This window comes from Macrotis lagotis, chromosome 5, assembly GCF_037893015.1.
Source record: "Macrotis lagotis isolate mMagLag1 chromosome 5, bilby.v1.9.chrom.fasta, whole genome shotgun sequence".
Classification (NCBI taxonomy): domain Eukaryota; kingdom Metazoa; phylum Chordata; class Mammalia; order Peramelemorphia; family Peramelidae; genus Macrotis; species Macrotis lagotis.
The window spans coordinates 148,666,030-148,738,118 of record NC_133662.1 but is presented as its reverse complement, the minus strand read 5'-3'; positions in this window follow the sequence as shown (position 1 = coordinate 148,738,118).

Here is a 72,089-nt window from a genome sequence, read left to right as displayed (position 1 = left end):
GAAAATAAACAGCTATCTTCACACACTTAAATTGTGGTCTCCATATCCTTTCTCCCCACCTCCCCTTCACTCTACCTTCTCCTTATCAGTTTCTGAATCTTAGGAACTTCTGTCTTATATCCAGTATCAGAGATTCTGACACCAAACAATGCTTATCTGTATTCTTTTATAGCAAAGTTCTTAACCTGTGGTTTCTGTGAACTTGGTGCTAATACATAAATATATTTTGATAACAATATAAATGTAAATTCTGTGTATTTTATTTTATGCATTTAAACATATTATTCTGAAAAGGATTCCAAAGATTTCACTGGACAGTCAAAAGATTCTATTGCACACACACACACACACACACACACACACACACACACACAGAGAGAGAGAGAGAGAGAGAGAGAGAGAGAGAGAGAGAGAGAGAGAGAGATAAGGCTGTTTGTTTTAGGGTATATTCAGAGGATTCCTAGATGAAAACCTATTAACTAGGGCTGGATTCAATAATCCCTTTCCTTTCTTATTCACATACATCTTATATATTCTTTGCAACAGAATAAATTTATAATCCTGCATAATAAAAAATAAAACTTGGATAAGATGACTTTTGAAATTCCTTTCAGCTCTAAATTTATTATCCTCTGATGCACCAAATGTTCTCTAGCCCTGAATCCTTTTGTCCCCGACCTCTGCTTTAGGCTGTTGATTGACTTGCATTGCAACTGGCTAATTATCTGTCTCATTCTTTAAGGTCCCTTCCAGTTTATTAAAAGATCTATAGGAGTACAGCAATTTTTTATGATCTTTCCAAAGAATGACCAGAGAAAAAGCATTTTGGACAGAACTTATCTTCTAAACCACCACAATTTAACTTCATTGGCATTTAGGGTATGACCTACAGGTTCCATCATACAACTGGAAGGATGGTGGTAGTGGGTATGGTATCTAAATGACTAAAGATTTGTGTTCAAATTCCATTTTATAGACTGAATGACACTGAGCTAGTTATTTTAAGTCATATTTTTTCCTGTAAAATGGGGATTACAATATTATCTGTAGAATTGTGGTTTTTTGTGAAGATCAAATGAGATTAGCATGTAAAATTCTTTGCAACTGTAAAGAGTTTTAAAATCAATATAAGGTTATAATTATACCTTAGGTAAAGAATTCTTATTTCTTAGAAGAGTCTGATTAGATTTTCAATGTATTTAACTGAAGTGGAAAAGGGATTTTCCCCTTAATTTTGGAAAGATACGTAGATGGCATTTTGTTTGGTAACTGAGACCTCCAAGTATGAGGAATTTTTGCTCTTTCTGATAACTCTTCTTCCATTGATCTATGAGGCAAGTGCTGGAAGCTTCACTTGTTTATTTTGGTAACTGAGCAACGAAAACTCCCTGGTGGAAGAGTGAGTCATTAAAATGTCGGGTGGATCCCACACATAAAGCATAGACAAGTCACTGGGGCCTTTTTTTTTTTTCCTTTTGAAACACCGTTCTGCTTAGGAAAGGAACCAAACAATGAAGAGAAAAAAATAAAAAATGTTTTTATTTAACTGCAAAAAATGTAATTTGACTGCAAAAATTTAACTGCAAAAAAAAGTAAGATACTACTATATACTGAAGTTTATTTTAAGGGTCTAACCCTTATGTATCTTTTCTTTCTTTTGAATTTGCTATAAGTTGAGTGAAAAATAGCACATTGGATCTGTTGCCAGAAATCTTGGTTTCAAATCCTCCTGAGTGTGCTACTCTGAGATCTGTGAGACCTCATCTCTTTGAAGCTATTTCCTAGCCTCTAATATTGATTGAACTACATTGACCTAGATGATCATTACAATCTCTTAAAGCAATTTTTAAATATAATGCCACCTTTTAGAATCATAATTTGCTAGGTGGTATATCAGATAGAGTACTAGACCTGGAATCAGAAGGACTTGGATTCAAATCAGACCTCAGACGCTAGCTGTATGCTCTGAGTAATTCATTTAACCGTGTTTGCCTCAGTTTCCTCATCTGTAAAATGAACTGGAGAAGGAAATGGCAAACCACTCCAGTTTCTCTGCCAAGAAAATCTTAAATAGGGTTACAAAAAAGTTGGATATGTCTAAATAACTGAACAACATCCTGTTATGAGTATAGGATAAGAAATAAAAAATTCCTTAGAGTAACCCAATCTGTTATTCAATAAGAATTTTAATGGTCTTAACTTACTCTAGGCAAATTCATGATCACCATGAAGTCAAGAAATCATTTCAAGTATCTTTCTAATGCAGGGGAAACTGGAAAGGGAGTAAGTCTGCCATCTATTGAGCTTGATTAACAAACAATAGCACCTACCTCTTAGAGTTGTTATGAGGATCTAATGAGATAATATTTGTAAATAATTCTTAAGACAGCAGCTGCTGCAGAGGAGGTGCCATATACATACTTATTCCCTATTCTTTGCTTACTACTTCTAAGATAAAATGTAAAATACATGAAATCCTTTTTAGTCTGGTATTTAAGATCATTTAGAGTACGATTTTAGCCTATTTTTCTGGTCTTATTTTATATAAATCCATGCATTCTATATTCCATCAAACTGTAACATATGCCAACTCTCACCTCTGAACATTTGCTCAATCATCCCTTGTGCCTAGAATACACTAGCTCCTCCTCTGTACCTCTGGGAATTATTCTCTTCCTTCACATACAGAGAAACTCTGAGTCTTCTCCCAAATTGATTCTATTTTAAAAGTAAATTAGCCTCAATTATTACCTAACCTTTTATCACTGATTGGATATTATCTGAAACCTGGGAAAGAGGTAAGCTTAGCTTAAAAAGACCAGGTTCTTCCACTGCATCTGGGTTCATCGCCAGTCATCCTGACCTATGTCTTGCCATTAGACTCTGGAGGAGAGAGTGAGGCTGATGACTGCACATTTAAATTAAATTTACCCTCCTGATATTATTGGTCCTCTTTGAGACTAAAGAACAATAGCAACAGCTCAAGTATCACTCCTTTAGGGAAACATTCTCTATTGCCTAAATTTTTAATGTTGTCAGGTGTTGCAGTGAATGGAGCACTAGTCCTGGAGTCAGGAGGGCCTGAGTTCAAATCAGACCTCAGCACTTTACATTTATTAGCTGTATGACCTTGGGCAAGTCCTTTAACCCTCCTTGCCTCTCATCTAGGTCCATCTTCAGTCTTCCTGATTCCTATCTGGTTATTGGACCCAGACGGCTCCAGGGAGGAAAGTGAGACTGGTGACTCAGCACAGTCCCCTCTCACTCAAATCCAGTTCATGTCCTTATCATATCACCTCCCTGATGCCATGGTCCTCTTCAGGAACAAAAGATAAACATTACAGCATCAATGGTAATGTACTCCTCCTCCTTATTACCTAAATTTTTAAAAATCACACATATAATACCCCCCCCAACTATTTTGTGTATTTGAAGGATTATCTTAGAATATAAACTCTCTGGATAAGGCCGATTTTCTTTTCCCCAAGGAATCAAACCCCAATACCTTATCTTGCTATTTAACCTACCCAATTTTTTTTGTTGCCTAGTCAAGTGTTTTAGTATAAACTAATCTGGGAAGAAACTAATTCTTCACAGGTTCTGAAAACCTCTATACTTACTTCTACCCCAGCAGTTGGTTCACACTCTTCCCCTTTCTTAGGAACCCTGCCCCCTCATACTTCACATTCCAAAGTCTACCCTGCCTTTTAAGGGCTCAAGGTCTGCCTCTCCCCGACACCTCTGATGATACTGTGGGGTTTAGATAGAGATAGAACAGGTAATTTGAAGAGGGTTGGGTCCAGAGACTAGATAAACCTGTTAGAATATGGTAGGTGATCAGGGAAGGTTTCCAGCATGAGCTGTAGGAGTCTGGCATAAGGGTGGAGTACCAGGAGAGAATGGCAAAAGGCAATAGGCGGAGGTCCAGTCAGACAGGTGGATTGCATCAAAGAGGCTGATCAGGGGCAGCAGATGGCTGTAATGGTAGAGGGTGAAGCAAAACATCAGAGGTCTCTAAGCAGTCCTATTAGACAGAAGTCCAGGTAAGGTAGGGGGTCAACATCAAGGAATTACATTATCATGTAGTAGGGTCCCAAGCAGGAGAACTGGAGTTCAAGGACAAAAGGGACCCTAGTCTTTAGGAAAACTCAGAAAAAGACAGTCAGATTTCAGTTATAAGATACAGGTAGAAACTAAGACTCTATGGAATAATATTGACTTGGTATCTAGTAAGCACTTCCCTGCTTGTTGTTTGGCTGCTATCAAGACAGCTAGTTGGCCCAGTGGATAGAACTCTGGGCTTGAAGTCAGGAAAAAATGAGTTCAAATCCAAACTTGGACAATTCCTGTCTATGTGATCTTGGGTAAGCCACTTAACTCTGTGTCCTCAGTTTTCTAATCTGTAAAATGAGCTGGAGAAGGAAGTTGTAAACTACTCCAGTATCTTTGGCAAAAAAAAAACAAAAACCACAAATGGGGTCACGAAGAGTCATATACTATTGAAACAAATGAACAACAAATGGCTGCTACCAGAGTAAAATGAAGGCTTGGTTGCAAGCAATAAGAGAAAAAATCTTAGTTACTAGAGCTGAGACACAAGGTCAGAACAGAAATAGCTATAAAACTGAAGATGCTGAGCTCATAGCTAGAGATTATAGTATCTTTGTATCTTACTTTTGGGGGCTGAATGAATTCTAGACTTTACCTTTGTATGATAAACTTGATGTAGGCTAGGTGTGCACTGAATAGATCTTCCAACTGCTATATTAGATGAGCAACCCATATCTGACTTTTATGTCCTGCTTTCTGTAAACCCCAAAAAGTAGGCTAGGACTTGACATCAATGAAGACCTGAGTTCAAATCTGCTTCAGAAACTTACTAGCTATGTGACCCTAGGGAAGTCATTTAACCCCTATCTTACTCATTTTCTCCATTTATAAATGAGGATAATCACAACACCTACCTCCCAAGGCTGTTATGGGAATCAAATGAGATATTTGTAAAGTGCTTTGCCAGTCTTAATGTGTCAAATATGTGTTAACTATTGTTATTACTTCAGTGATTAGTTAGTTAGTAAAGGAGACCATCCCTATATCACTGTGATCCTCTCTAGCATGGCTGCACTGGTTGTCTATGCTGTCAAAAAACTCCCATGTTAGAGGACTGAGCAAGAAGAACTACTCATTTACTTGGGCTCAATATTTATTCAGGGATAATATGAAAGAGAGCTCTGAATTATAGGGGAATGATGGGGTACTTATTGGCTCTAGTTCTTCCTCTTGTCTAGGAAATTTCCTGACTTTTCTACAGTCTTATGGTTCATCTTGGAATGTGACTGATCTTACCTACCAATGCTTGACTCATCTTGTTCCTTAAAGTCAGTTGATAATAGCCCATCCTTCAAATTCATTTGGCAGCAACCAAATTTTCATTCCTACCATATGGAGAGGAAGGGAGTCTGCCCCAGACTCAAAGGCAAATAGGAGGAAGATAAGAAAATATAATCTGGTCTCAGGAAGCTTCTGTACCAGTGGTCAAATCTTGAAGATTTTCCTCTAATCTTATGCTGTTTGCACCAGAGTGAATATGATGCGTTTCTTCTGGACTCAGAGGAAAATGGTGAACTCCTTGTGGGGGAATGAGCAGGAAGAAAACATGAAAATTTCAGAATTGTTTGACTACTTTTCCTGTTATAAATGTAGTTTGACTCCATCAACTTTTTTGAGTTGGCATCAGCTACATGGAAGATGCTAGGTAGCTGCTTGGGAACTGTAAGGATTGGAACAAGCATGGATATTTTACATTGGTTTACCATGTGATTAGAAGGAGTCATATATTCTGTTGGCTATGTAGCCAGAACTATTGGCTTTGGAATTGAATTTAGTGGATCTAATACTATTTAGGAACTGAATTAAGGTGTGAGTTTAATTCTCCCAGTGATGCAGGGAAGATTGTGTCCCTAAGATATTTGGGCAAAATTTTGTATTTGTTTGTGAAGTAAACTCTACATGAGAAGTAACTATTCCTTTGTTTAAAAAAAACCCAATTGATGGTAAGTGGCTAAATAATCTGTAATACAAGTTATTGAGCCCCTAAAATGGAAGAACACAACTAATGGAGGTTTGAGTAATGAGAACCTCTTCTTTCCCTGCCCCCCAGCTCCTCAGGGTACCCAAGAACCCTGAAGAGGAGATATCATAGATTGGCCCTGAGAGAGTGGAGCCAGAGTCTACATGTGGCACTTCTATCTCCCAACTGTTGCTCCTCTAAGTCCTAGAGTAGATGACAATCCAGAACAGACAAAGGGATCATTTGGCATGAGCACTCTGGCATGGGATTACACTAGAATTAAATCAATTCAATCCAATTCAAATACCCATTTATGAATCTATTAAACAATAAACAATAATTTACTAAAGACCTTCTAAGTATCAGGTATAGTGCTAAGCATCTGGAGAACAGCAGACAAAAGTGAAACTTTCTCAAGGACTTTTTCTTTCAGAGCAAATAAACATATACATATATAGAAGTGGGTAATGCTGAGAACACTGATTTCACTAATAGAAGGAACTCCTGAATGAGAAAACTCCCTCTACCAGTGCAGGTCAGCTTATTCTCTATAACACATATGCTTTGAAGGCTGCTTAGAAAATCAGCACATTAAGTGACTTGCCCAGGGTCACACAGACTCTATATGTCAGAGGCAGAACTTGAATTTGAATGGCTAGATCTGTAACTTTTAAACCACATTGCCTATCTTTACATATAAAAGTACATATAAAATAGATATCAGGTGATTTGGGGGGAGAGGAATGTTGGGAGCTGGAGGGTTGGAAAAAACTTCCTGCAGAAGGAAATGCTAAAATTGAATTTTTAATGAAACCATGATTCTCGGAATCAAGGAAGGAGTGTGATCTGGGTATTAACAATAGTCAATCCAAGGCTATGGAGAAAGTGGAAAACTCAGGGTTGGGAGAATTATGAAGTTAAAGTAAAACAATACCTGCCTATATGGAGCTTAAGAACTAGGGAGTGGACAAAAAATATGCATGAAATCACATCAAGTGGAGGGAGAATCAATGTTTTATCACCAGTGCAGGTTTCATTCAAGTCCTGGTTGTACTTGGGTTATCCCTTGGCTTGAGGTCCAGATTTATTGAAACCTCTTAGGTCAGCTTGTCCTCTCCTCTATACTCCTTGTATTTTCCAAAAGCTTCCTGCTTTGTCTCATCTGCTGCTTGCTTTGTTTTCTATGTGTTTTATTTTCTGCCCCAAACTCACTTTTTCCTCTCCAAGGTCAGGTAAGGAGTAGAGCTAAACATCTGAATTACCATCTTTTCTAAAGACCAGTTCTCTCCTCCAAGTTTCCCTCCTCCCCACCCCTTTGAATTTGGCATGAGACAGGATTACAATAATGTATAATGGGGCTTACATTTAATACACTGGTCTTGGGAAAAATACATTGGTCTTGGGGGGAAAAAGGGGGATGTAGAGGAAGAAGCATAGATTTGGAACCGGTAGGGACCGTAGAGGCAGCTGGTGGTGGATAGAATGTGGAACCTAAACTAAAGAAGACCTTTAGTTCTGATCTGGCTTTAAACAGGATCATTAGCATGTGATCCTTGGCAAGTCATTTAATCTCTGTTTGCTTCAGTTTCCTCAGCTATAAAATAGATAATAGCACCTCTCTCCCTGGATTATTATAAGGATCAAATGAGATACTATTTATAAAATGCTTAGCATTGGCATATAGTAGGCATTTAATAAATGTTTGTTCCCTGCAGCAGGTTAAACTGCCGCATTTTACAAATGAAGAAATGGAGGCAGAGAAACATAAAGTGACTTAGAGTCCCACAGCTTGTGTTTGAGGCAGGATTCAAACCTAGGTCTTCTTGACTCCAAGCCCACCTTCCCATCCAAAGTGCCTCATTATCTCTTTATACTTCTGGTAGAATTTTCAGGGGCTTGAGGATTTTCCATTTGAAAATTCATGGAGTTCAAAGGGAGCTTTGTTAAGAGTCTCTTGCCTTTTACTCTAAAAGCATCTGAGCTTGCCAGGAGTAAGGTTAAAGCACTTTTCATGTTTATCCAAGACTGAAATTGCTGCCAAGTAGAATTGCTAGAGATCTGGAACTGAACAGATACTGTAAAGTAATCCAATATAGTTCGGAGACTGAGCTTCTCAATTGACCAAAACCCATGAAGAGCCTGTGTACTTTTCACCATCCTGGATACTACCAAGAAGTAGATGAAAATAAACAAAAAAAAAAGTCCAGCTGAAATATATTAATTTCTAGGGGAAGGTTCAAGAAATATTTTGCATTATTTCACAAGGAACAATTGGACCCATTTTCTGTTTGAATGCAACAGGGGCTAAAATGCTGGACCTGGAGTCAAGAAGACCTGAGTTCAAATTTGACTTTATATTCTAGCTGAGCAATCATGGACAAGTAAATTAACTTCTGTTTACCTCAACTTCCTCAGTAGTAATATGAGAATAATAGAATCTCCCAGAGTTGTGAGGATCAAAGGACAAAATATTTGTAAAACACCTAGCACAATGTCCTACAAATAGTGCTTAATAAAAGCTTGTTTCCTTCCTTCAGATTTGCATCTGATTTCAAGGTCTGTAAAATGAATGAGCCAAGAGGAAATTAAGCCATCATCTCCAATGGGAGATAGTTTTTGTATAGCACCCTATATTTTTCAGACAACTTTCACATAAAATCTTTCAAATGCTCTGTCAGGTAGATTCTCTTAAAGATAAAAAAAAATCAAATATGAACAAACGCTTACTGAGCACCCTCAATAGGCTCCAACTTGTTGATGGAAAAGAGGGTCAGAAAGGTTAATTGACTTGCCCAACACTAATTCCTCCTTTTCTGAATATCCACATAACTAATCATATATACCCTGCATGTAAAACTTTTGACTTTATCTATTTTAGCAACTTAATTACATACTGCTTTCAATTGCGCTTTAATTTTCATGTCTGTAAGATGACATTCTCTTTGGGGACAGGGATGAAATCTGGACATTCTTATGTATTTCCACAGGATATGGTGGATGCTCAGGAAAGATTTGTTGCTTCATATTATAGTTCTCTAATTTTCTACATTTCTAATAAGATATGAGACAATGTGGAGCAGTCCATAGAGAGTCACTCTTAAAGCTAGCCAGATTTCACATCATAACACAAAGTGTCTTGCATGACCTTGGACAATTCACTAAACTATCCAATTCTTTAGGCAGCTCTCAAAGACTGTAAATTACAGAGAAGGCACAGACTTGAATTTTTGTCTAGGAATCCTTTGTTCCGATGAAATTACAGGTACAGTTACTATCCCTTATAGTAATTTAAGTCTATAAATCTACCCCAAATGTTGCTGATGATCATCTGATATGAAAGTAGTCCATTCTTCTCTCAGCTTTCAGTGATTGTCTAATACTTAACCCCTCCTATTCAATAAACCCCACTAGTTCCCTATTACTGCAGTATCTGATATGAGATCCTCTTTGTGATGCTCCAAACTCTTCATAATCTGCCTTTCCTCCACCCTCCTAAAACCTTTCCAGTCTTCTTATATCTTATACTCCTTTCATCCTCAACCCCACTATACACATACTCACAGATATAGTAACTCAGTAACATAGGTCTTCTTGCGCTCTCCTCACCTATAAGCATTTTCATTGGGGGTCCCCCATGCCTGGAATGCTCTCCTTCAACTCTTCTTCTTGGCTTCCTTCAAATCCTAGTTAAAAGTCCTCTTTCTACAGGAAGTCTTTCCAGAATCCCCTCAATACTAGTTTCTTCTCTTTGTTAATAATCTTCAAACTATCCTGAATATAACTTGTTTCTCTATGGCTATTTGCATATCATCCCCCCCCCCCCGCCGTAGACTATCTTTTGTCTTTCTTTGAATTACCATTGCCTAACACAATGCCTAGCACTTAATAATAGATGCTTAATATATGTTTATTGACAGACATATTAAATATACAAAGACTTGGAAAGTGATATTAGATCTACTTTGCAGGTTATTGTGAGGATCCAATGAGGTAACTAATATAAAACATTTTGTAAACCTTAAAGGGCTAATGAAATATTAATAGTTTATTATTATTATTATTATTATTATTATTATTATTATTATTATTATTAGTTGTTCTTTAATTGTGTCTGACTCTCTATGACCATACCAAAGCAATACTGTCTGCATTTTCTTGGCAGAGATACTGAATGGTTTGCCATTTCCTTCCCCATTTCATTCAGATGAGGAAACTAAGGCAAACAGGTGAAGTGATTTGCCATTTACAGAGAAGAAATGTCTGAGACAAGATTTAGACTCAGGAAGCTGAGTTTTCCTGACTCTATCCACTAAGTAGCAGCTCCTAAGTATCAGAGATAGAATTTGAACTCGGTCAAAGGTAAAAGTCAAACGAAAATGATGAAAGACGAAATGTGAGAAACAAAAAGTATTCTGTTATTTGCAATTTCATATGTGTTTGTTTATTAAATTTATCTTATTGGTAAGAGGTATAATTTCACTTTTTCTCAAGAGGACAAAATTTCTAGGACTTCAGTTTTTGAGATAGACCTTATCAAACAGGGGATATGATATATAAAAAGAGGGAAATATAAAACTATTAAATAATAAAAGGATATAAAAAGATAGAATTTATCTGCAAATCTGAGGTTAAGTAGCATGTTTACAAATATAAATACATTTTTCCCATGGAAGTTGTGATTTCTTTAAGAGATAAGAAAGGGTTTTTTTTTTTCTTCAAGGCAATAGGGTTAAGTGACTTGCCAAAGACCACACAATTAAATAATTAAGTGTCTGAGGTCAAATTTGAACTCAGGTCCTTCTGACTCCAGGGCCAGTTTTCTATCCACTACACCACCTAGCTGCCCCAAGAAAAGGGTTTTTAATTGGGGCTGAGCCATTTATTCCTTTCTGAGATTGTGAATGACTCCCTTAGCCCTTAAGTACTCTTTGTATGAGATGAGATGACCTCTCTTTTTATAAAGAAAAGGTTAGGGGCTTTGATACATCATTAGTTGAGGTCAATTCATACAAAGTCATTTATATAATTAGTGCTCTCAAGTTGCTATCATTGAAGAAGAAGCTAAACCATGTTGGATAATGTTTATGTGCCTCATTGTTATATTTTAGAACACGTTATTTCCACACACACAATTATAGTAAATGCTACTTACTCCTTCTAATGAAAACATTTGTGCCCATTTATTGTATAGGAGGAGTTATGACTGTAAGACCTTTAAAATGTATGACACAGTGTGTCTTAGTTGCCTTCTTTCCCATCAATTGAGTTCACAGATGGAATCAACAATGTCTCTTGGTGAATATTCACACAGGCTTAAATTATGTGTCTCCTTTAGCTAGAAACTAATCTCATGGACACTGTAGGCTGCTCTGGGGACAAATGTCATTTCAAATGATAACAACTACTACCATCATTTGAAAAAAAACAAATACTTGGGTGGCTATATTTTTGTCCATACTAATCAAACACTTATCTCTCCTTCCCTCCTCCCCTGCTGCCATATTATTTTTTTTAATTATAGTGATTTCTTGATATACTCCCCCTCTTTGTTCCTAATTCTCCCTTGTATTTTCCAAAACCGAAGCAGCTAGTTGGTCAATTAGTAAACATTTATTTAGTACTTTCTGCAAGCCAGGAACACAGAGAAAGACTCTCTTAAGGAGCTCACATTCTCATGGGGGAGACAACATGTAAAAAACTATGTACAAAGCCCCTATGTAACAGGATAAATAGGAAACAGTCAGAAGAGGGAAGGTGCTTAATTTGAAAGGGATTGGAGAAGGCTTCTCATAGAAGGTTGGTTTTTATTTTTTATTTTTATTTTTATTTATTTTTATTTTTTAGGTTTTTGCAAGGCAAATGGGGCTAAGTGGCTTGCCCAAGGCCATACAGCTAGGTAATTATTAAGTGTCTGAGGCCGGATTTGAACTCAGGTACTCCTGACTCCAGGGCCAGTGCTCTATCCACTGCATCACCTAGCCACCCCAGCAGGTTGGTTTTTAACTGAGTCTTAAAGGAATGTTGGAGATGAATAGGGAGAGCATAAGGACAGCCATTGAAAATGTCTGTGATGAAGGGAGATGAAGGCTCTTGTTTGAGATTAAGAAAGGGGGCTGGTGTACTTGTATTTTTGAATACTTAGAAGGGTGCCAGGTAGTATAAAGTATAAGAATGAAATGGTGAGTGGGGTGGGAGTTCTTATGAAGGGCTTTGAATGATAAATGGAGAATTTTATATTTGATCCTGAAAATGATAGGGAGCCATTGGAGTTTATTGATAAGTGGGATGATATTGTGCTTTAGCAAAACCATGTTAGTGTCCGAGTGGCAGATGGACTAGAGTGGGGAGAGTCTTAAGGCAGGTGGACAAACCAATAGACTATTACTATAGCACAGGCACAAGGAGATGATGAGTACCTACACAAGATTAGAGGCAATTTCAGAGGGGGAAAGGGCATATGTTTGAGGGATATTACAAAGACCAACCAAGCAGCAACTCCTAACTGGGTACATAATATTTTTTAGGGAATAGTTAGGTGGTACAGTAGATGGAACACCAGCACCAGTTCAAATCTGGCCCCAGACATGTGATGCTTACTAGCTGTGTGACCTTGGGCAAGTCACTTAACCCTGATTGCCTTGCATCCAGGACTATCTTCAATCATTCTGATTCATATCTGGCCACTGGATCCAGATGGCTCTGGAGGAGAAAGTGAGGTTGGTGACTTAGCACAGCAGCCCCTAACTCAAATCCAATTCATTTGCTTGTCATAGCATCATCTTCCTTATATCATATTCTTTTAGAAGAAGGACATTTTATACCCACATTACCCCACTTTTCTTTTTTGCCAACAGGAGGAAATGAAACACACATCTTCACATTGCATATAAGAAATTGAGCCTTGTCTCTCATTCATAAAATGAGGGGTTAGAGGAGAAGATTTCTGAGGCCTTGTCCAGTTTAAATCTGATTTTATCCATTCCATTTTTCGGATGAGGTAACTGAGACCAAGGGAGGTTGAATAATTTGTCCCCGATCCCATGCTGGTGATTGATATGGAGAAGGGTTTAGCAGGGAAAGGGATGGTTGGAGGTATCTTTGGCTTAGGTCTCTTTTCTCTTAGTGTAGTGCTCCTTGCATCATGCTGCCTCCCCTCAAACACTACCTGTAAAATGTACTTCCAGGAGAATTTAGCCCACCTATACATAGTGTTATATTAGACATTATATTTCTAGCTAACTCAGAAAGATTCAGTTTCTGATCTGTAAGGGGTTACTATTTAAGACAAATTTGTTTATATTTTTTTTGGACTAGATGTGCAATTTTTTGGGTAATGAGAGTCTCCTGGTAAGAAAGAATGGAATAGATATTAATTTGAGAGACAAAGCCAAAATGGCAAAGTAAAGGCAGGAACTTGCCTGAGTTTTCCCAAATTATGTTGCATTGTCCATACAGGGACTATGGTCACAGGTTGTAGTCATAGGGTGAAGAAGAGCATTAGTACCTACACCTGAAGGGGTGTTAAAAGTTAAAGTAAAGTTAAAGTTAAAGTAAAGTTAAAAGACACAAAATTGAATGAAGAGCAAAAAACCAAAAAAAAGAACCTGACCATAGAAACTCACTGTGGGGACAAGAAAATCAAAACACATACTCAAAAGAGGACAGCAATGTCCAAACTGTTACAATCAAAGCCTTAAAGAAAAATGTGTATTGGACTCAAGCCCAAAAAGAATTATTTGAAGAGCTCAAAAAGATTTTTTAAAATAAAATAAGAGAGGAAGGGGAAAAAATTAGAAAAAGAAATGAGAATTATACAGGAGAATCATGAAAAAAGAGTCTACAGTTTGTTCAAGGAAACATGAAAAAATGCGGGGGGGATGTACAAAAATTCACTCAAGAAAACAAACCTTTAAAAAAGTGGAATTAGCTAAATGGAAAAGGAAAAAAATTTCAATGAAGAAATTACTTAAAACTTAGAAGTGGGCAAAAGGAAGCTAATGGCTCCACGAGACATTAAGAAACAATGTCAAAAGCATGAAAAAGGGGCGGCTAGGTGGCGTAGTGGATAAAGCACCGGCCCTGGAGTCAGGAGTACCTGGGTTCAAATCCGGTCTCAGACATTTAATAATTACCTAGCTGTGTGGCCTTAGGCAAGCCACTTAATCCCATTCGCCTTAAAAAAAAAACCTAAAAAAAGGCATGAAAAAAGAAAAGTATGAAATATCTCATTGGAAAAAAATTTGACCTGGAAAACAGTTTGAGGAGAGATAATTTAAGAATTATTAGATTACTTAAAAGCCATGATTTAAAAAAAAAAGGACTAGATATCATCTTGCAAGAAACATATATTCTAGAACCAAAAAGGGTAAAATATAAATTAAAAGAATCCACCAGTCACCTCCTGAAAGATATCCCCAAATAAAAACTCTCAGGAATATTATAGCCAAATTCCAGAGCTTCTAGCCAAGAAGAAGATGTTGCAAATTGCCAGAAAGAAACCATTCAAATATTGTGGATCCAAAGTCAGGTTAACACAAAATTTAGCAATGTCTTCTTTAAAAGGTCTGAAGTCTTGTAATATGAAAGAATCATCTATCCCATAAAACTAAATAATCTTTCAGGGGGAAAAATGAATATTTAATGTAATAGAGGACTTTGATGCGTTCCTGATGAAAAAAATCAGAACTGAACAGAAAATTTGATTCAAAATACAAGGCCCAAGAGAAGTATAAAAAAGTAAACAGAAAAGAGAAATCATAAGGGCTTCAATAAGGTTAAACTGCTTACATTTCTAAAAGGGAAGATTATACTTATAACTCTTAAGAACTTTATCACTATCGGGGCAATCAGAAATATATTTAAAGAGAGAGAGCAAAGATGAGAATTGATTATGATTGAATAATATTCCAAAAAACTCCCCAAAATTAAGAGGTGAGGAAAAGGGATGTACTGGGAGAAGGGGTGGGGAAGGTAGGATGAGGGTAAATTATCTCACTTGAAAGAAACACAAAAGAACTTTTAGAGTAGAGATTGAGATGGGGAGGGATAGCAAGCAAACTTGAACCTTATCCTCATCACAATTGACTTAAAAAAAGAATAATATACACATTCAGTTGGGTATAGAAATTTATCTTATCCTACAAGGAACTAGGAGGAGAGGGAGATAACAGAAGAGGGGGTGACTGATAGAAAGGAAGGATGGATTGAGGGAGACAGTGCTCAGAAAAAAAATCACTTGTGAAGAGGAACCAGGTTAAAGGAAAGAGAAACAGACAGAGACAGAGAGACAAAGAGAGATAGAGAGACAGAGGGAAGAATAAACAGGGAAAATAGGATGAAGGAATGGTGAATAGGATGAACTCACTCTTAAAATGGAAGCAGAGAGCAAAGTGGTTAAAAACCAGAATCCTGGAGCAGCAGTGACATAATGGATAAAGCTTCAGCCCTGGATTCAGGAGGACCTGAGTTCAAATCCAGATTCAGACACTTAATGCTTACTTAGCTGTGTGACACTGAGAAAGTCACTTAACCCCATTGCCTTGCAGAAACAAAAACAAACCAGAATCTTACTCTATGTTGTTTACAAAAAAAAAACAACAACACTCTTGAAGCAGAGAGACAAGGAGTAAAAGTAAGGGTTAGAGCAGAAACTGTTGTGCTTCAGCTGAAGACACTCTTGAAGCAGAAAGACACTCAAAGAATAAAGGTAAGAGATTAGAGAATAATCTATTATGTTTCAGCTGAAGTAAAAAAAATAGCAGGGGTAGCAATCATGATTTCAGACAAAGTAAAAGCAAAAATAGATCTAATTAAAAGAGAAAAGCAAGGCACCACAAAAAAAAGAAATAATATTAATTCTAAATCTATAGACAACATATGATAGAGATCCAAATTTTTAAAGAAGTTAAATGATTATAGAAGGAAATAGTAAAACTATATTAGAGGAGGGCCTCTCAGAACTAGATAAATTTAATTAAAAAATTAGAAAGAAGTTAAGGAGGTGAAAAGAATATTTTTTATGTGAATAGAATTTTTAAAAAGTTATATGTGATAGACCTCTGGAGAAAAATGAATGAGAATAGAAAGGAAGATATCTTTTTCTCCTTTGTACATGCTACTCAAACAAAAATTGACTATATATATATATATATATATATATATATAAAATCAGATCACAAAATTCTCACAACCAGATGTAGAAAAGTATCAAATGCATTCTTTCCTTATCATAATGAAATAAGAATTACATTCAATAAAGGGGAGTAGATAGATTAAAAATTAATTGAAAATGAAATAATCTAATCCTAAAGAATGGGTGAATCAAAGAATAAATCGTAGAAATAATTACTAAGTTCATTAAAGAGAGTGACAATGAATCAGCATACCAAAATTTATGAGACACATTTAAAACAGGAAAAATGTATATCTCTAAACACTTACATAGATAAAACAGAGAAAGAACAGACCAATGAATTGTGCATGCAAATTTTAAAAAAATTCTAGACAAAGAAGAATCCCCAGTTAAATACCAAACTGGAGATTATGAAAAATCAAAGAACAGATAAGTTAAATTAAGAGCAAAATAATTATTGAATTAATAAATAAAACTTGGAACTGGTTTTACCAAAAAAAATCAATAAAATAGATTAATCATTGATTAATTTGATTTAAAAAGATAGAAGAAAAACAAATTATCAATGTTAAAAATAAAGATTAATTTACCATCAATTAAGATGAAATTAAAGGGATTATTAGGCGATATTTTACCCACTTATATGCCAACAAATCTAACAATTTAGGAGAAACAGATATTTACAAAAATATATAAATTGTCTAGATTAACAGGAAAAAAGAAATAGAATACTTAAATAATCCTATTTTAGAAAAAGAAAATGAACAAATCATAAAATAAACTCCCTAAAAAATTTCCAGGACCAGGTGAATTCACAAGTGAATTTTACTAAATATTTAAAGATCAATTAATTCCAATACTAAGTTCATCTAAATTCCTTTTACAGAACAAATATGAGACTGATTTCTAAATCAGGAAGAACAAAAATAGAGAGAAAAAGAGATTACAACAATAAAACACAAAGATCATATAATCTGACCAGGTGAGATTTATACCAGGAATTCAGGGATTGGTGCATTAGGATTAGGAAAACTATTAGTACAATTAATGACATCAGCATATCATTAAAAAATTCAAAACAAACCCAAATGATTATCTCAACAGATGCTGAAAAAGCTTTTAGCAAAATACAATATCCATTGCTGTTAAAAATACTAGAAAATAGGGCATGTAGGTGGTACAAAGGGCAGTTGGATGGTGCAGTGGATAGAGCACCAGCCCTGGAGTCAGGAAGACCTAGACTCTGTCTCAGATATTTAATAATTGCCTAGCTGTGTGACCTTGGGCAAATTACTTTACCCCATTTCTTTAAGTAAATAAAACTTTTTTTAAAAAAAATGTTAATTTTTTTAAAAAAGAAAGCATGAAGTGGTAGAGTAAGTGTTGACCTTAGAGTATAAAAGGAAAGTTCCAATTCTGTCTCACAAATTTACTAATTATTTAACTTTGAACAAATTACTTAAATTTTCTGAATCTCAATTTCCACACCTGTAAGATTAAGTGTTGAACTCAATGATTTTTAAATCCTCCCAGTTTTAATGGTTCTATGATTAGAGCAGGTCAGCTACTTACAGTCTTGCTGAGCAGCCTGGGGCAAGGTGATATTAAGTAATTTAAATAAGGATAATTATTATGAGAGAATTTAAACCTAGGTTTTTCCTGTCTCTAAATCTAGCTCTTAATGCCTTATACCACAAGTCCTCTCACTTTATGGCATTACTCTATAATCTGCAAATCTTTAGACAAGTTCCAAAAGAAAAAAAACGTCAAACAATACTTATCTTACTCAATGAGATGCATATTGCTCTATTGCTTAAAGGTCCAAATGATAGCTGGATCACATTTATCTTGTTCTCTTTTGTAAGAGAATTTAATCATAAATAACTCAAGATTAGGCCATTTTTTAATGACAAATGTCTAGGTTACTGTGTGAATTGGAGTGAGAAGCTGGCAATGGTGCTGAGGCAAACACTTTGGTACAGTGGAAAGCACACTGATTGGCTAGAAGACCTGGACTCATATCCCACCTGTGATGATTACTATTTGAATAACCTTGTATCCTCATCTGCAAAAGGAGACTAGATGGTCTTTAAGGTCCCTTCCAACTAATTTATTTAAATGATCCAAATTTTCCAAAAGTGAAGAGATTTTTGTAATGTATGGAGAACAAGTATAGCAACTCCTGGCCTTGTAGGAATAGTGAGTGCTCTTGTAACCACTGAGGCCAAGCTAGACTGTAATAACATATGTCACTAAAAATTTAGAGTTGGAAGAACTAATTCACAGGCCTTCCTAATAATGATAATGATTTTTAAATAACATTAATGAAAATAGGAGGAAAGGTGATATCTTCTGAAGGTGTGAAACAACAGGAGAGCAGAAGTAATTTCAGAAAGTTATTGAAGATCTGCAGAAAAGATACTGGGAAACCTCATTATTAGTAAGAGGGCACGTGCAGTAAAACATTGGAATGCCATATCACTTTATTAAAGGCACCAAAAAAGAAGAAACATGTGGAATGAAATAGAAAAGGAAAGCATAACAGAAATTTTAGACATTTTCAATCAATCAGTTGACAGTGAAATATATAGATAAAAGTGATACAAAGCTTCAAAACAGCACAAGGAAGAAAATAAACATTAACATCATTTGAAAAATTTAAGACAGATATTTGAGAGAGAAAGAGACAGAGACAAAGACAGACAGAGAGAGAGAGAGAGAGAGAGAGAGACAGACACAAAGAGACAGAGGTAGAGACAGAGACAGATTGAGAGAGACAGAGAGACAGAGAGAGAGAACCTGAAAAACTACAGCATGGGAAATCTTTGGTTGTCTATGTGATTGTGTAACCAGGTGTGGCTGATTCATGTAAGCTTCAGTCTATGTTCCAGCCTCCAGGTGAAAAGGAAGGGTGGAGTAGAGATCAGAACCAAAGGGAGCCACCCTATGGGAGGAGAAAGGTGTGGTCTGAGAAGAATTAGTTCCTCCCCCTTTTCCTCCCCGTTGTGAGGTAGAGTAAAAAAAACAAAAAGACATGCTTAGCCAACTTTACTCAATAGTGACATCTACTGTTCACCATTAAAAGAAGGTTATCCATCTCAGTATGTTCTTAAATGGTTGGTCATATCCAATCAGTCTTTCATCATCTCTGTCAAAATACTTCTCTTTTTTTCAGGTTTCAGGTTAGGTGATATCTTCTTTAGGAAGATGCTCTAATTCAGTGGTGGCCTGAGATCAAAATGGAGTTCTGTGTCTCCTCAAATATTCCTAACTAGCTTCATTTGAATTTTCCCCATACCCTTACCAAAAGTTAGCTTGTCTCATTCTTTCTGTGTACATGGTATTTCTTAAGCAATAGAACATAAGTGCTTGAGGGGCTTGCCATTTTTTAAAATTCATAAACTCAACACCTAGCACAGATAACAGATATTTTTAAATATTTAGTCATTGAATATTAGTTTCCAAACAAATAAAATTGAGTTATTCTTAGAGGGAAATGGAGAGGCAAAAAGAATGCACGAATAAGCTGAAAATGGAACTATAAAGAATAACAAAAATAAAGGATATCTTCAAAGAAAGTTGTACAGATCTACATCTCACCTCTGGACCCAGATGACTCCTGAGGCTGTGACTTTGCAAAGCCCACCCTCACTTAAATCCAATTCACTTTATGGCATCATCTCCCTGATGTCATTGGTCTTTTTGGAGAGCAAAGAACAAACAACAAGAGAAAATAAAGATAATATGAACAGAGAGAGGTGACAATTGGGCATGAATGGTCCATGTACTCCACTAGTTTCTTCATAATGTCAAGAGAAAACAAAGAAACCCCAACAGTGGGTGGGCCCTTTGTGGGAAACTCATGGGAAGACATGAATACAACTCAAATAGGATTGGCAGGTCTAAATAGATTTCTATCTGCATTATTAGAGGAAATGTCCACATCAAACAGATCATAAATACAATTATATATTTGAGTATATGAGACACCCAAACTAGACATCAATTCAATGAATCCTTTTTCTGTTCCATGGGGTCAAACAAGGCAAGTCTAGTTCCTCTTATTTCCCTCTCCTAAGTATTTTCTTTTCTCATCTAAACATCTCCATTCCTTTAGCTAGCCCTCATATGTTACAGTCTTAAAAATGTTTTTTACTATACTATTCACTTGAATCTGATAACTTTTTCTTGCCATTTGTCCCTTCTAAAATGACCTTCTCAAAAGTGAACCACATAGATGATTCATATTGAGCTTACTCAAAGTCTACCAGAATACCTAGATTTTTTTTTTACATTAACCACTTTCTAGTCACAAACAAAAGAGGGAGGGAGAGAAGAAAGGAAGGGGAAAAAAGCAAGGAAGGAAGAAAAGAAAGAAAGAAGAAAAGAAAAAGAAAATATCTATGAACAGTTCTGAAATTATATGACTTTGAAACTGAAGTAATGGAAAATAGGATAGTGACAGAAAATAGAGACTCTAGGTCAAAGCACCTGGGCCAACAATGTGATGGTAAATGTTTGGCACTGGGCTCTCCTTTAAGTTTAATCTGCATTATTAACATTTTCTCCATCACTTTCTTAATCAACAAAACAACTCGAACCCTATTTTGTAGTATATGTTGATGTCCCAGGTATAAATGATCACAATGTAAATTGAACAATTTCTCTCAAGAACCAGTTTGAGTTGGTTCCAGCTCACTCTTAATCCAGGTTCAAGTCCCATTTCTAATGTGAGGTCACAACATGTAACCTTAGGCACGTCACTTAATCTATTTGAGCCTCAATTACCTCATCTTTAAAATAAAGAATCTAGATTTGATAGCCTTGGTGGTTTCTTCCAACTTTCACTCAATTTATTTTCCTGTAATTTGATAATCCTAAGTGATATGCTAATTTCTTTCTGCTGTCAACTGCAAATATTTTAAGAAAAACTTCATACTGAAGTATGTTTTCTCCTGAATATTTCAATGAATAATCCTATTTCTTCTTTCAGTTAAATTTAAATTTACTAACTTGTGTTGCTGGTTTATCTACCATATGAGAAGACCTTTTCTACCATGATCCAGTGGATCAGAATAGATTAATGTCTACAATTTTTATTGCAAATTGTTTTTTCAGTTATCCTATTTTATTTTCATAACATTCCTGTAAGGTAGGTCTTATTATTATTATTCTCATTTTACAGTTGTAGAAACTGAGCTAGACAATGGTTAAATCATTTGTCCAGGGTCTCATAGCTAATAACTGTCAGTTTATAGGTCTTTCTTAATCTAGGTCCAATGTTCTATCCCCTGCTCCACCTAGTGCCTATGTAAAACATTACTTTTGTTACAATATCTCCTTTGTAAGCATCCAAGTGTTGCTTGAAAGTAAATCTTTGTGTTAGCTACACAGACTTGAAAACATCCTGTCTTTCCCCTTTAGAACTTCTTGCTGACTTATAGGTAAGAGCTGTGGTTTTCTTCTTAGTGAATGTGCTGCCATTTAGTAAAAATCCATCTTTGGATTCAGGTATTTTCAAAGCCCAGTTTCAGTGTATAGAGGGACACTAGAAAGTTCAGATCCCTTTCTGCTTCATCCCCCAGGTTTAACTTTAACAAAAGTTCCTTCACCACCCTGTGAAATTTCTGTTCCAACTTGTTCATTACTCATATACTTAATAAACTTGCCTAGCTTTAATTACAGTTTTTTTCACTATATCCCATAGGAATTCAACTAGAAAGTACAAGAGACAAAGTTTACAGTCTGATTATTTCACAGATCAAACACTATCCATATGTACTGAAATAAAATCAGATTTTAGGGAATCATTTTCATCCTTGTTTAGTTTGATCCATAAGAAAAGAGTCATAATAAAAACCTATTTTCAAAATAATCTCTATCTGATGATAAAATCAAATTAAATATGTGTGGGTGGAGATACTTGGAAAATATTCAGTTATGAAAAGGTGCCAACAAATTCAGAAAGAAACCAACTGCTCCACCCAGGAGCTCCACTCAGGGAACAACAGGTTATAAAAACAAAATAAACTTACTGAATTGGAAGCTCCTTTAGGGCAGAAAACTTTTCTTATTTATTATTGTATCTTCTTCATGTTCTCCATAGTTTTATACTTCATGCATTAATTTTTTTGATAATTTATTTTTCCAATAACATGTAAAGCAATTTTTAACATTTATTTTTGGAAAATTTGAGTTCCAAATTCTCTCCCTTTTTTCCTCCTTCCCTTTCATTAAGAAGGCAAGTAATGTGCAATGGTTTATACATGTACAGACATGTAAAATATATTTCTATATTAGTCATGAAAAGAAAATCAAAACAAACCAACAAATAACCCAAGAAAAAGTTTAAAAAGTATGTGTCGATCTGTATTCAGACTCTATTTTTTATTATTGTCTTTCAGAATTGTAGATCATTATATTGCTGAGAGTAGATGTCATTTACAGTTGATCATCTTACAATATTGCTGCTACTGTGTACAATATAAAATATCAATTTTACATCATTCCATCTAAGTCTCCAAGATTTTTCTGAAAGCATCCTGTTTATCCTTTCTTATAGCACAATAGTATTCAATCACACTTACATACCACAGCTTGATCAGTAATTCCCAAATTCATGGGCATCCCATCAGTTTCTAATTCTTTGCTACTATTAATATCTTTGTATATATAAATCCTGTGTGTGTGGTTTGTGTGTGTGTGTGTGTGTGTGTGTGTGTGTGTGTGTGTGTGATGAGTCTTTGGGATACAAACCTAACTAGTAGTAGTATAAAGATTTATAGCCCCTCGGGCAAGGTTCCAAATTAAATTTGAGCCCTTTATCAGAGATATTTGCTTTAAAATAATTTCCACCCCCCATTCCAGTTTTCTGCTTTCCTTCTAATCTTGGCCACATTGTTGGGGGCTTATTGGTGCACATCCCTTTTAATCTAATGTAATCAATACCTTGTTTGATCATAAGTTCTTCCCTTATCCATAGATCTGGCAGGCAAACTATTCCATACTCCTCTAAATGTTTGTGACATCACCCTTTATATCCAAATTGTGTATCCATTTTGACCTTATCTTGTTATACTCTATGAAATGTTGGTCTCTTCTTAGTTTCTATCAAACTTCTTTACAGTTTTCCTAACCGTTTTCATCAAATAGAGAGTACTTGTCCTAAAAGCATGGATCTTTGGGTTTATCAAATACCAGATTACTATTGTCTTTTACTACTGAATATTGTGAATCTAATCTATTCCACTTATCTACCACTGTATTTCTTAGCCAGTGTCACATTGTTTTAATGATAACCACTTTATCATATAGTTTGAGATCTGATATGGTTAAGTCATCTTCCATCATATTTTTTCAATTAATTCCCTTGATATTAACTCATATTCATATTAACTCATCTTCCAGATGAGTTTTGGGTTTTTTTCCCTAGCTTTATAAAATAACTTTTGATACTTTCTATAAGTAAATTAATTTAGATAGAACTGACATTTTTATTTTTTTTGAGTTGGCCTACCCATGAACAATTAGTATTTTTCCAGTTGTTTACATCTGACTTTATGTGTGTGAAAAAGTATTTTATAATTATGTTCATATAGTTCTCGGATTTGCCTTGACAATTAGATTCCCAAGAATGTTATATTGTCTACAGAATCCATATCTTGTTGGTGAACTTTGTTAGTAATATATAGAAATGCTGGTGATTTATGTGAATTTATTTGAAATCCTGAAGTTATAACTGAAGTTAATTTTCAGTTAGTTTTTAAACTAATTTTTCTGGAGTTCTCCAAGCATACCATCATTTCTTCTTCAACAGGTGATAGTTTTGTTTACTCATTGCTGCTTTAATTCCTTCAATTTCTTTTTTTCTCTTCTTCCTATAGCTAGCATAATATTGATATTATGTGGTGATAATTGATATTATGTGGTGATAATAGGCATCCTTGTTTCACTCCTGATTTTATTGAGGTCTCTAATTTATCTCCATTACAAATAGCACTTGCTGATGGTTTTAGATAGATATTACTTATCATTTTAAGGAAAGTTTTATGTATTTCTGTGCTTGCTATTGTTTCCCTAATATTGAACTACCCTTGCATTCCTGGTATTTAATATGAGTATATGTACTTAGAGAAACCTTTGAAATCTGGTCCAACTCCCTCATTTTATAGATGAAGAACTGAGGCCCAGAGAGAGAAAATGACTTGCCCCCAGATCACACAAGTAGTGAGTAATAATTCATATCTACATCTTCTGGCTCTAAATCCATCACTCTTTCTGCTTTATTGAACTTCTCCATAACTGTTTGTGGTTAAATTGAATAAGGATGTTGTACAAGTTATTCTGTGGCAAATACCTGGAAACTTTTAGGCTACAGTGATTTTCAACAGGAGAATTCAAAGAATTTCAACAGTATCTGAATATCTGTTCACCAAGCATTATCACTGTGATTTTCATTTCATTCTAATTCAATATACAGTACGATTCAGTGCAAAAACCACCCCCACAATATCAATGGAAATTAAGTTCCATAGTGAAAAGGAATCAGGAAATTTTGGTTTCAAATTCTGCCCCACATAAGTGCCAGTTGTGTTACTTCTGTAAATAAGTCACTTAAATTCCCTGACCCTCAGTTCCACATCTATAAAAACGAAACTAAAGATAGCCTCAATGTTGTAGGTTATTGTGAAGATCAAATCAGATAATATTTGGAAGGCATGTTATAAACTTTAAAGCTTCATATAAATATAAGCTATTATCATTATTATTATTTTGGATATGTATTTTCTTACATAGATATATTACTATTTAAACATTTTTATGTATATGCTACTATTTATAAAATTAAAAATTAATTTTTTTCTGATATCACAATATCTCTTAGTCATCATATTTTTTCTTATCCAGTTATTACTATGTGACAATCCCTAAAATATTTTGAAATTCTCATAATATAAAACCGCTGTAACTCATTGACCTAGTGTGTACATTGACCTCATAGCCACAGATACTTTATAACTTTTTGATATAGTAAATGCATATGCACATTTGGATATCACATTCATTGAGACTCACTCCCTTCCTCCTTTCTCCTTTTTAATCTTCCTTTTTTTCTTCTTGATAAGTTTTTATTTTTACAATGCCATTTTGGGAGTATATTACTCTACAGTAGAGCCCTCTCTGATAACAAAGAATAAGAGTTAAACAAAAACAAATTAAATAAATGCATCTGACAATGTTTGTGATGTTCTACTCCTGTAATCTTCTACCTCTTTGCAATGTGCTTTATTACCTGCTCTCTGGGACTACCACTGATTTTAGTTATTCAGAATTTGATTCCCTTTTTTCATTCATGGCACTTTATTATAGTTATATCATACATATTTTTCTCCATCAGTTCATACAAGTATTCTGATGCTTCTTTGAATTTCTTATGCAACCTTTCTAGGTTCACTCCCCTAACTTTCATTGGTCCAGGCAGACTATTTCCCAGGAGGATGATTGCAACTACTTCCAAGGTTCTAGAGGTAACTCTGTCAAGGCAAACCTCTTGATTTATAGATCATGAATTCCCATGAGTGTGTTTTTCTTTAACAATTGGTTGGTAGAGTCAATCAGTTTTTTAGTAAGGTCATCTGCTCAAAGGTCATAGCAGGTAGGTTGCTCAGATGCTGTACTACTACCAGAGTGAACTGGAGAGGACACTTGGCCACTGGGAAGCTGCTATTGAGATGAATAAAGCGCTATGTTCTTCAAAGGGTGTGATGTCTCTACTGGATGGATTGATCTTGTACACTCCCAAAGTTGTGCCTTCAAGGGACCACTTGCTTGGTTAGATGATACTGTACACTCTTTAACTTAACTGTTACAGAATTCTTACAATATTATATTCAGTCAGACTGATACTGTGCTCTTTTAGCAAAAGAAAGGACTTTGGATTGGTATAGCCTTTCATCTGACTCCCTCCAGATCTTGGAATAAGGTGGCACAGTTGGATAGAGAGTTGGACCTGGAGTTCAAAAATGACCTCAGACACTTACTAGTTGAATGATCCTGGGAAAGATACTTCTGTTTGCCTAGACAGTTTCCTTAACTATAAGATGAGGATAATAATACTACCTACTTTGTAAGGTTGTTGTGAGGATCAAATGAAATAATATTTATAAAGCACTAGCTCTAGCTTCTCCTGTTCAACAATCTTGATTTCAAAGAGAGCTCCCTTAGTGATGGATTCAGCCTTATTCAGTTGATTGCATTTCCTATGGAATCTTAAACAGACGAGCAATTAGAGACAAAGGTATGAATGCAGCCTGTGCCCCAAATGCAATTTCATTGTTTCACTGATCTTTTCACTTGCCACTGAACTATTCAAGCCTCAGACTCAGACTCTTTCTAAGGTACAGTTTCTTCTACATCTAAGAGAGCTTCCCATTTATACTTCAATTTTAGTTTTTTTCACTTTCCAAACTTAAACTTTGTTAAGTCTCAGCAAGTCAGACTATTATACTCATATTTGTCAGTTCTTACTGCTCAATAGAATTTTCATATATTATATGAAACATATCATAGAACATTCATATATCATAATTTGTTCAACCTTTCCCCTAATTTATTGGAATTGACTTTGTTTCTGGTCTTTTACTGCCACAAAAAAATAGTACTATTATGAATATAATGGTTTATATTGAATGTTCATTTTTTTTTAACCTTTTTGGGGTAAATCTTTCCAACTAATTGTCAACCCCTTAATACACACATATCCTGTCTTTTTATACTTTTCTACCTTTTGCTTTCTGAACAGTTTCTGAAAAGTATGTGTCAGTTGATTTATGGATCAATTCTCCAATTTTATGATTCCCCAGACAAAACTCCTCAAGCCAATATTCCCCAATATGTGTTATCAGCTCCTGTTAAAATATAAGGTCCCTGAGAGTGGGGACTGGGTCAATCTTGTATTTGATTCCCTGGAACTTAGCATAGTGGCTTTTTATTTACACATTCATACTTTTATTTATTCACATATAATCGATAGTGAGATCTCTGGGTCACATAAGTATAACCATTTTAGACACTGGTGGTTTCATTGCTGTTCTAATTGGTAGAAGTAAGGGACATGAGTTCAATACCAGAATTCCTAAGAGAAAGGAGAAAAAACTAAAAGTAATAAATGTATAAGTTGAGACAACCTTTGTCCTTGGAGAATATTTCAGAGATTGGTTCTGTGCTATTGTTATCAACCCTTCTCCTAAGGATGAACTTGACTCTGGGTGTGTTTCTTTGCCTCCCTTCCTCCACACTTTCTAGGATTTCTGCTGGATTCTATGGCTAAACTCATTAAGCCTTGACAATGTTTTTTAGCGTCTCTCTGGGACTAGTTCCTCCACGGACATCCCAGACTGCTCTTGTTGCTCATTTTGTCTGAAGTAAAAAGAACTAAGAAGATTTTGAACACCATGCATATGAAGCTAGAGAAACCCAGACATATAATCAAAATTATAAGCATTGCACAGAAAGGGTGGATGGACAGATAATCAGGGATTTTGCTGAAGGGATTCTTGTTTAATGATAACAATTGATATTCATATAGCACTATATATATGTGTGTGTGTATGTGTATATATATATATATATATATATATATATATATATATATATATATATGGAGAGAGAGAGAGATGGATATTACAGATATTACCCTCATTTCACATATGAAGAAACTGAGGTTCAAGAAACTAATTGACTTGCCATGGTCACACAGTTAGTAAGTGATTTAGACAGAATTGAACCTAGTTTTCCTTGAACCTAAATTCAACTGAGGCATGTTAGCTCTATCTAGTCACTTTTTCTAATCTAAAAGTTTATAATTTTTGATGATATAACAATAATGCATATGATTATGATTTCTATAACTCAATCAATCTTTCTCTGTTTTTTTAATGAAAAGGGGACAAAATATTAATTGAAGAGGGAATATGGATTGAGGAGATCAGGGTGAATGAATGAAGTTACTTCTACATAAATTAGCAACCACAATTATTTCTCTCATGCAGCATAATGTTTAATAAAAGGAGATGACTTGAAAGAGATGTAATCTGCAGTGATGAAGAGAGATCCAGACTGATGAGACCCTCAGAATTATTTAAATATTTAATTAAATGTAGATGGAACACTGATAAGATAATGTTAGGCAACCAGGTAAAATTCTTCCCCCCCAAAACAGGTTATGTTTTTAATCAAAAATATGAAATTATTATTTTGGGAAGTGAATCACCTAAGACAAGCACAATCATTTACTACAGTCTTTTTTATTTTAGATTTTGATTTGTCTATAGTTATTAACTTGCGACTGAGATAGCCTAAATGAAAAAAAAAATAACCTGATGCTCTCTTTTGGGTGATCTTTGGAAACCTTTGGAAAGTTGTTCAAAGTATGTCATAATTTTCTCTTTTTTGATGACTGTCAACAATGCACAGAAATGTACTTTCTAAGTATTTTGACTCTTGTTTCCACTAGAAAATATTAGTTTCCACTAGAACTCTTTGAGGGCAGAGACTATTTTTTCCCTTTCTTGGTATTACCAGTGTTTGCCATACAGTAGTAAACTTACTGTTGATCCAACTGCTGGGTTAGAAAACATGTTTTTTCCTTAGCTGACAACTGCTTATGGTATTCCATGACAAATGGCTTGCATGCTGCTCTTTACCCTGCAGATATTTTTAAAAGGATGAGTCATCTTGTGATTCTGCTGCACCTCTCACAATTATTTGGATTTAATGAGTTTTTTTATCATTTTTTTTTTGTCTCTTGTAAATAATAAGTAACCCACTGCATTTTGTCTAGATGAGTTTTCAACAAGGACTAAGTAAGAGAGATTTTTGCCAAAATACAGAAGCATACTTATAGTTAAATATCAAATAAATCATAAGATAAGACTTTAACCTTTATTCAACAGTCAAAGCAGAAAATACCCAGAGAGAACTGGCATGAATTGAATCCTTCTCTAAAGTTGAGATCTGGGGCAGCTAGGTGACGCAGTGGATAAAGCACCGGTCTTGGAGTCAGGAGTACCTGGGTTCAAATCCTGTCTCAGACACTTAATAATTACCTAGTTGTGTGACCTTGGGCAAGCCACTTAACCCTGTTTGCCTTGCAAAAACCTAAAAAAATAAAACAAATAAACAAAATAAATAAATAAAATTGAGATCTTCCCAGAAAGAGATGGCTTGTACTGTTTCTGTTGAAATTCATCAAGATTTAGCGGTTCAGTTGGCTAATAATAATCCAGGAATTGTGTATCCTGTTCTTTTGTGAACACTAAAACTGTAAGGACTTTAAAAATATAGAGTTAAAATAGCATAACAGAAAAATATAGATTAGACAGGAAGTTTTATTCTCTGGGATTTACCAATAAACTTATTAGGTGGAGTTCATCCCCAAGATGGTCACCGGGAACATGGGAGAAAAAAGGGGGAGGAGAAACAAGCATATTTATTCAAAACAAAGAATAGAAAAAAATCATTAACCATCTTTAGTGACCTATCCATGGATGTTGCACAATATCTCTACCTTAAGGTATTTCACAGCTTTACAAAGATTATCATCTTTGTACAATTTAATCAAAGAACTCCTGTTGTCTTTTCCTGGGAGGACAGTCTACTAGCATCCTGAACATTGTCTTCTTAGTTTATGATTAACAAAGGGGAAAGATATCTTAGAGTTTTAAATTTTAACTAGGGAGTAAGTTGATCCATATGAAACCCAGTGTACTCTAAAGGAAATTAATCTTTTATCACAATATAGTTTTTTTAAAGTTTTTGGCAGGCAAATGGGATTAAGTGGCTTGCCCAAGGCCACACAGCTAGGTAATTATTAAGTGTCTGAGACCCGATTTGAACTCAGGTACTCCTGACTCCAAGGCTGGTGCTTTATCCACTGCGCCACCTAGCTGCCCCTTATCACAATATAGTTTTGAGAAATTTTTATTGCAAGACATTACTTTCACATTTTTAGATAGAGTGCTGCCCAGGGAGCTGGGAGACATATTTGAGTTCCAACTTTTCTATTTATTAGCTATGGACTCTTGTGTAAGACACTTTATTTCTCCAAGTCTCAACTTTAATATAACAAATGAGACAATCCTTACTTTCATGGAGATTACATTCTAACAGAATATATTAGGGGAATTGTTAACACCTGTACATATTACCTTCCAGAGTATAGTTATACCTTCCACATCATGGGGGTTAGGGGCATTATACCCCACTCTCTAGATCAGGAAAATTCAAGTAATGTTTTTTTGGTCCTCTCTTCATACCAGAGAAGGTCTGAATTATTATGTTATTATAAGATAAAATGTGTCAATATTATACAACATTATACATATATTTTATGCATTTCTTTTTTTAAGAAAGTTTTTATTTATTTTGAATTTTATAATTTTTCTCCTACTCCTGCTTCCCTCCACCCACCCCCCACAGAAGGTAGTCTGCCAGTCTTTACATTGTTTCCATAGTATACATTGATCTAAGTTGAAAGTGATGAGAGAGAAATCATATCCTTAAGGAAGAAAAATAAAGTATAAGAGATAGAAAAATTACATAGTAAGATAATGTCCCCCCCCAAAAAAAATTGAAGGTAATAGTCTTTGGTCTTTGTTCAAACTCCACAATTCTTTCTCTGGATACAGATGGTATTCTCCATCACAGATAGCCCAAAATTGTCCCCGAATGCATTTCTTAGTTTCTAAAGTTTTTTTGTATTGTTGGCAGGCCTTGTTATGTTACCTGCTTCTTCTGCAAAACTCCCCTAAAGTTCCCATTTAATCTCTTTTGCCAGTCCACAATATATTGAAACTACAATAAGGATAGTTGTAGTTTTCAATTTAATAAACTTAAAAGGGTAATACCAGTGGATGTTTCTTTCGTTGCTGTTGAAATCTGACAATTCTTGGTAGTATTAAATCCATCATAAGAAAATCTGTTTTTTTAATTTTTATTTCTATTTATTTTCAGTTATATTTAAAGATAGTTTTCAGCATTCATTTTTGTTGTTTTTCCCCTCCCAATCTTTCCTTCTCCCCCCCACCACAGGAAGTCATCTGACATAAATTGTACAAGTACAATCATGCATAAGAAAAATCTGAAATGAGTTCTAGTAACTTCTCATTTGGGAAGAACTATTATCTAGTACAGAAGACTAGGGAGAGATTTACAATGTACCAATTTCCATTGGAGGGAATGGATTGCTTAGGAAGAGTTGCCAGTCAACTGATCTAGCCCTGATTATTCTAGCCTAAAGCAAGTCCAACACCTAATTTAACTCCATTTCCTGAAGAGATGTTGGCATTCTAACAATTTCATCATTATTCAGTAATGGTGCAGTAAAACTTTGGTTTCCTTAGTTCTCTGGCTTTAATGGAATCCTCTTAGCAACTACTAGATGCTAAGTGAATAATTTAAGTGAGATACTTGTGAATGTTACTTTTCCCTTATCTCTGTTCCTAGACTTGCACAAATTTTTTTATACATACAATATTTTCTTTTTTATGTTCTAGGGATGTGGCATTTTGGATGCAATAAGCAGATTATCATCAGTACTTGAAGTTGCTTCAGCTACATTGGGGACCAACTTGGTTTACTTCTAGCCAATAGAATTGTATTATGGTTTGTCGTTTAGAGAAATGAGTTTGTGAATTTTGGTTTTTGGGACAGCAATGAGGGAATTTGCAAAAGAATTTTGATGTTGAGTTGTTAATTACTTGCTACTGGAAGAGGTTTTGGGAAGCAATTCTCAGCCAGCAACTCTCAGAATCTTTAAAAGTAAGAGACTGGGGCGGCTAGGTGGCGTAGTGGATAAAGCACCCGCCCTGGAGTCAGGAGTACCTGGGTTCAAATCTGGTCTCAGACACTTAATAATTACCTAGCTGTGTGGCCTTGGGCAAGCCACTTAACCCCGTTTGCCTTGCAAAAGAAGCTAAAAAAAAAGGGACTGATGAGATGCTATGGAAAGCTGAATCCCACAGAGAAGAGAGGTTATATAATCATAAACAGAGTGCTGGAAGGGATTGTAAAAATCATCAAGTCCACTTCACTCATTTTATTGATGAGGAACCTGTGGCTGAGACAGATTAGGTTGATTTGCCCAGGGTCACATAGCTTGTGAGTATCTGAGTCAGAATTTCAATTCAAGACTTTATTTCTTCATGTCCAACATTTAATAATGAATTTTTCTACTGGCTAACTATAAACATGCAAAAATCTTCAAAAGTTGCTCTCATAAATTGAAAACATAATTCTTTTTTAAAATATTATATTTATTTTATTTTATCCAGTTACACACAAAGCTAGTTTTCAACATTCATATTTTGGTAAGCTTATGAGTGCAACATTTTGTTACCACTTTTCCTTCTACCTCCACTGTCCATGTCAGAGAGCAAATTGCTATAGGTTATATATGTACAATCATGTTTAAAATATTTACATATTAGTCATATTGTGAAGAATCAGAATTAAAGGGGAAAACATGAGAAAAAGAAAAAATCATAAAACAAGTTTTAAAAAGTGAAAATAATATGTTTTGTTCTTTATTCAAGCTCCATGGTCTTTCCTTTTTCCCTTACAAGTCTTTTAGAACTTTCCTTGATAACTGAACTGCTGAGAGGAGCTAAGTCCATCATAGCTGATCATCACACAGTGTTGCTGTTAATGTCTGCAATGTTCTTCTGGTTCTGCGCACATCATTCAGCATCAGTTCATACAAATCTTTCCAGGCTTTTCTGAAGTCTGTCCATTCATGATTTCTTTCTTTCTTTTTTTTATGCTTCAATCTGTATTCAGACACCATCAATTCTATCTTTGGTATGAATAATATTCTTTATAAAAAGTCCTTCAGAGTTCTCTTAGGTCATAGCATTGTTGAGAAAAGGTAAGTCATTCACAGCTGTTCATCCTGCAAAAACTATATATAACTTAATATTAATAGCTACTATTTATATAGATCTTTAACACAATACTTAACCTCAAATGATCTTTATAACAATAATGAGGAAACAGAGGTTCAAAGAAATTGAAGACTAATCCAGGGTGACATAACTACTAAGTATGAGAGATGGAATTTGAACTAAAGTCTTCCTGACTCCATGTCTGGGAGTCTATCCACTTTGCCAGGTGCAATTCATTATTCATAACTGATTACCACACCAATAAAGCTGAAAATTGTCATAAGGAGAGAGAGAGAGACAGAGGCAGACAGAGAAAGAGAGAGACTCAGAGAGACAAAGAGAGAGAGAGAGAGACAGACAGACAGACAGAAAAGCAGAAAACTAGAAGAAAAGATGAGGATAAAATGAAAATGATTGAAAGAGTAATAAAGAATGATACAAAATGAGGAAGTTAAAGAAGTAAATAATTGAAAGAATGAAAATAAATAAGAGTTAGAGACAAAGAATGAAAGTGATGGAGTATATGGAGAAGTGGAAGAGAGAATTAGAATTAAAAGGGAAGTGAAGGAGAAGCACAGAAACTGAGACTGAGACACTAGACTGAGAACAGAGAGAGATGTGTGCCTCTGCTCCCAGAGGGAAAGAGGATTCTGTGTCCTAATCCTAGACTCCTGAAGACAAAAATCTCTACCTCTGGTACGGGTCTTGGAGGAAGGAGAAGCTCTGTGAAGGGCATGCAGACCAGAGGTGAGGGAAAAAAAAAGGCTGAAGACAATGGTGCACATATCCTATGTGTCCTTCCAATGACAATTGTTTTATTCTGACCATTTAGAACAACTTTTTTCCCCTTGTCTATATGGCCTATCTCTAAAGAGAGTTCTGTTCCCCTGCCTCCCTCTCACCCCATTCCCATCCTCCCCAGGAACAGATAAGGATGCAGAAATCAAAGAAGACAATGGAATTAGAGCCTATACAAATATCACAGGAAACTTATTGGGGAAAGAGATTTATAAATATTCAGGAAAGATCTTGGACTTTTGTCTTTTCTCTTCTTTTTTTTTTAAGGTTTTTGCAAGGCAAATGGAGTTAAGTGGCTTGCCCAAGGCCACACAGCTAGGTAATTATTAAGTGACTGAGGCCAAATTTGAACTCAGGTACTCCTGACTCCAGGGCCGGTGCTCTATCCACTGACCCACCTAGCCGCCCTGACTTTTGTCTTTTAATGTGTGACTGTCTCTTATGTGTCTGTTCTGTGTATGGGTGTATAATGTATAATATGTGGATGTATAATGATGAAAACAGTTATATGTTAGTCAGATGTGGGAAAATTGTCAAGTTTAGAAATTATTGTAGATTTTGAAAAACAAAGGGAGAAAAATCCCTTAAAAATTGGTTTGGCCACATAAAGCAATTCTAATTACAGCTATTTAAGTAAACAGCTTACTATTTATACTTAATTATCACATGCCAGCACAAAATAATTATGTAGCTCATTAAATGTGTAAATTAACTTGTAAGTTTCAGTGAACTTTGTGTGTCTCCACATGAAAAGTCTCTACTTTCTACTTTACTAAGAAAATTGAAGCTGTCCAACATGAATTTCCTCAACTACCTTCATCTTCTATTCCTCTGTATCTTTATCTGTCCTCTTTCAGTCTCAGAGGATAAGATGAGTCTCCTTCTTGCCAAACTTAACTCTGTCCCCTTCCTCCTAAATCTTTTTCCCTTTATTGCCAAAGATCTATAAATTATAGTGCATATTTACTATCTCTAATCCTTTGCCACCTACTCATTTTTCAATGACTTTTGGTCTGGCCTCCATTCCCTATAGTGTTTTGAAACAGTAGAAAGAGGGTCAGATGCAAGAGATATTGCAAAAATAGAAATGGCAAGATTTGGCAAATGGCGAATTTGGAAATATGGAGTGAGGAATAATACTGAGGCTATGAACCTGGGGGATTGGAAAAATGGTGGTGCCTTTGATAGAAGGGAATACCAGGAAGATAGATGAGTTTGGAAGGAAAGGTAGAGGTTCTCTTTTGTACATGTTGAGTTCAAAATGTCTCCAGGACATCTCATTAATTTTTTTTAATGTCTATTGGTGATATGGAATTAAGGCTCAAACCATTCCCTAAATTCATTGTTTCTCTTAATGCCATCATCATCATCATCATCCTCCCAAAACACCAGGTTTGTAACCTTGCAATCATCTTTAACTCCTCCCTTTCTCTCAGTCTACAATCTAGTGGATGTAAAAATCTGTTTATTTTGGCTCCCATAATAGCTCTTACATCTGGCCTCTCCTTTCCCTTCCCACTACAATCACCCTAATTCATTTCCTTTTCTCTTCTTACCAGTTCTATTATAATAGCTTCTTAACTGTTCTTGCCTCTGGCTTTCTTCATGTTTATTATTCTCTAACCATTATTTTCTTTTTTAAAAAGCAATACTTTTTGCTTTCATATACATTCATTTTTAAATGTACTCCATATTCTTTGAGTCATTCATTATGATAAAATTTCTAAAAGAGGGAAAAAGCAACTCGACAAAACATCAATCATTTCTGAGAGTATGTGTAATATTCTATTTCTATATTCTTTTGCATTGTAATTAAAGAAGATACATACATTTTCACAACTCCTCTCCTTAGTCAAGCTTTTAGTTTCATTCTATTATTCTTTCTAATTATATTCTTTTGGTTATTGTGCATATTGTTTGCCTGATTTTGCTTACCACCTCATTTCAATTCATAGGTCTTCTCTATTTCTTTTTCCATCATATTAGCTGTTTTCATAGTACATGAATATTCCATTTCATTCACATACCAAAATATGTCCAGTCATTCCTAATCAATGAATGCCTATTTTTGCCTTTGTTCCTGATTTGTACTATCACAAAAACTATGACCTAGCCATTACTTCCATGAATGCCCTTTCCTCCTTTGCCACAAAAAGGGAAGGAATTGATAGTGGTTTTGATTTATGAGAAAGCCTAAAAGATTATTTTTTCTGCATGTATGTCAAGTTGTCATTATGAAAATGCAGCCTATTGTTTTACAAACAGAAGCTTGCAGACCAAGATTCACCAGATATGGTTACAAATTTATAGAGCCATGATGATTAAAGTCAAAACAATAAGCATTTATTAAGTGCCCAGCATGACATAGGCACTGTGCTGAATGCTGGGGATAAAAAGTTGCTCGTGCCCTCTTGGAACTCACAGTTGAATGAGGAAAGAAAGAATTCAGCAGCTATGTATAAACAGAATGTATACAGGATACTTTGGAAGGGAGGCAGTAAAATTAAGGAGAACCAAGAAGTCTTCTTGCAAAAGGTGGAATTTTAGCTAGACTTGAAAGAACCTAAAGAAGGCAGGAGGTGGAGTTGAGGAGGGAGAGAATTCTAGACATTAGGGGAAAATCAGTGAAAGCACATGGGATGGAATGTTTTATACAAGAAATAGAAAAAATGATAAAATTACTAAATCTCAGAATATTTAGGAGGCAGTGAATGATAAGATTGGATAGGTAGAATAGTATTAGGTAAATAAACTTTAAAAACTAAACAGAATTTTAAAATGTGATCCCGAAACTGATGAAGAGGCATTAGAGTTTGTGGAATAGAGAAGCATAGTAAGACCTTGCTTTCAGAAAATCATTTTGATAGCCAAGTGAAGAATGGATTGGAGTGGGGAAATCTCTTGAGGCAGGGAGGTCAAATGTAATGTTACCATAATAATCCATGTGTGAAGTGATAAGGACCTATACCTGGATAGTGGAAACGTTAAAGGAGAGAAGAAGGTAAAATTGACAGGACTCAGCAACAAATTGGTTATGGAGATGGTAAGAGAGTGAGGAATTGAGAATAAAACCTAGGTTGTTAGTCTGGGTAACTGGAATCATAGTTATATCCTCCACAGTAAAAGAGAAATTGGGAAGGGAGAGGGTTTTAGAAAAAAAAAAGATAATAAGTTCCATTTTGGACATGTGGAGTTTAAAAAGAAAATCTCTGGGACATCCCATCTGAGATGTCCAAAAGACACTTGAAGATGTGAAACTGGAAGTCAGTAAGAAATAAGGGTTAGACAAATGAATCTGAGCATCATCTGCATATCCATGGGAACTGATAAAGATCATCAATTGAAATAGTATAGAAAAAAGAGAAAAGGGTCCAGGACAGAGCCTTGGGGAACTCCTATGGTTAGTGGGTGTGACCTGAAACAAGATCTAGCAAAGGACACTGAGAAGGAGTGGTCAGAAGGAAGGAGGAGCACCAGAAGAAAGCAATGCCACAAAAACCTAGAGAGGATAAAATATTCAGAAGAAATGAGTGATTGAGATTGTCCAATTCTTTGTAGGGATCAAGAAAGAAGTAAGAAAAAGTCATTCAACTTGACAATGTTGAGATCCTTTGTAATTTTGGTGGAAGCAGATTCAGGTGGGAACCAGATGAAGGTAGTGAGTTAATGAGATGAAGGTAGCCAGTCAAAGAAGGTAGTGAGAAGAAAGGTTTCATAATTAATTTAAAATATTTTATATTCATTCTTCAAATATGCTTATGATGAGCATAATGTAGTTATGCTTCATAGTGGATAGAGATTTGGTCTATGTGACCTTAGCTAGGCAAGTCACTTAGTCTCTCAGTGTCCTAAGAAATTCTAAAACTATAATTTGTAGATAAGGTAGCATTCATTTCAATTCTATGCATGTTCATGACACATATTTAGCTACCAGTTCCCCATAAGATCTCTTTGTTGAGTCTAAGCTTAAGTATAACTTCTTTTTTTTGTCTTAGAGACCTATACCCATCTTTGTTTGATGCATTGTTAGTTCCCATAAAAAGGAGGACCTCGCTACCAATGCATACTGTGGTGTCTGATTCATGGTTTTCAAATGATTGCCACCACACCCCTCTCCGCCCTTGTCAGCTGTAGTAAATCATCCAGTAGCATTTGAGGATTAGAGAAGTGACTTGGAATGAAAAGAACACTTTTTCTTTGAGAAATAAAATACATTTAGTTCTCTGTCTGCATGGACATATTCGAATGTAGCTCTAGATCTCACCTGTACACTGTAAACTCCTCTGAGATCCTTTTAGGTGGGGAATATCATACATGTCAAGTAACATTACTCATAAAGAAACCAGAGAAATTTACCCTAGGAATTTTCTGGAGTGACATTTCTTATGACAGCCTTTTCTAAATGACCCATAAGTATAGAAGCAGCTCCTTATAGGTAAAACCAATTCGTACACAGATAAACTAGATAATATAGGAATATCAATTTTGAGACTTGGATATATGTAGGATATATGCATAAGTACATGAAGTATTGGAGCACTACATAGGACCAGTAGCAGATCAAATGTTGGTTGTCCAAGATCCAGTAAGTCAGTTCGATGTATCAGTCCAGCATAGTACTGAGAGGCTCATTATAAGAAGCTAGGTCACCAGGTAATGAATTCTTTTGGACACAGTGACCTGTCTTGACCATCTACTAAGATATTGGATAAGTTGTTAAGCAAGTAATTCAGTGATAAACATGATTTCTTTTTAACATTTGAAGTAAGGTATGGGAGAGTTCAGCTCATCTAAGTATCTAGTCCAAAGGTTCAGCGTACAAAACTCAAAACATCCAAATCAAAATAGTTTTTTAGATCCTCTTTTGTTATTTAGAAAAGGCATTGCAGAATAGATAGAGTTCTAGATTTGAGGTCCAGAAAGACCTGAATTTCAATTCTGCCTCAAACTCTGTTTGTGGTATGGCATTGGACAAGTCACTTATTCTTTGTCTGACTCAGTTTCCTCAACTGTAAAATGATGATAATAACATCTATCTCACATAAAGGTTCCAAGAGTCAACTGAAGAAATGTTTATGAAGTGCTTTGCCTTCCTTCTAGTGTTATATAAATGTGAGCTATTATTATTCATTCATTCAATTATTATTTCACCAGCACAAGACAGTGTACTAGGCACATTCTGAATAATTAAATAGTATAAAAAGGTGATCCATGACCTACAGGAATTTGCAATCAAGTTGATTAACTAAACTTCTTCACTGATGCTTCAGAAAGAAATTGAAATGTTAAAATGTCATTAAAAATCTGCTTTGTTACTTTGATAGATCTTTGCTTTCATGGATGTGGGTATTCCCTTTAGTGATTGAAATAGCTACACATCTATATTGTACAATTCATCTCTATATTCTCCTATAAATCTTCTATTTTGATGGAGATAGAGATGACCCAAAATACTGGGGTGCATTCCTATTAATCTCTTGTGAATCTTTCTATAAATTTCTTAATACAGAATAAGTAACAGAAGAATACAGGATGACTTTCATTTAACCCTACTTTTGCTCTATGATCAGGTTTCCTTTTCCAGATTTTCAATTTTCTAATTATTTTCTACCCCCTTTTCTATGCAGTCCTTTGTTAACAATATCCTACAATCTTCTCATGTCCACCTTGCATTATTCTATTATCCTTTAGATAACTTTTAACTTGAATTCTTTGAATACTGTGTTATTCTATACTTAAGTGGTACATGTACAGTGGTACAAAAAAATTTTGACATTTTGATAAATATTCATCTACACATTCCCAGGTCTCTGTTTAGCTATCATTTCTCCAATTCACTTTTTTCCAAAAGCTCTTGTTTTTTTACTAGACTGCATAAACTCTTCTTTTGGATAATTTTGAATTCAAGGAATTTACTGAGAACTTTTTTAAAAAATATGATTCTGGGAGTGATAGTTACTATAAAAATGTACACATCAGTATCTTCCTTTAAGCACTTTCCATCTAATCTGAAAAACCTCAGAGTATTTCCTATTGATGATTTCTCCCTTCTAAAACTGGATAAAAGAGACTGATGATTCAATATTAGGTAAATACTTATTATATGTCATGCAAAATAGAGGCATCATAATGATTTAGGATGAGATGTTTGAAGACTTTTTTGTTTCAGCTTTTGTTTCAGGGTTATATATAGCTATGTCACTGGTTTCAGTGAGTCTGTGAACAAGCCATGATTAAGTCTTTTTAATTTGAGGTAATAGTTGGTTTATGGGTGGAAAGTCCATATTCAAACTAAAGAATCTGGGTGAGGCTTCTATCACTCACATGTATCAGTGTGCTAGATTCCTCTGCCACCTTGTGGCAGTTTTAGGCTAAACATTTGTGGGGGGGTGGAGAAAGATAGGGAGCTTCCAAAATGCATTGATGGAACAACACCATTTATTGGTTGATCTTTTCATTCACCAAATGAACTCATTTTGGGGGAAGGGTCAATTTTAACAGTCACCTGTATCCTTCAACAGGAAATTTACATTCCCTGAGCTTTATTATCTTGCTCAAAAATACAATCTATCATGATTTGTATTAAGAAGTTATTTCTCTGTAATTATAGAGGCAGTTTTCTTTTCTCTACTCCCTAAGAATTATTTTTTTTTCCAAAATGTTCCAATAAGGGACTAGGTATTACATCTACCCTTGTGCTTTTAACAATGTGGTTAGAGTGAAAGAATGTCTGATTTGGAGTTAGAAAAACCTGTTTCAGTAAGGCGACTGGAGTTTAAACTTCACTGAACCTCTATTTCCTAATTGGTAAAATGGGAATTATATTTTTCTAATCCTTGTCTTAAAGAGTTGCTGTAATAAATGTTCTTCATAAATTTTAAAGTACTATATTGGGCAGCTAGGTGGCCCAGTGGATAGAACACTGGCCCTGGAGTCAGGAGGACTCAAGTTCAAATCTGACCTCAGAAACTTTATAATTGCCTAGCTGTGTGACCTTGGGCAAGTTACTTAATCCCATTACCTTAAATAAAAAAAATTTTAAAGTACTATATTAATATGGGTTATTACTTTGATACTGCTTTGGAATCAGTAATTTTGTTCATTTTTTTTTTTTTTGTGGTTGTTGCAAGGCAAATGGGGTTAAGTGGCTTGCCCAAGACCACCCAGCTAGGTGATTATTAAGTGTTTGAGACCAGATTTGAACCCAGGTACTCCTGACTCCAGGGCCGGTGCTCTATCCACTGAGCCACCTATTTTGTTCATTCTTGAATTCCTCCCATCACTATAGAAGGTATGGAAATGCACTCATATAACAACTTTTCCATACCTTCTTTCCTATATAAAATTTGACCATATCTTTCTATAAATTTGCCGTAGGAGGGTCTATGCAGCAACAAGATCTCTTGACATCAAGGGGATATCAACTAGGAGTGTAACAAATGACTCTTTTTTTGGGGGGGGGAAGTATTCATGACACATTTTTTTAACATGAAATAATCTTATCTTTTAATATTTTCACTGATTTAACAACCATTAAGCACCAATATATTCAAAGTACTGAGCTTTATATACAAAGGTAAATAAGACATAGTCTCTGAACTTTTAGTTTATAATAAAAAAGAACAATATAAATTACTACAAATATTTCATAAATTTAGGGCAGAATAAAACATATTAACAATAAGACAATTATGAAGTCCTATATAATTCTAAAGACTAAAGAGCACATTATCACTTAGTATGTAAATATTTAATATACATTTGTTTGTTATTTAAACTAATGTACATGCAAGGCAAAACTGTATTATGATCATATCTATTATTTATTATTATTCAAAATCATTGGAGGGGCGGAGCCAAGATGGCAACATGAAGGGATCCAGTCTTAGGAGCTCTCTGATAAAAACTCATAAACTAAGGACTCTAACTAAACTTTCGAGAGACAGAACCCACAAAGGGACCCAGTGAGGCAGTTCTCCTACTCAAGGTAACCTGGAAAAGAGTAGAAAGGCTCTGCTCCCCGGGGTTGGAGGGGCAGCCGCCAGAGGGGTGGCCCACCAGAGCCAAAGAACTTCAGCCTCCTGGAGGCAGCCCCAGGGTGCTGGGAGCCGCAGCTCACAGCAGTGCGGGAGTCTCCTGAGCTGGACCCCGGGGAGCACCCAGCAGCAGGGGATCTCTGCCAGAGCGAGCACTTGGAGCCCAGCCCTCAGGGCACACAGGCATCAGCTTGGTCTTTAGGTAGCTCAGACCCTGAAACAGAAGCAGGCGGAGCTGGTAAGCAGGAGCCCCCAGGGCATGAGCCCATTGAGCTGAGGGAGGGGAGTGAAGAGAGAGAGACTGCTGAGCTCTGTCCTCTGCCCCTGGAACAGGACTCCGGGGCTCTGACTGCATTTAGATCCTGACAGCAGTCTAGGCCCCCCCATAGAACAGCAGGGCCCCCCCCCCCCCACCTTGGCCCCATGGTAGAGGGGGGAGCTTATGGTCATTCACAGACCAGGAGGGAGGACAGACCCTCACACACTGAGACCCTTGGGGGAGTGTCCCAAAAGCTCAGGAAGCACCCCAAAAAACAGGCTTAGGCTGGGAAAATGAACAAGTAAAGAAACAAGAGGAAGACCATTGAGAAATATTTTGCAAATGAGCCCAAGAAGGATCAAAATGCTCAGTCTGAAGATGAGGAAGCACAAGCTCCTGCATCTAAAGACTCCAAGAAAAACAGAAATTGGGCTCAGGCTATGATAGAGCTCAAAAAAAGATTTTGAAAATCAAATGAGGGAGTTGGAAGAAAAACTGGGAAAAGAAAGGAGAGAGATGCAGGAAAAACATGAAAATGAAGTCAGCAGCTTAGTCAAGGAAATCAAAAAAAATGCTGAAGAAAATAACATGCTAAAAAACAGCTTAGGTCAAATGGATAAAACAGTTCAAAAAGTCATTGAGGAGAAGAATGCTTTAAAAAGCAAAATTGGCCAGATAGAAAAAGAAATAAGAAAACTCTGAGGAGAACAAATCCTTCAGACTAAGAATAGAATTCAAGGAGATTGATGAATTTACCAGAAATCAGGAATCAATACTGCAAAACCAAAAAAAAAAAAAAAATGAAAAATTAGAAGAAAATGTGAAATATCTCATTGAAAAAAACAACTGATATGGAAAACAGACTTAGGAAAGATAATTTTAAAATTATTGGAATACCTGAAAGTCATGATCAGGAAAAGAGCCTTGACATCATTTTCAAAGAATTACTATAGGAAAATTGCCCTGATATTCTAGAAGCAGAGGGCAAAATAGAAATGGAGAGAATCCACCGATCCCCCCCCCCCCGAGAAAGAGATCCCCAAAAACCAACCCCCAGGAATATTATAGCCAAGTTCCAGAACTCCCAAGTCAAAGAAAAAATATTACAAGCAGCCAGAAGGACACAGTTCAAATATCGTGGAGCTGCAGTCAGGATCACACAGGACTTAGCAGCAACTACATTGGAAGCTCATAGGGCTTAGAATACAATATACCGGAAGGCAAAAGAGCTTAGAATGCAGACAAGAATGAACTACCCAGCAAGGCTGAATGTCCTCTTCCAGGGAAAAAAGATGGACTTTCAATGAACCAGGGGAATTTCAAAGGTTCCTTTTGGAATGGCCAGAGCTGAACAGAAGGTTTGATCTTCAGATACAAGACTCAGGTGAAGCATGGAGATTGGAGGAGAGGGGGGAAATATGAGGGACTTAATGAGGATGAACTGCATGTATAGAAAAATGATACTGATAATATTCATATGAACCATCTCAGTTAATAGAGCAGGTAGAGGGAGCTTTTATAGTTGAAGCACAGGAGAAAGCTGAATTCGAAGATAAAATATGGTGTAAAAATGGAGTCAATAGGAAAAAAAGGGAAATGGAATGGGAGAAAGAAAAAGGAGTGGGGGAATAGTCCAAGATATTTCACATAATAAGTTTTTTTTTATTACAATGAGCTATTGCAATGATATGGAAGGGGGGAGGCAAGAGGGAATGAGGGAACCTTTGCTCTCATCAGAGATGGCTAGGAGAGGAAACAGCAAATATACTCAATGGGGTATAGACAACTGGAGTAAGAAGGAGTGGGGAGCAGGGGGAAGGGGTGGGGATGTGAATAAAGGAGGAGAAGATGGACCATGGGGGGAGAGTGGTCAGATATAACACATTTTCTTTTTTACTTCTTGCAAGGGGCTGGGATTGGAAGGCCTGCCCAGGACCATAGGGCCAGGTGGATTCTGGGCCTAAGGGGTGGTAGGGGGTTCACGGCTTCTTGGCCCCAGGACCAGGGATCTGTCTGCTGCGCCACTGAGCAACCCTACAGCAGAGTCAGAGTGAAAGGAGAGAGAAAATATAGTACATGGTAGTAGAGAAATAAGAAAGGAGGGAGTTGTGATCAGCAATGGCAATGTTGGAAAAATATGGAAGTATCTTTTGTGATGGACTTATCATAAAGAATGTGATCCACCCACGACAGAGTTGATGGTGTTGGAACAAAGACTGAAGCACATTTTTTGTTATTATTATTTGGGGGAGGGTGCAGGGCAAGTGGGGCTGGGTGGCCTGCCTGGGGCCACATAGCAGGGTGATCTTTGGGTGTCTGGGGCCAGATTCGGACCCAGGTGCTCCTGGTTCAAGGGCCAATGCTCTGTCTGCCACCCAGCCACCCCTACTATTATTACTATTTTATTTTATTTTATTTTATTTTGGGTCTTTTTTTTTCTTCTTTTTGGTGTTTGCAGGGCAGTGGGGATTGGGTGGCTTGCATGTCACATGACTGGGTGATTATTTGGTTTACAAGGCTGGATATGGACTTGGGTGCTCGTGGCGCCAGGGCTGGTGCTTTGTCCATTGCGCCACCTGGTCATACCTACAATTATTACTATTATTTTTTTAATTTTAATTTTTTTTGTTTCCCCTTTACTTTTTCGCCCAAGCAAGTCTATCTATATTCATGGGGGGAGGGGTATTTTGTTTACTTGTAAACAAGTATATTTTATTAATGTAAAAAAACATTTGTGCAAAATGAGAATAAAAAAATAAATTAAAAAAATCATTGTTATAGAATTTACTCTTCAAACAGTTGTATCCTTAATTAGCAGGAGGCTGGTATTGCATACCTATTGGTAACTCTTCAGCAATCTTTGCCTTTCTCAACTTAGACTACCCTTTCCTTTTAAGCCCATTCTGTAGCTCCTATCTCACAGAAGGGCCACATTTGCAAAAGTATCACCAATTTTGTCATGACACACTTTTAAGCTAAATTTATATTATTAACATTTTCTCCAACATCTCTATAAGTCTAGATCAATAGTGTCAAACTCAAATAGAAATGAGGACTTCCAATCTATGCAAAAAGATACCTGGGTTACTTATTGACTTAGAAAACATATAATGAATGTAATGAAATATTATTATTCTATAAGAAATGATAGGCATGTGAATCCCCGAAAAACCTGGAAAGACAATAAACTGAAACTGAGAACCAGGAGAAGATTATACACAGTAATAGCAACATTGTGTGATGATCAGCTATGCAGATTTAGCTCTCCTCAGCAGTTCAATGATCAAAGATAATTATAAAAGACTTGTGAAGAAAAATGACATCCACATCAAGAGAAAGAACTATGGAGTCTGAATGAAGAGCAAGCAACTTAACTTTTTAAAATTTAAAATTTAAAAATTTGTTTTTTGTTTTTTCTTTCTTGGGCTTTTCCTATTTTCTTATTCTTCGTTCACAACATGATTAATATGGAAATATGTTAAACATGATTGCATATGTGATGTCTAAAAGAAGAAAACCACATATTAACATTATCTTTGTTTTGTTATATTTTTATTTATTTTGTAGAATATTTTCCAATTACAGTTTAATTTGGTTGGATTGGCAGTACCTGGGAGTGTTGCAAAAGCAATTCAACACCTCTGATTTAGACAATCAGCAAAACAGTAAATCAACCCTTGGTTTGTAGCATATGCTGATTTTCAAGGTGTAAGTGCTCACACTGATAATGTAATGATTAAATCTCCAGAATAAATATCCAGATTTGAGTTTGTTCCAACACACTTCTATTACCAAAGCAGTATTTAGGTTGTCTTTGGGTAAGCCTTGTTCCTCCTAAGTGTTAGACTGTTTTTTTTATTCTATAAAAATTTCTTTGATAACATTCTTTATTAGTTGGATAACAAGCATTTATTAGGTGTCTAATATGAGCCGGGTCCTGTTCTAAGTTCTGGGAATACAAAGAAAGGCAAAAGGTCCTCCCTCTCCTCAAGCAGCTCATTCTCTAATTGGGACACATGAAAACAACTGTGTACAAAGAATCTCTCTCTCTCTCTCTCTCTCTCTCTCTCTCTCTCTCTCTCTCTCTCTCTCTCTCTCTCTCTCTCTCTCTCTCTCCATACTAAATCAGAGTATGTGTCCATGGACAGACTACCCCTGCAGACATTTGCCTCTCAAGTTCTCTCAGCTGATTTGGAGGCTTATCTCTGCTACCTACCTCACAATGGTGTGAAGAAAGCATTTCCTAAACTGTGACGCATGATCTATCTATCTATCTATCTATCTATCTATCTATCTATCTATCTATCTATCTACATATATATTTATATATAATTATTATTGTGGTCTGTTAAAGTTGTATCTATAGCTTGGATGATTAACCAAATGAGAAATTTTTCAGTGAAGGGGTTCAAGGAGTTTTCCTCAAGGAGTCAAAAATTAGAAACTACCTCACTTCTTTTTTTAAACTACTTATCTTCAGGGCCCAGTTAGCATTCAGAGGTGGACAATAGGCAAAACATTAGGAGTCTTAAGAAGCATCACGATATAGAGAGTCTTTGCTTTGGAATTAGAAAGAACTAGGTTCAAGTCCTAATTCAGACACCACATCATCATCATCATTGCTAGCACTTATATAGCACTTACTAATGTACTATGTGCTAAGCAATTTATAAATATTTTCTTATTTGGCAATACTGTTAATATTATATTATAGAGGAAATTGAGGCAAACAGAGGTTAGGTGACTTGCCCTATTTCACATAACTAATTAGAGTCCTGACTCCAGTTGTAGCACTCTATCCATACTTACAAACTAAGTGACTATGAGCAAGTCATTTTAGCCTCTCTCAGACTCTGTTTTCTAATCTATAAATGGGAAAAATGACATCACTGCATTAAAGAAAAGTGGTAGAAGTTTGCATGATATATATATGAAATATATATATATATGAAATATATATAAAATGTTTTGCAAACCTGAAAGTATAATGTAAATGTGAGGTATTAATACTGTTTTCTTTTAGATTTTTGCAAGGCAAATGGGGTTCAGTGGCTTGCCCAAGGCCACACAGCTAGGTAATTATTAAGCATCTGAGACTGGATTTGAACCCAGGTACTCCTGACTCCAGGGCCAGTGCTTTATCCACCACGCCACCTAGCCACCCGTTTTATTTTTCAATTAAAAAACCACTGTAGCCTTTGTAAAGGACCATGGTTTTGTTGTTGATGATAGAGATGCTGGTTGTAATAAGATCATTCCCATATACAGAAATAATTTTCTTTCATTATACTTTTTTTTTTGACAGGAAGGTGGGAAGATGCAGGAGACACAATTTTCCCACATCACACTTTTGCTTAGAGACTGGTTCTACTGATTTACTTCATTAGTGGAACTCTAACTTTCAAAATTTTGTAGGGAAATCAAATTATTTCTGAATTTTGAGATGTTGCTGAAATCAGCAAATGCTACAAGTTAACAATTTCTATATAACAATGAAAATTTTCCCATAATGAGAAACTCATAGGACCCCATCAAACAGATACAGAAAACTGATTCAGACCCTTATCACTTCTCTCCTGGTCGATTGTAATGATACAAAGATTTACCTCTGTTACAATCTCCTGTAAACACTGCTGAGAAACTTATGAGACAGCTAAGCAGATTTTTACTTTTCTGCAGTGTTTTAACAGCAGCACAAGGTTCTAGTCTTCTGACTGGCCTGGCATGCATTGGGTCATCGTCCTGTTGAAGTTTTTCTTCTCCAATGATAAGGACAAAAGTGCAGAAAGAATCTGTTGTTACTAGTCAGTTCCCTGGAATTCCTAGCCTATTAAATCGCCAGAACTAGAAACATCTATCTCAGTATTTGTGTTTGATCACCTGTGTTCAAAGAATAAAGCAAAACTGAAAAAATCATTAGGAAAGTGAGATCTTGGTATTAAACTCAACTATTCAAGCATATGTACTCATAGTCCTAGCTGCTTCTGGGGAGGATAGAGAAATTCCTTTCCCTCCTCTTCATTTGGGAAATTCAAGGGAAAGCTATCATAGTTCTGAACTATACATTCAAAAGAAGGTGTTAAAGTAAAAGTTGTTCTCCTTTTTGAAGAGCAGCTCAGTGGTCAACACAACTCACATCATGCCACATTTCCACTGAGGACCAAGACCAACAGGGAGATTCTTGCTGGACACAACCTTTACCAAGGGACAAGTCTATGGTCTTTTCTCTTCATGAACTCCCTGGGATGACTGTCTGCCTCTCAAAATACAAGTATCCAGGGACCAATAAGAACTGAATCATAGCACATGTATTCTCACCAAGAGTTAAAATAATTTTAAACCAGCGTTATCTTTGTTCTACTGTTACAAAGAAGACATATAAACTAGATATAGGAAGGTTGTCTTTTCTTTAGAACTTAAGAGGGGCAGCTAGGTGGCATGGTGGATAAAGCACTGGCCCTGGAGTCAGGAGTACCTGGGTTCAAGTCCGGTCTCAGACGCTTAATAATTACCTAGCTGTGTGGCCTTGGGCAAGCCACTTAACCCCGTTTGCCTTGCAAAAAAAAAAAAAAAAGAACTTAAGAACATTAGTGTTCAACCTACACTTGGCTACAGGATCTGAGATTAAACGGAAAAGTCTCTGTCAAAAGTAAGACCCATTAAAACTCAAATGCTAAGGCCAGGTATTAGAGCATGCTAGTTTTCCCAGACTTTTTAAAGCCATTTTTGGTTAGTTTGAATAATTGGATGTTTAACTTGCCACAAGATGGCAGTATTTTATCACAATAGGAGTAAAATTCATCATTTAAAAGGATTTGTGCCATAGATTGCTAGGACTTTAGAAATCACTCACTCCAACTTCTTATTATATAGTTGGTGGACATGAGATACAGAGAGGTGAACTAACCTGACCAAAGACATATGACAAGTAAGTGGCATAAGCAGATAAGTAATTTAGATAAGTAATTCATTCATTCATTCACAGGATTCGCAATTTTAGACATGGAAAGGCCCTGAAAAAATCATAAGAATCCAATCCCCGACCCCCCACAATCTACAGACAAGGAAATGATGACACAGGGAGTTTAATGATTTTCCTAGTGTAAATTAGTGTCAGAGGGGGGATTTGAGCCTAGGTTTTCCTGATTCTAAGTCTAAGGCACTTTCAAATTCACCATGAAACTTGATTCATTTCATACATACATATACACACACACACACACACATATATATATATATATATATATATATATATATATATAATATAGCTGTGGGACATTAAAAGATCAAAATGGTGAGCTGATAGCTTAATAGATGAGGTGAGACTGACTGGAATATAAGCCTTAACTTCTGTCTCTTTGATGTTGCTCTGATCCTTAAAAACCACATTCTTACACACATTTTTCAACCAGATTCAATTTACGGGAAACAAAGTTACAAATCAGCAGCTGTACCAATCTGACACCAAGACAAAGATTTGACCAAATTTCTGAATTTGGTCTGAAAATTCTGAGACCGCATGGCCTCAACTTAAGCAAAACATTTGGTCTTTGTCTATAACAGGTAAGGCAGGAAGAGTTTTATAACTTCTCCTTAGAGGTTTATAAGTCCTAAGATTTTATAGGGGCAGCTACATGACACAGTAGACAGACTACTGGGTCTGAAGTCAAGAAGATTCATTTTCATGAATTCAAATCTAGTCTCAGACACTTAATAACTGTGGGACCCTGGGCAAGTCACTTAACCCTGTTTGACTCAGTTTCCTCATCTGTAAAATGAGTTGGAGAAGGAAATGGTAAACCACTCTAGTATATTTGCCAAGAAAACCCCAAATGGGGTCACAAAGAATGGAACCTGATTGAACAACAGCAAAAGAATTTTCTAAGTCCTTAAGGAGGTTATTGAGGATCTTGAGTCTAATTGCAAGATCCAGGGAAGATTTAAACCCAGTTCTTCCTAACTCTAAAGCCAAATATTCCATTCATGACGCTCCACTCCCTTTGTAAGTGATTAGCAAAGAAAATTTGAAGGATATAGAAAGATTACTAGGGGATGGGATGCTAAAAAAAATCTGAGAATAAGAAATTTAATGAAAGAATAGTTTTCTATTCCCCCTGGCTGGATCAGTCAGGAGTTACAGTCAAAAACTTTCCATGGGCTATAATATTAATATAATGACTTAATCTGAGTTGGAACATTTTTAACATTAGGATGTACACACAGAATAGACTAGAAGTAAGAAGGTGATTGAATGAGACCAGAGCTGGCTATTATCAGTCATCATCTAGGGTAGGGGAAATGATGGAACAGGGTCTTGGGAGATAGCTGAAGTCTAGAAATTTAGATAAGTAATTCAGAACCATCAGGTTTAAAATGGCAAGATAAGGAAGCAGTAGCCTTTTAATTAGTCGACCTGCCTCAGGTTTCTCACCACTTCAATCCATTTTCTATTCAGCTGCCAAAGTCATTTTCCTGAAGTGCTTGTTTCCTCCTAATCAGTAATAATAATTATTAGATTAACAACAATAATTAGTATTTTATAGACATTTTAAGTTATCCAAAGTGCTTTACAAATATTATTTCATTTTAGTATTACAACAGTCCTGTGAAGTAGATGTCATTATTATTTCCATTTTACAGAAAAAAGAAACTGAAGTTGATCGAGGTTAAATGGCTTGCTCAGGATCACTCAATTACGAAGTATCTGGGGTGGTATTAAAACTCATCCAATAGCCTAATTAGAGTTTTGAACCAGGGTTTAAGATATTTGGGCACAGTTAGAAATTTATGGAAGGAAAATCAGTAGGCCTAGAGAATGACTACATTCTTTTGGAAATTGTGGCGATGGCAAGATTAAAGCTATTGCTTTACTCCTCCCAGTTTCTTTATCTTCCCTAAATTGTGATACCCAAACATGATGCCTTCAAATGGATTTTGAGCAGTACTAAGAGTAGAGAGTGTCCGTGTCTATGTCCATGTTTATAAGAGTTTTGCAAAGTTTTGCAAAGTCTTGAAATCAAATTCCTTCATCTTATTGGTGAAAAAATTGAGGCTTAAAATGATTAAATGACTAGTCCACAATCACACTCCTACTAGGTATAAGAGAGCAGATTCAAATGTAGGTCTTTCTAGCACCAAGATCACCTTGACAGGAGGGAGAACTTGATGAGTTGTCAGGGTTCATATCAAGTCAATGATGCAAGTTGATTTCTTGACTCTCAATGCCTGGAGAAGCCAATATTCCCAAGTATGTAAGTGCTTCCTGCCTCAGCCTCTTCAACTACAGTCAATTCATAGTAAGTGGATAAAGACAAGCCAATGGGAAGAATAAACAATAAATTGAGGTCTTGACATGTTTGAATGAATCCATGCAGAGAGTATCTTTATAGATTTTTTATTTTTTTGATAGAGGATTTCCTTTCATTTCCTACAAGGTATACTAACACTTTGCCTTCTCTGCATATTCTGTGCCCTTTTTTGATTATTAAAAAAATAACCCTACATTGCTTACTCATGTTTGATATATTCACAAACCAGAGTTTTCAATTGTGGCTGTTCATTTCTAGCCCTTCCCCAGTTTTTATCTGTGGAGTTCTTCTTTCTTTCTATGAACTACCACAGGGTCTATTAATATAGGCAAAAATCTTGAGAATCAGTGAAAGATTAGGAAGGGGATCCTTCAAGTTCTCACATGCTGAGTCAGGGTGAAAGCATTTTTATGAGAATTTTTCTTATCCATTTCAGGTACACTTCTCTCTCTTCGGCTCCAAGAAGAACAGTAAGAAATATAATGATATAACTTTTAGGATTATGTAGAGAGATATTAAAGTTTTAGAACTTAAGAATTCATTGCAAAAGTTGAGATTTTTGCTGATGATGTCATTATTATTGCTGAACACAATAAAGGTAGGAATCTCCATGTGCTTCAACAATCATTTTTGTAAGGTTTTAAGTCTCCTAGACTCAGAGAAATCTAATATAGGTTATACTTGTATAACTATGCCAAACCTCTCTGTGCTTCTTTTGTTTTAAGATGAAGAAGTTGAACTCATTGATCCTGTAAGATTCAATCTAACTCTGATCTATGATCATTTGAAAATGAGCCAATAGGGAAGAGGAGAATGACTCCTTCTTTACTTAGCACTTACTTGAGGGGGAAAAAAGATTTGGAGGGGAGTAAAATGAACTTTACATCTCTACCTCCCAGGGTTGATGGGGAGGATCAAATGAAATAATATTTGTAAAGCTTTTAGTAGAGTGATTGGAACATGGTTGGTGCTTAATAGATGCTTGTTTCCTTGCTTTCTTCTTAATCAATTTCTTAAATATAGACAATCAATAAAGCATTAAATCAAACCCTGATTTGTAGTGTTTGTCAGTTTCTGAGGTAAAAATGCTCACACTGAAAATATAACAATTGGTTCTCATGAGTCAGCCCTAGCTAGCTCCAACACAAACCTCATTGTCCTCTGTTATTACTTCATCCCATTGTATTGATTCATGTTCTGCTAATAATTTCTTTGCTAGAGGAATCAATTAAACCCTGATCATTTATTAAGTTTATACTATATACCCAACATTGTGAATACCAAAAAAAAAAGGAAGAAAAGAAAGAAAGAAAGAAAGAAAGAAAGAAAGAAAGAAGGAAAGAAAGAAAGAAAGAAAGAAAGAAAGAAAGAAAGAAAGAAAGAAAGAAAGAAAGAAAGAAAGAAAGAGAAACTGTCCCAGTCATCAAGGAACTTACATTTTATTGGAAATAATTCAATTATGCCAACTGGATCCACTAAAAATGTATAGTATCTATTATTGATGGGACCCTCATTGAAGGAGGGCAATTTTTTACTCTTTTCTGGTAAACTTTCTACTTTACTTTCCACAAATCTATTCTAAACTTTCTTCTGTCTCCTAAACTACCCCATCCATCCCTACCAGCATAAGACTACCTCACATTCTACGATAGAATAAAAAAAAAACTTTTGCTGCTTGTTTTGTGTGTTCTCTGAAATTAACATCATCTTCCATTCTCTTTAGTTTTATGACATAAAAATGAATGTAATCTTTCTCCTTTGCTAAGAGTAACTCTCTTCTGTGCCCTTGATGCCTTTGTCTCTTTTTATCTCCTCTGATAGTTTATGTCTAATTTTCATATTAATATAGAGGGAGAAGAAAGAATGGCCAGACTAGAACTTTGGAATCCTCTATAGCTGTTTGACATGTTATAGATTGAAGAATGAGCAAAGGGGACTGGGAAGATGTGGTTAGATGCATAGGGAAAATTCCTATAAAGGCAGTGTCATGAAAATCCAGAAAGGAAAGAATATCCCAGAGGAGAATGTGATCAACAGTGTCAGAGACTATAAACCAAAAAGGGAAAAACCCAAATACTTATTAAATGTTAAACATTATATTAATCTCTTTACAAATATTACCTCTTTAATCTTTACAACAACCTTAGGAAGAAGGTGCTATTATTATCCCCATTTTATAGTTGGGATACTGAGGCAGATCAAGTCACTTGACCAGCTTAGATTCACAAAGCTAGTGAGTATTGAGCTTTTATCTCGTTCCCTCCTTATTATCTATGAACATGTCCAATTCTCTTTCATTCTTAAAACAATTTCACTTGACACCCACCTGTTAAGCTATCATTCTATTTGTCTCCTTATATTAACCAAACTTCTAGAAAAAGCTTTCTAAACTCATTACCTTCACTTTCTCCTCTCTCATTCACTTCTTAATCTCTTTCGATTTGACTTCAATCCTCACCACTCAAATGAAACTGCTTGAAAGTTACCAGTGACCTCATAGTTGACAAATCCTTTAGTTTTTTTCTCAGTTCTCATCCTTTACTTCTCTACAGTATGAGCTATTATTGCCCATCCTGTCCTCCTGGATACACTCTCCTCAGGTTATTATGACTTTGCTCTAACTGTTCTTCTTCCTACTTGGAGACTGCTCAACAAACTCCTTTGCTAAGGTTACGTTCCACCTCTTCATCAATGCTCTGTCCTGGACCTTCTTATCTGTTCTCTCCATGCCTTCTCTTGGTGATCTCATCTGTTCCCTGGGCTAAATTACTCATCTTAATCCAGGTAATTCTCTGATCTATAATCATAGCCCTGCTTTCCCTTATAAGATATCTATTGGACATTTGTAAATAGATTTCCCATCAGCATTTCAAACAACCTGTCAGGAGCAGAATTTATTAGGCCTAACATAAAAACATTTTCCACCAAACTCTTTCCTCTTCTTAACTTCTCTGATTCTATTGAGGGCATCACCATTCTTACAGTGATCCAGGTTGGCAATTTTGTAGTCATCTTTGACTTCCTTTTCATCTTACATGTACAATCACTTGCCAAATAGTGTTGATTCTATCTCTGAAATATTTTTTTCATTTACGTTCTTCTCTCTACTCTCAAATCTTGGCTCTAATACTTCCTAGCTATGGTACCTCAAAAAAATCTCTTTTTTTTTCCAAACAAATCTCTTAATGAATCTGAACCTCAGTTTTCTAATCTGTTAAATTGTAACAGGATAATAACAGTTTTAATAACTATCTATGAGAAAATTGTTTTGTAAACCTTAAAGTGCAATATAAATTCTAGTTATTATTAAGAAGAAAGAGATGGCCAGTGACATAAAATACCATAGAAAGTGTGGGATATGTCAAATGAAATTGGAGAAAAGACTATTAGAAATAACAATAAAGATTTGAATGATGGCCTTTAAGGGTGAGTTTTCAGTGTAGTCATGGGGACAATGATCAATCTTCTGGGGATAAGGAGAATAGGAGATGACAGGGTGGTATATATTGTTTTTTCTAGTAGTGTGTGACCTTTTCAGATATCAATAGATGCTGACATAAGGCAGCCGGTGGTGCAGTGGACAGAGCACTGCCCTTGGAGTTAGGAGGATGGGAGTTCAGTTACTTGTCAATTACTAGCTGGGTGACCTTGGGAAAATCACTTAACCCTGATTACCTTGCATCCAGGGCCATCTACAGTCATCCTGATTCCTACCTGGTCATTGGATCCAGATGACTCTGGAGGAGACAGTGAGGCTGGTGCCTTAAAACAGCATCCCCTCACCAAATGCAATTCATCTGTTTGTCATGGCATCACCTCCCTGATATCATTCATGGTCTTCTTCAAGAACAAACATCAGCAGGTGGCACAGTGGATAGAACACTGGACTTGGCATCAGGAAGACTCATTTTACTGAGTTCAAATCTGGTCTTGGACACTTTATACTTGTATGTCCATGAACAAGTTACTTAAACCTGTTGGCCTCAGTTTCCTTATCTGTAAAATGAGCTGCAGAAGGAAATGGCAAATTATTTCATTATCTTTGACTAACGAAAAACTCCAAATGGGGTCATGAAGAGGGAAAAAACAAGAATGACTCAATAGCAACAGATGCTGACATAAAGAAATGTCTGCTATTGGGGGTCATGACATCATGACCTAGGAAATCAAGTGCTTCTCAAAAGAGCTTCATGTTCCAGGTCCCACATTTTAGTTCCTTAATTTAATTCCATAGTTCCATCAAATGCCTTGGAAGTGTCTTTGAGGATGCTTAGCTGAATGAATGCTTGTATTTAGTCTTATTTTAACATTATTCAGCATTCCTGCACAGTTGCTAAAATGATTTTCCTAAAGTACCTTAGATCATGTTACTTCCTAATCCAGTTAACTCCACTGGCTCCCTATTATCTATAGGATCAAACAAAAGCTCTTTTGTTTTTCTTTTAAAATCCACCACACTCTATCCCCTACTTATATTTCCAACTTTATTATGCATTACTTATCTTTCTTCATTTTACAGTTGAGTCAAGTTGATCTTCCTGCAAGATGCAAGAACAATACTTCATCTCACATTTCCATTCTTTTTTACTGGCTGTCTCCCTTACTTAGAATGTGCTCTCTCTTCAATTCTACTCTTTAGAATACCTTGTTTCCTTCAAAATTCTGTTCAAGTATCAAATTCTACAGCAACCCTAACTGCTTAACAGTCCTCCGTCCCCCAGAATTACCTTATATTTATTTTTGTATTTATTATACACATACATATATTTGTTTTTGTTTTTGAACTGTAGTTTGTCCTTCCTTTCCCTTCCCTTCCCTTCTACTATTCACATAACAATAGTAATATTTTGTCTATTAATATGTTCCTCCTTTTTCCTACACAATATCTGCATGAATCAGATTTTCTTCAAATACTTCAACCAAAAAAGCAAATTACAATAGATTGATTGCAGAACCAGATATGAGAATCCAACTATGTTCTATTAAAACAAACATTAAAGAATTTGCAAAACTATGTAAAACAATTGCATTCTTCTCACAAAATGTATTTTTATAAAAATATATTATTTATGTTAACATGCATGGTGTATTCAGTGATGTGCTGGTAAATATTTAACAGCTAGCTTTCAAAAAAGACAAGAGAAACTATTTTATTACACACTAAGTTTAGTTTGCATTATTAAATTTTTTCTATCACTTTCTTACATCTAGACAATTAACAAAACAATAAATCAAATACTAGTTTGTAATATTTTCCAATTTCTGAGGTGTACATGCTTACATAGAAAATTTAACAATTGACTTTCATAATCTAATTCAAGTTGGATTCAGAATGTCTCTGGATAACTATTAATATTTACCATATTATAAATTAAAACTAAAAAAATATGTTTTATTCAATCACTTAAAATAATACCACATGTTAATGTAAATAATATATTTTTATAAAAAATATTTTTTCTTTTTTTGAGAGAGCTGGTTGTTAAATATTTACCAGCATATCACTGAATATACCACACATATACAGAAACTCTTTGGCATCCTTTATTATGCTTAAGAATGAAAAGGGATCTTAATATCAAAAGGTTTGAAAACACTGATGTGGAGTTAAAAAAACCACTTATTGGAAGTTTGAGTTTAGTTCCTAACTCTTTCACTACTAGCTGTAGGAACTTAGATATTTTACACATAAGCCATAGGGTCTCTGGACAAGAAGAGGGCATTGTGAAAGCACTAGTTATTATGTAGAAGGAGCTATTTATAAAACTAAGACAGGCTCAAAAAGAGGAGACAGAATCTAAGATGATCCAGTAACATTCAGCATCAACCTGGAATCATGACTAATAGATGTAAACCTGGGCTAGGTCAAGTAGGTAAGTATCAAGAATGAGTATCCAATAGAGCCATTTAACAGTTATGTGATTTCCCTAGACTCAGCTGGAGATCAAATCTTCTAAGTCTTCAGGGTTATTGATTACTAATTTGTTCCTTCTGACTTTACCTGACTCTGATGGAGTAAAGAATGCCCATACCTCACACAGGTGAGACAATAAGATGAATAGAATACTGGCCAGGCTTGAGATAAAAAAAAAGCTATGTGTTCGGAACTTTCCTCAAATACTTTCTAATTATGTTATCCATGTTTTTTTCTCCATCTGTAAAATAAAAAGGTTGTATATGATGGACTCTTAATTGTTGTCTAGCTACAAATCTGTAACTTGATTTTATGTACCTGGCACTGTCATAAAATAAATGTTCTTTCTTCTAATTGAGATCTTCAGTTTTCATTTGAAATTGCAATTGAGCTAAAAAACTAAATTCTAGGAAGAAAATATAAAAAAGCATTATGATTTTATCAGCAGGGGTAGTCTCTTCACCATGTACTGTAAGGAATTTCATGAAGCACAAAGAGGTTTATAAATGACTTGTCCTTATTTCTATAACTAGTAAAGATCAGAGGTGAGATTTGAACTTAGTTCTGTCCAATCTAAGTCAAGGACTCTATTTGTTACCTATGCCATGTTGCCTCAAAAATCCCAAATGAATTGCTCCAAACCCCACCATCCTTCTCCTCCACCAATATGTATGTACAAAAAGACATAGGTTCATGGAGGAGGTGTGCCCTTTCCTTTTGAGGTTTTGTTAATTTTGTGCGTGTGTGTGTGTGTGTGTGTGTGTGTGTGTGTGTATGTGTATTAGTGACATATTTGATAATATACTGAAGAAAAGGGCTGAAGGTGGAAGAACTGTATTTGTCGTGGGAGAGTTAGAAGGAATTGATAGTAATGTTAAAACGGGGGGGGGCAAGAAAATAAATATCCTCAATCAAACAGGAAACTTGAGTAGAAGAGAACAAAGGAGGGCAGGAAGTGAGACATAGATAAAAATGGTAGTTTTGAAATGGTTGTGTTAATTTTAATATATTGTCCTGGCCCCATTCAAGTTCTGAGTTGCAAATATGAGGAAAAAATACAATTAGGACAGGGGTTGGGTCTCTAGTTTCTCTGTGTGTATGTCTCTGTCTCCTTTCTTCCTATGCTTCTTTGCTTCTTTCTTCCTTCTTCATTCTTCTTTTTCCTCCTTTTTCCTTCTTCCTTCATCTTCCTTTTTTTTTCCTTCTTCTTCGAAGACTTCATCTTCCTTCTTTTTCCTTCTTCTCCTTCTTCTTTCTTTCTTCTTCTTCTTCTCCTCCTCCTCCTCCTCCTTCTTCTCCTCCTCCTTCTTCCTTCTCCTTCTTCTTCTCCTTCTTCTTCTCCTCCTCCTCCTTCTTCCTTCTCCTTCTTCTTCTTCTTCTTCTCCTCTTCCTCCTCCTCCTCCTTTTTCCTTCTTCTCCTTCTTCTCCTCCTTCTCCCCCCTCCTCCTTTTCCTTCTTCTTCTTTCTTCTCTTTCTCCTCCTCCTCTACCTCATCATCTTTGTCTTCCTCCTCCTCAACTATTTTATTTGGGCTTTCTGAGCCTTTTTATTTACAAATTTGGGGTGGGAAAGAAGACTTATTGAGGTAAGCATTATTGGGATTTGGGGAAATGTCACCTGTCCCCATTAGGTACTTGAAAGAGAGGGTGGGTTCAATTCTTTCTTGAATTACCAGGTCATGTTTCACAAGCTGCATCCTCTGTAAAGATTTTGTACCTCTTTTTATTTTTCTATTGCTACCTACATAGATATACTTTTAAAAAAACCCACAAATGTATGTAATAAAGTTTCTTGATATCATATATAATTCTCCTTTTTTCTTCTTTGTATATAAAACTGTTCAAGTTTGTTGAGGTTTGATACATTCATAATAATTTTAATGTAATATATATATATATATATATTATATATTATATTCTCTTGCTGGCCCAGCTGCAAATGAGTCTGGCTATCTATAAATTGGGAAATGGAATTTACCTACATGAAGAAAAAAGATTAATTGTGGGTTTAAAATTCAATCAAGTTACTTTTAAAATGTTTTTAAACTAAGTTTAAAAAATTAAGTTCAAAAGCAAATATTTAAAAAAATTTTTACCCCTATTAAATAAGTTTACAAATAATGAAGGGAATTTAAAAATTCAATTGCATTAAGAAAAAGGAGACTTTTTATAAACATAATTATCTTTGAATTCACTGATTTTTAATTTCATAAATATATTTTAAGAGCTAGGAAATTCAGAGTTCAAAGCCAATTTCACATATTTATAAACTGAGAGACTTGGGAAATTCACTTAACCTCTGTCTACCTCAGTTTCCTCACCTGTAAATTGGAGGAAAATAGTACCTAGCTCCCAGTGACTTTCTGAGGATCAAAAGAAATCATTTTTGTAAAATACTTCACAAATCCTAAAGTTCTAAATAAATATTAGTTATTATTATTATTATGTATATTTTTAAAAACTGAATTAATTTTTACCTTCATGTATGCAAGGGAATAATAATAATAACTTATCTATAAAGCTAATGAGATTATATGAGGAGTACTTTGAAAAAATTTCATTACTATATTGATTTATGGGGCTGATTTTGTTAATTGCTTTTTTTCATTAAGCATTTTCCTGCATACATTGGGGCTGAGATTCTCCACTTAGGGCTGGATAGATACATTCACTGCAACAAATTTCCACTATAACAAAATAATTTAGAGGTCCTAGGGAGTTTGTGCTAAATGGTAGATGTAAAGGCTTATTATTCACTGTCAAAGGTAGGGATACATTTGAAAGGGTTAAAATCGCCAAAGCCTATATCATGACATTTAGAAGAGGAAGACTGTGTGTCAGCTCTCCCTTTGACTGATCAAATCTCCTTATATGAAATTTTGCTGGAGATGAATTATAATGTGGGGAGGGAAAAAAAAGAATGAAGAATTAATAGTAAGGATTGGTTTTGTTAAAAATGAAACAAGTAGGTCAACGGACTGGCTAGCTGAAAGGTTACTCCCTTTTGGGGGGGGGAAGTGAAGTTTTGACTTAAATTCCATCTTTCAAAAAAAAAGGAAAAAGAAAAAAATATTCAGTGTACAGATTGTGAAACTGGTAACTACGATATGACACTCCTGTCTCTGGTTAAATGTCAGGGTAATATGTCAGTGTAACTTTTGGCTGACACAAAAAAGGAGCTGTACAGAAATGGCCAAAAGTTTTCCCATGGGCAACTGTGTTTTTGATTTTAATAAGGCTTCATCCTGTAAGCTGATTACCCGTAAACGCTTTTGCCAGTTCAGTTCTAGAATACTAATGGGAACCCTGAGGTATTCCCCTCAGATGACTACATCTAATATCAAGACTGTTGGAGCCATTTGGGGGGGAAATACACACATACACCCACAAACACTCCCACATGCTTACACACACACACATGCACACACACACACACACACACACACACACACACAAAATCACAAGACAAACCAAAACCAAAACCAACATTGCTTAACCAAAAGTATTATGTCTATCTAGAAAGACACACAATCCAAGGTCCAAGGAGGGATTTAGTCTATTTAGACCAATAGGTGACAGTGTGGTGTATGAAGGGTTAAGCCCAGGTATGGGAGTTCAGGTTTCTGAATTCTAGGAATTTCAGTATTTCTAGGAATTCTCAGTATTTCTTGGTACTTCATGAAGAAATCTTTAGAATATGTAATGGAAGGCAAGCAAGAACATACAGTAAACATGTTATTATTGTCTCTTATCTGCAATGTGTGTGTTCAGTTGATGGGGACTAGGAAAAGTTGAGGAAACCGATAATGTGATGGGAAAGTTGGTTTCTTTTATAGTTTAGAACCAATTATTGAATGCACCCAATAATAAAAACATTAGTTGTTTATAAAAACATTGTTGTTTATTTCCCTAATTTTAAAATATAAGCGATTTTTTGTGAGCAAAACAAAAAACCTTGACGTTTTCAGAAACAAGAACAAGAGTTTTAATAATTAAGACTGATAATGAAACAAATATTTGTGAACCTAGTTCAAATGCTATATTCCAAAGACAAAAGAAAGGCATCTATGTTATTTGCAACTACGGCTACAGTAGAATGCACACTGGATTTGGACTCAAAAGACCTGGGTCTACCATTTCTTATCTAATTGATACTGAACCTAACCTCTGTAGATATCATCTGTAAAATAAGAGTCCTTCCCACCTCTGAAACTTCCAGAATGCTCCTTTGGAACCACCCAATAATATGGTTTCCTCAAGGTATACTCTACTAAAATTTATCCCTTAATCCAAACCCTAATTAGTTATCTACTTCCCCCTCTTCTACCCCCCAAGTGTTTCCCTCCTTTCTCAAGATATTCACTGACTCATAGTCTTCCTCTCTTACCCCAATACTTGTCCTCCTACCTTCCCAATTTCTTTATTCCCTCAATTACACGGATCTAACTCTATACTCCAACTTAACTGTACTAGATTTGATCACCCATGAGTGTTTTAGTTCACAGTCAATCATTCAAAATTTCTCAATCAGTTCTTAACCTCCTATCATTCCAGTTCTCCTTATATCATACCTCTTGTAAAGCTATTTTTTTTTTGTTTTTATGAGAACCTTAAATTCCTCTGTCCCTCAGTCCTCTCCTAGGTAAGATTAAAATCCAGATTCCCCAACTTCAGAGTTAAGTGTTATTTTCCCTATACCATGGTGCTTCTTGTCCTTATTGAAGCCACGTTGTCTCTTTATGATCACTGCTTCATGGAGTTTTTTTTTTGGTTTGTTTTGTTTTAGCAAAAAAAAAAAAGGTAGGGTAGGGGCGGCTAGGTGGTGCAGTGGATAAAGCACCAGCCCTGGAGTCAGGAGTACCTGGGTTCAAGTCTGGTCTCAGACACTTAATAATTACCTAGCTGTGTGGCCTTGGGCAAGCCACTTAACCCCATTTGCCCTGCAAAAACCTACAAAAAAAAGGTAGGGTAAATGGGTACAAACTTCAGGGCACAGACTGTACAATTCTCTTTGATTAGGAATTTTCAGACACAGACCTGGTCAGAGTCAGGGATAAGTATAGACAAAGAAGTCAAAGAAAGCTTAGTACAAAAGAATGGGCTGAGGAGTAAAACAAGGAACATTTAAAAAGAATTTTTTATAAATGTTCCAAAAAATTCTGTTCATCATGTCCCATTGGTAATTAGTTTACAGTAAATTTTTATGATTATGAAGTTCAAAACTCCTCATGTACACTAATTTAAAAGGGCTATCAATTTAAAATTTTTCTGAAACTGTACAAATAAATGCTCATTATTTCCTATTGGATCAAGTCCAACCTTTTTCTTCTGATATATAAGACCCTCTATATTCTGTCTTCATCTTAACCAATTTTACCACAAACATGGACCCTCCTAATTCAATCTTTTCACTGTCTCAGAAAATGCCAAGATGAATCTGAATTGGTTCATGTAGTTCCACTCATATGGAATATCATCTCTTCTCCTTTTCATCTTTCCAAAGCTTACATTTGCAGGTACACTAAAACTAAAAATAGACTTATTTCCATATGTGGACATTAAGGAACAATTCCATACCTTCCCACACATATCCTTTTCCTATCCACCCTCATAGACATAGACATATACAAGTGTAGAGACCAATGTACATAGAAATATGTAAACATACAAACTACACAGGAGAAAACAAAGATACATACATAGATACAGATATAAACAAATACACCTGGAAATATGAAAACTCAAAAGAGTAGGAGGTGAGAGGATATATTAGTTGATGGATGAAAATGGAAGAATATGGGTGCTCTCTAGGGGAAAGTGAACAGAATAATAGAAGCAAAAAATCAGCAACCTGGAAGAAATCTCAAGCATTATCTAAAACAATCAATAACCAGAGAATGAATAAAATTTGGAAAGAAGTTAAGTGTTTAGTGAAGAATTTGTACAGGATAGTAATTCTTTATGTTAAATAATTCTGCATTTCAAATTCTGTATGTTAAAACTAACTAGTAGCTAGCCAAATTAACAAGAATTAATTATATTTATTATGTTCTAGGAACTGGTCTTAGTGCTGAGGATATAATACAAAACAAAAATACATCTTTACTCTCAAAAATGTGTTAAGTTTTTGATCCTATACTGAGTTTCATTGTGCCTGGTGACCTGAAAAAAACTCCTAGTTGGCACTGGGAATAATAAGGCAAGAGTACTTCTTGTCCACAAGGAGCCCACCCTCCTATGGGAGAGATAACATGCAAATAACTAGGAACAAACAGATTCTATGATTAGGAGGTAATCTCAGAGGGATGGTTTTACCATTAAAGGGGTCCCAGAAGATTTCTTGGAATTTTGGCTAAGACTGAGGGACTGAGATGACTAGGGAGAGTCTTCCAGGTATTGTGAATAGTCAATAACAATAACATTGCACAAGGGAAATTGTCTTGTGTGACAGTCAACTGGAAGAACAGTCACTGGAGGGCCGTGAAATGAGATGATGTTTTGCCTTCCCTCTCAAAGAAGACTACAACATCAGGGAGGTGATGCCATTACAAACATATGAATTAAATTTGAGTGAGGGGTTGCTGTGCTAAGTCATCAGACTCACTTTCTCCTCCAGAGCCATCTGGTTCAGTGGCCAGATATGAATCAGGATGACTGGAGAAAGTTCTCGATATGAGGCAATCAGGGTTAAGGGAAATGAAAGAAGCCTGGAAGGTAAGGAAGGAGTCTGGTTATAAGGATATTAAATACTATACAGAGATATTAAATACATACAGAGTTTATATTATATACTATACTATATAGAAATCAACTTTCCTAGTAAAAGAAATTTTAGTAGTCTGAGGTGAACGGAGCTTGTATTTATCCAGATATAAAAAAAATCAGAAATTTCAAATAAATTGATTATTGCCTAGTGACTGAATAATTTAATTCAACTTCATGCAACACAGGAAACCACATAAAAGATTCACTCTCTTGAATTCCCTGTATTGAAGATAGAATTTGTGGAGGAGGAGGATTCTACAATATACCAGTTGGGGGTACTCTAGGGAAATCATATTGCTGGTGACCTAAGAAAAACTCCCAGATTTATCTAAATAATAATAGCTAGCATTTAGAAAGTGTTTTAAGGTTGGAGATAGTTTTATATATCCCATTTGACTTTCACAATAACCCTTTGACACAAATGCTTTTATTACCCTCATTTTTACAGATGAGAAAAATAGGACCCCAAACAAACTTAGTTGGTAAGTTGCTGAGGCAGAATTTGAAGTCAGGTCTTCCCAATTTGAAGTATAATTCCATTCACTATACTACCTTAGCTATCTTTATAAAGGGGTCAGTACATTAAGATATTTTTTTTTAAAAAAAGGAAAAGTCACACATAACTTCATATTAAAAAAAAAACTTTAGGCCACACTCAGGTCTTACACAAGTTAAAGTTTAGGGGTATATGTGTGCATGTGGTGAGGGGGTGTAGTTTGATATTTATTTAGACCTTTGTTTTATCATAAATTTATCCAATAATTGGTTAACTTATTGGAACACAAATTGACAACATAGTCAAACAACAAGTCATGAGCACAGAAGTGAATTAATGAATTGCAAGTGAAGGGCTAATAAATTACATGTAGAAAACATTGAAATTGTATCTGCGAGTTCCTGATCTACCAGTAGATGGAGGTAGAGGTTAAAGAGAATTCTGAGTCTTAACTCAATCCACCCCCCCAACATCTTTTACCAACCAACCAGTGAAAAATATATCTACTATGCTGTATATAATTAGGGAACCAAACCCTTTTTTTTCTGATTATACCTTTTTTAGTATAGATAAGATATGCACTGAATTTGGGAGTCCATTTTTTTCTTCAGCACTTGACTTGTTTTTCTACATACATTGCCCTACCCTTTATTTATTTCCATAATTACACATATATTGTTAAAACTGGAAGGGACTGACTTTGTCATCTAACCTAATACCCTCATTTTTCAGATGGGGGAACTTGGATTGTTGCTGCTTGAATTTCATGTCTCCTAGGGGTGATCCCCTCAATATGTCATGGAAAATGTAATGGGACTCAATCAAGAAATAATCAAAACATTTATTAAGATTCTGCTATGTTCCAAGAAGGGGCATCAAGATAGAGGGTAGAGACTTGGGTTCAGGAGGATTTATCCTCCTGGGTTCAAATTCAGTCTCAGATATTATTAACTATGTGACCCTGGGCAACTCACTCAATTTCTCATCTGTAAAATGAGCTGGAGAAGGAAATGGCAAACCATTCCAGTATTTTTGCCAAGAAAATCCAAAAATGGGGTCATGGAGAGTCAGATATGACTTATAAAATGATTTCTTGATGTGCCAAACACTGAGGAACAGTGCAATGGTATTTTAAAACTTAAAATGTTGTAGGAAGAAAGGAATTACAGACCCAGGAATCTTATCCTTAAATTGCAAAAACTAATCCTTTAACTACAATGCAAAGCTTTTATTTATGCAAAAAAATTGCTACTTCTATAAACCATTAAAACTTGGTGTAAACATGTCATAGAAAAACATATTAACTAAAGCATAACTACTATTACTGTGTTCCCTTTATTTACCCACTCTTCTCCATACTTTGAATGGTAAGACCACATACCACAACAGTAGAATTGTGCTCCTGTATCTCATTGTGAAGTCTGGGGCAAAGGACTAAGCATAAAAGAAAATACGAAATTTCTAGGCAACTAATAATGTCAATCCCACACCTCCCTAAGTCTTTTCCCATTTTTGTATATTTAGGTTAAAGCATGGGATTTCTGGTAGTGAACACTTCCACATGCCACCTTCCACAGATGAACAACTACCTCTTATTCTTGCTCTAATGAAATATTACAAAAGCTGAACCAAACTAATATCCATAGATCTCAGGGGACAATAAAGTGTTCTATCTATGAGAATTAGAACTTGAGTTCCATGAACTTTTAAAACTACAGGTAGGCAGATAGATAGACAGACAGATATGTATATTTCAAAATAATTGATTTCCTTTGTAATCCTACATTTTATTAGAGATATATAAAAACATAATTTTGAGAATGAGTCCATGGGCTTCACCAGACTGTCCAAGGGGTCCATGACACACACAAAAATTAAGAACCCCAATGAGGATCCTTTGGAACAGTAAGTAACATGTACTAATGTGTGGAGAAAAAGAAACATGAAAAAAACCCAACTATTCTGGTAATATTAGAAAACCCAGTTCAGTCTAAGAGTAAATTCTCAAATCCAAACAAGCAGAAAGCACTCATTACTAGATTTTTCCATTTACACTTTATAATGATAATTTATATTCAAAATGATGTAAGGCACTGGAAAAAATCCTCAAGTGCTTTCTGAATCATCAAAGAAAGATTAAATTACACTTAGCATTGTTTTAGTGTTTAGTATTTTACCTGATTATAATTTTGTCAGCATTAGCAACCAATATTTCAATGGATTAGTTATCTCATTGACAAGGGTATTGCTTCTTTTGGTATGTCTCAAACCCACTGATTGATTCTTCCTATTCTATATAGTTCTTTTCCTTCTTCTATAGATCCTTCCCTAAGATTCTCATCTCCATTATTCTTTCAAGAATTTACTGAACATTGTGAAGATCTTTTTTCTGGGTCTTTTTTACATTTGGAGAGTACCGATGGAACATTTGAGCATTGGTAATAAAGAGTAACTTCAATTCAATTCAACATTAAGCACCTATTGATTATAGAATGTTGGTACTATATAGTCAGGGAGAAAGTTTAGACAAGTTTAGAAAAGTTACCAATTGCTTGCCTTAGGATTACAGACTTTTAGATATAGAGCTAAAAAGGACCTCCATCCAAGACTATCTTTTTCAATCCCTACGTTTTTTAATCGATGAGGAAACTGAAATCCAGGGAAGTTTTCATAACTTGACCTAAGGTCACATAGATACCAATGTGAGAGATGGGAAATGATTAGCCAGATCCTCTGCCTCCAGAGTCCATACTCTTTCTACTGAGTCACAAGGTCCCTTAAGGGAGCTTGCAATCCATCTGGGATATGACCTACTTTAATAACTATACTGCAAAATGATAACATAATGGGCACATGAACAAAGTGCTATTTGAGGTTGGGTGCAGGTTTGGAAAGACATTATTGCTTGGAAGCAGGGGAGCTCAGAGAAGGTTTCCTGAAGGTGGCATATTTGAGTTGGGTTTTAAAAGGTGGGAGGGAGTTCAAAAGACAGAGCAGGTCAAGTAATTCCAGCAAAGGTACAAATGGGAAAGTGTGTCTGCTTTGGAAAGGGGGAGCAGAAATAGCAAGTATTCCAGTTTGGCTGTGTTGGTGTTGTTGTTCCTGTTTAGTTGCATCTCACTCCTCATAACCCCATAGGCCATACTGTTCATCATTTGAGCCCAGGTCTTCTTGACTCTAGACCCATGGAGTCATCTTAGCTGCCTGGGTTAGACTATAGTTAATCCATATATTTAGCTAGCTAGAATAAAACAACTTTCAGTAATTATGAATGATCGATATTTTATTATAATGTATTCAAAGCTGGTTCTGTACATGGAATAACCCCTCTTCATTCAAGTCACCAAACATTAGAAGCACCAGATATTGTTTCAGGCATGCATACCAAAAAAACGAAGTTTATGTTCTACTAAAGGGAACATAGATAAGTTTAGCAAAATAGTTTTTTTTAATGGATTTCATGAGGGAGCCATGGAAAATTAGTCTGGTGAGAAAGGTTGGAAGCCAGTTGAGAAAGGAGATTCTTCTCACACTAATTTATGTGGGAGATTGGTTGTCTTATTAACAACTTATTTACAATTGTAGAACTATCACACCTGGTAATATTTGAACTGCAGGTTTTTGAACTATTTTTAAGGGAAGATGATTGCTAATGATTTCTGTCTTCTCCACCTAACTTGAGAACATGCTGAATTGAGGCAGACCCCTGTTTATGACTTACTCAGTCCAAGACTAAGTATGAGTATTTGCTCCTTGGAATAGTATGATATTCTAGAGTTGCCCTGGTAGAATTGGAAAAAAACAATGAATGAAGCAGATCATTTACTTCATCTAGACTTTTAAAAAGCCCTTCAGAAGTGATGGGGAATCCCCATTCTATTCCTTTACCTTTGGGAAACCTGTTGGGATTCTATGTTAAAGGCGTGGGAGCAGGGGTTTCCCAGAAGAGTTTAGGGTTGCTGGAGCTATGACTTTAGGGGACTCCTAGGAGATCAAAAGTTGGAGTCAGAATTTCCCCACAGTACTAAAATGGGAGTTAGAGAGCTCACAGTTGGAGTTCACATCAACAAACCTCCAAGAAATCTCAATGTATTGCTATTAAATATTGATGAGGATAAAAATGAAGTCTCATGAGCATACTAAAGTTATTTCTAGAGCACTTGTAATATGTCACATTTTTTCCATTTCATAGAATGAGGAGTTTATGCATTATTATGTCCCTGACTTTTAACTCAGTTTTGCAACAATGACAAAAAATTGAGCCACATCAAGTTACTAAGTAGGAGTGGATCATGCACTTCCTGAATTCACAATCTTCATTTCACACAAGTAAATGTGGAACATGAAACTACTGAGACTTAGGTATGTTGGAGTCAAGGGGAGAAGAAGGTGGAATAAACTAGGAGAAGGGAATCATGATTGTAAATGAAGCATGATTTTCCTTACAAAGTGGAAATTGGAAAGTGGTAAGCACTATGGCTTAGAACTTTAAAATGCTGCTATTATTGAGTAAAAAAGGGAAAAAGAAAGTGAGAGAGAGAAAAAGCAAGATGCCAAGGAAGAACAATTAAAAAGCATCTACTAAATGTTTACTCGGTTCTAGGCAATATGCTAAATGCTGACATAAAAACAAATCCCTCATATAAAGGATCTTTCTTTCTAATGGATAAGTCACAAGGGGGAGAAAGTCAAAATCCAGAAATTCCTAATTTAAGAAGTCTGGTCACCAAATTGTTGAGTCATTTGTCCTATTGTCTGGTCATAATCAAAAAGTATCTTCATAATGACTATTGAATAGCACATCATCAAATACAAAGTAATGAAAATTCAACAAACAATGATCATCTTCAGGGCATAATTCTTAAAGACCTAAAGCCCATTCACATCTGTCTTTAGTTTCTGAATGCCCACAATTGATTTTTGAATCTCTCAAGTCAGTGATAGTCCTCTTGAAAAATGAGACCTGAACACCAGAAGTTCAGTAGCAGAAGGTACTCTATTATCAGCATATCTTGCCACTCAGAACTCACCTTTCTCCTCATTGAACTTTTCCATTTCAATCATAAGATTGAACAATAAGAAATGTTTTTATTAAGGCTGATATAGGTGCTTCAGATTTGGGATTAGAATTGTTGCCAGGGTGGGAGGGGATTTAACAAATAAATAAAATGAAGTTAATCCTCCAAGCATAGTACCATTTATCAATCAGGACAATGATTTGTTAATAAAGGAGAGGTCAATGTTATATCTGCATTTTAATAGAGTGAGAGTGATAGCTGGCAATACTTTGGAGTAGCTTCCATCTGATTGATCTGATAGTATATCATTGGGATCGCTCCTTGCAATCAATTCTGATTGATGGGCATTTAATAAGCAGGTAAACTGAAAGTTCTTGCCTCTTTCCCACCACTTCATCTTTGAGAGGGAGGGAGGAAACTGAGGCAAGTAAACTGGCCCTCAGTTGTCTTCAATTAGATCCCTCTCTGACTATTAAGAATTTAGGTTGCTTAACCAGAAAAGTCACCTCAAGCAGATTTTCACTGATTTGTTCTCTTCTTTGTAGACCAGGTCACCCCAAACTTTAACAAAAGGAACAAAGACAAATCTCATACTCCCTGGCAGAGGGTCTGACTCAAACTGGGTCCTATTTATGGCCTAAGCAGAAAACAGGTCCCATTTGAGTGGGACCCAGCTCAAACTAGCAGATCCTTGGGAACTAGTAGTGATCATAGGACTCCTTCAAACCCTTAAGAAACTGCCTAACCTTTTCAGGAATGGGTAATGACAAAAACAGGAGGAAAAAGGATGGTTCACAAATTAACAATTGTTTATTAATATGAAAGAATAATGTTAATTTTTCTCCCAATGAAATGAGACATATTAGATCAGTTAAAATTTAACAGAAAGTTTACTTAATAGTGAAGAAAGGGAGATTCAGCAAGGATATAACATTAGTTAAATTTGGTACTGCTTTTCTGCCTTCTCATTTGCAGTGTTGGCATGCCTGGCAAGAAAGGTATGTCAAGTCTGGGAAGTTCCAACTCCTCCTTTGCTGGTCTTTTGTTCCTTGGAAATGAGGAATCTATTTCAGCCTTAGTCTTCTGGACCAAACAAATATTGAGCATGGCATTTGACTTTTAATAAAACAATTTAGCCTACGTGACAGGGATCTTAGAAGATTTTATCCTTGCCAAATAATAAATGATATCAGAGTTTCTAGTTCTAGCTCCAAGGGTCTATGATCCTATGACATGGGCAGACACTTGAGAAGACACACAGATCTATAAGATGTTTAGATAATAACTTTCTTTTAATAAGTAGTATAGTCTTTCCTATTTATAAAAAATTCTAAAATATGTGAACTGTGTCAAAATCAAAGGCAAAAATACACATGGCCTCATGTTTCATGCCTTTATCTCAGAGCTCCACTTTCCTCATCTGTAAAATGCAGGGGTGGATATTGGAAAAGCTGCTCTCTAAGATATCTTACAGTTCTAAATTTAGAATCTTATTATCTTAGATAGCATTTAGGATCATCATAGCAGACACCATTGCACAAACTGCACAATGCCTTATACATAACAAAGGCTTAATAAATAATGTTTGTCTTTATGTCTACTTTATCTCACCATGATCTATATTTACTTCTATGCCTATTATCTATTTCTCTAACTCTATCTTTCTATCTGGTATAATACATTGTAGAATTCTATTAAGGTAGGATCAACAAAAATACTGTTTCATAATTTTCTCTGGAAATAAAACTAGTTACTCAAAAAAGGGTAGTTTTAATTGAAATAGCCTGAAAAAACCCTTTCTATATTTTAGCTAGGGGCTGCCAGAGAAAATAATAGATATTCTGAAGCATAATCATATGAAATGGTCCCAGCTCCATTATTAAACATTTGAACACATGGAGGGTACATCAGAGCAACATGACTCTGTGAGGTTTTCCCTGCTCACATTGCCTTTGGGGACCAATCTTTTGGCTTTCAGTGTTGTTCAAATAAGTTTATCTTCACTCTGGAGTACACATATAATATATGTTATATAACCTGATGTCTCAAATATCCTTGGCTGGAAGCTCAGTCTTTGCTGAAATCTGGGGTGGGTTTTGAGGTTGGAAGATGAAGAAAAGAGGTGCAGGAGTACAAGAACTGTAATTCAGATAAGAACTGTTTCTTCTGAGCCCTTAAGAGTCCTCTTTAGTATTTAGTCAAGTTGAAGAAGTATCCAATGAAGTAGCCTATGGGTAGATGCCAGTCTCTATAGTCTCTATACTATTTAACATTTTCTATTAAAGAATTGGATTTAATCAGAGATGTCAAGTTCATCAGATTCTCTGATGACCCAAAGCTGGAAGGATAACTAA